The following is a 72,089-nucleotide window of genomic DNA, read 5'->3' as shown; positions in this document are numbered from 1 at the left end:
CATCTCTTCTTCTGCGGTTAGAGGGACAAGTCTTATCTCGGGCAAAGTTGGGTCCGGCTCCGGTGCCTCTTCAAGAAGGAAGTCTGTCACCCTTGCTTTTCGGCGACCGCTGTAGCGATAGGTCGGCTCAAAATTTAGAAGCTTGGCCCAATCTCTTTCTTTAATCCGAAATGCGGCTCGCAAGACTCCGAGGTTGGGATAGCTATACAAGGAATGGAGATGGGCGAAATCTGCACAAAAGAGAGAAGTGTTAGTTCGGCTAATAGACTAAACAACCGAGATAACACACAAAGCAGAAGACCGGAGTAAAATTACCAGGCTCTCCCATTTTCCAATTTATAGGTCGGCCAGGAATTTGAGCTTGAAAATCCTCAAAGTTCCCAGAGACCCAAAAGAAATCATCATCATTAAGATCTTTATCCGGAGTGTGTTTAATTATCTTCTCTCGACGGCGACGAATTCTAAGGTAGTAGACCCACCCAGCATTCTTTGAGCCAATAGAGTATTGATGAAAGATCTCGGCCAGACCAAGATTCAGTCCGGTTTGGTGGTTTAAAGCGGCTATCCCCATTATAATACGATATGTATTGGTGGATAGTTGGGTGGGACATAACCTAGTCTGTCTGAGAAATTCACAGATTAGCGGTTGGACAGGAAACCGTAGTCCGGTTTCTATTATGGATTGAAGGGTAAAAGGCACGAAGCCTTCATTGTTCCAGGGGGTAGCATCTTTTTCGGCCAACGCCAGATGGACATCGTCAGGAATCTGGTAATCTTGCCTAAATTCGGCCATGCCACCAGGGGTTTCGACTAAATATCTATACTTACCCATTTGTTGTATAATTTATGAATAAATTATTTCGGTACAAAAACTAGGCTCAGTAGCTCGGTTGAGCACACGCAGGAGTGCCTGGGCAACCTAAGTCTGCAAAGTAGAAAACAAAGGGGTTAAGCACAGATCGTTGGACCGCGCTACAAATCATAAGCAAGATATGCAAATCCTACTTCGGCTTAGTGGGCTGGTTCTACCTCGGTTCATCAGAAGGTTTGTTAGCTCGGTGTTGAGCAGATTAGACCGGTTTATCGTCTAGGGGCAGCTTTCCGAGTTCGGTCTAAAAAACAAAGAAAGCTGGTTTAGCCCCAAGGCCTAAATCGGTTGTAGTGTGAATAAGAATTACTTCGGTTAAGCCTCTAGGGGCGGCTTTCCGAGTTCGGTTTAAGAACTCAGAAAACCGACTGGGCCCCAAAAGCTTTGCTCGGATTATACACCGAAGTACCTAGTTCGGTATGTGCAAGCTTGTTCGGTGATCTTATCTCGGCCAGAGTGGTTCAGGAAAAAAAACTACTGATATTCCTACAAGTTCTAGTTCGGTTATTTTCTGAATCTATCTACATACATAACACAAACAGTATCCTAGTCCGGTTGCTAGGTGATTTTGGATCTAAGACTATTTTCCAACAAAATAGTTCATACATACATGGAATTCTACTGGTTTCTTCATAAAAGGTACAAAAGCAAAGCAGATAAATGGAGAAAGATGTTTGCAAGAAACATACAAGGCATGGAAAGTAAAATACAAAAACATAGAGAGCAAGATGATTAGATTTTCTTACCAGAAAAGAGAGAAAGGAGACTGGAGTCGGGAACGGTGGCAGCAAGAACACAAGCTTGAGTATGGAAATAGAGGCACAGAAAGAAGATGAAGACAGAGAGAGAAGGTAAATGTAGGTAATTGATTCAGAAGAGTAAAAAGGTTGTTTTGTGAAAGAAGGGAGAGAAAGAGGCGGCAAAAGGAGGCGGGACTGTTCAAAATTCACGGAGTACGAAAGACGGCGTGACAGCTGTCCTCAACCTATCAGACTCTGCCACGTGTCATGGGAAGGGGAAGCGTTACAGTCGCTGTGACTGAAGAGATGTTTTGACCGGACATAGTGAAGCTCGAAGTAAAATTAGCTCGGCTTAAAAGTTCGAGAGTTTTTAGCTCGGCTGGAGAGGCTAAAGTATTTTTTAGCTCGGCTGGAAAAGCTTAAAACGACGCCAGCTCGGCTGGTGGACTGGTAATCCCAATCATGCTACGCAGATGGAATTAAGGGGCAATTGAGAGGGTAATTTTTGGGAAAAATTGGGCCGAGCTGCAAGTTGGGCTTTGAAGCCCAAAACGCGAAGGACTAAGTAAGAAGGCCGTGAAGGTTACTCCGGCCCAGGAGAGCAATGTTACTCCGGCCCAGGAGGAGCGTAGTTACTCCGGCTGAGAGAAGTAAATGTTACTTCGGCTCAGGGATGTAAAGCTACTCCGGTACGGGGTGGCTTCTAGTTAAACCGATCTCCAAGATAGTCCGGTTATAAGTTGTTCCGGTCGAGATCGGTTGGAATGTTATTACTTGGTAGGGCGGTTCATATGCACCACGGTTCGTGTATGGGAGAACCAATATATTGTGTGGCAAGAAGAACCGAACTACGGTTAGTATGGCCTATTCTACGGTTCGGCATAGCCAATGCTATTTCGGTCATGGGATAGTTCGGCCGAAGAGAAGACCATCCCACTTGGTTTAAGCAGTGGGGGAGGGTGTAAAAGGATAAGCATTATCCTTTGGAGTGTGAATCCTAAGAGGACTCTGCATGGAGAAATACAAGTCCTACTAGGATTGTGCCGCGGGAAACTTATAAAAGCTCACAAGCATCACCTTGGAGGAGATAATTGAACACAATCTTTCTGAGAACTTAGAGCTTTGTCTATTTGTCAAGTTTTCTGACTTAGGCATCGGAGAGGTTTCCGGCACACACCCGCCGGCTAGCTCACGTTTGTGTTTTCAGGTGACAAAGCGACGTCGTACGGAGGAGCGTGGACTTGGTCAACAGGATTATACGAGGAGAATTATTTCCTCCCCGTACAGGAATATAAGTAGGTAAAGAAAGATTTAGGAATAAATATCCCTATAAAAAAACTTAAGATAAATTTTGTTATTGGAGTTAAAAATTGTTTTTGTTTTTCTCCTAAATTTTTTTTTGTGCAAAAATATTCATCCAGAATTATGTTCGTGTAACATTTTAAAATTATGAATCAAAATAATTAATATTTTGATTTAAAATTAAAGGTTAATTACACGTTTCACTCTTATTGTTTGATTTGAATTTCATTTTAGTTCTTATAGTTTCAAATTGAATAATTTGATTCTTACACTTTAAGTGTACTTTTAATTAGGTCTTTCTGCTCAAATTAGAGGCTAAAATAAATAATTTTAGTGCACTTATCAATTTTCTAAGATATATACATAGATAAAATTTGCAAAAATTTAAACAGAATAAACAAATTGAAACTAGACTTAAAGTATAAGAATTAAATTATTCAAATGAAAACAATAAGAATTGAAATAAGGGTTAGTTGGTAATAAATCTAATATAAGAAGGGTATAAGACCTTAGGTCCAGGAGATACTTTTTATTGATGAGATGTCCAAGATTTGTAAAATAATTTGGTGAGAAATCCTGCAGAATATTTTGTTTCAAATTTTACCCCTTGACTTTTTTTTATCTGTTTGACTTTTCGTTGACTATCTGTTGAAGTTATTTTCTATCTGTTGAAATTATTTTTATCTATTAAAATTCCTATTTGTTCAATTTTTTTTTTATCAATTGTTCAAATTTCAAATTTTAATCTGCTTAAATTTTAACCTATCTATTTAAACCTTATCTATTCAAATATTTTATTTGTTAATTTTTCACTTGTAAGCAACCTCCATAATTAAAAAGTTACTTAGAAAAGTTTTCATGGATCTTAAGAATATTAAAGTCCCATTTGATCTTCAAATATTTCTTATCTTCATAATTCTTTTCAAAATCGAAAGTCGTTTTGTGGGTGTTGATTTTTGACCACACAACTAAAGGGGGAACTCAGCTGGAGAGCACCGGCATAATGTATTAAGCCCAACAACTTGTAACAAGAAGAAGATAATTCCGCGGTGGTTCGTCCACCTAGGGGCACTCCGACGATCAAGTCAGTAATTAATATCTCTCACAAATAGCAAATAGTACTTAAACTCACAAGAAAGAACTTACCCCAGACCCACAGGGGTGCCTTACTTTTATAGCCGACAGTGACCTGATCACCTAGAAGCCTCACTTCACTAGACTCAGGCTCAATGCTTATCTTGGAATCTCGGTTAGATAGTGATAAACTCCTCATGAGCTTTATCCTTATCCAAACTGAGATCCTCCCTTGCTCTAGGACTCTTGTCCCTTATCCGCTTATCTCGGATTCCGGTATCTTCGCAAATTACATTGGCCTTGCTGAGATAATCTCGGCAAGCATTGGCTGACACTTCAGTGTCACCTTAGTCACGTGCTGTTGTTCACAAAATACTTCCCCACAACTGCCCCTAGGTTTTACTACCTCGGCAGTCTGAAGTGAGAGAACCTACATCATTTGTCCATATAACACGTTGGCTAAAAATTCATTCATCTCTCCGACCAAGATCATGACTCGTTGGCTTCAAGTAACCAAGACTCAGCTGCCCACTTTATTAAGGATCAAACATCACGAACGAAGTTTTCTAAGTATTTTCTCCGAGGTTACCCCTCTAGTCGACGTTATTTCTCTATTATTTCAAGAATTTCAAGAGTTCCAACTGTGCATGAGCTGTTATGCACAGTTGTTTCAACCGTTTCCTCCATGTGTCTCTCACCTACTGGCTTGTACCTGGCATATGCCATCAAGTCACGTCGATTCTGCCCACCTTGCCTGACAGGCACGTCACCTAAGGTACCTCATTACGTTTTGCCGCTTTTTCGTGTTTTTAACAAAATTCTTTCTCTCCTTGTCTCTTCACTTTTCACTCTCGCATTCTCTTCTCTTTGCTTAGACTTTCTCTCTCTAAAGCTTTTCAATCCGCCATTGTTGTTTCCTCAAGCTTTTTGCAGCCTTTCGTTTATCATCTCTGGTGGACTTGTTCTGTTTCATTCCAGCGATTGTCTCCATCTGACTTTGGCGTCCCTTTTGTTGGCTCCAATCGGTAAGTCTCTGACATCTTCATTCCAGTTTCAATCTTTATGGTTCCTTCAATATGTTTCTTCTTCAAATTTTGCCACTTGCTTTACACCGTATTTGTAATCACCCTTGTGTTGTTTACTGAATCTGTATTCATACTTTTTTCTTCATTTATTCCCTAATTTGCTTGTCATTTTCTATCCTATTTGATATTGCAAATCGATTCTTGATTTTGCTTATTTGTACTGCTTGTGGTCCTTGCACATTGTCTTGTACACAGTCACTCAGTGTTTATGGATTTGTAATTTTTCGTATTCTTGGATCGTCATTTCTCATCACTGCCCTCGTCACATTGTTGCTTTTCTCTGTTGTTTTCTTGATTCTGAATCATGTTCTCTTTATGGTTTTCTTGCTTGTTTTCAAATCTTTGCGTTTGATTCTTGTTTCTGCATAGATTTAGGTTTGCGATTTGATTTAGAACTCTGCTCTTTAATAATACTAAAACAAGAACCTTTCCTAAGCTAGCATAATTCCTTCCTTAGTGCTTAGCTGAGGTCCTTAAACCTCTACGCAGCTACTTTTCTTTGAAATCCAGCACAAAACACTTTAAGATGATAACATGGGGATGCTCAGGTGGAGGGTGGATACCTCGACCAAATTAGAATACTTTTACCAGGAGTTCTCCTTCCCAGCAGATGTTCAACTCAAGTTGGCTGAGAAGGAGGACACTATCATGCCTGGGAAGGATTACATGCCATTCCCTGTAGTCGCCTTTATTGAGTGTGGACTTCGGTTTTCTTTGAACATTCTTTTTCGAGAAGTCCTGGATTACTACAAACTTAACCCCATGCAACTAGCCGTCAACTCATTTAGGGTTATCCATGGCATAGCCGAACTGGCACGCCGAGAAAACACTATGATTACTCTAGCTGACATTTAATTCTGTTACACTCAAGTCAGCCAGTGGCTATGCTTACTATCTCAAGCCCAGATCCACCGCCTACAAACTCATAGCTGACCTCCCAGACTTCAGCAAAGGCGCTGGAGATGACTATCTGATTGTCTCGGGAAACTGGAATTTGCTCCAGATGACGATCTTCATCTCTACCCTCTGTGCTGAGGAGTTTTTAGGGAAGATGAGGGTAAGGACTTAGTCATTCCATAATTTCATTTCTATTAAGACTTGTTAATTTATTTCTTTTATCTGTGCAAGTGTTTGCTTCTTGCTCTTGTAGTTCTTCCTCAACCAACGAAGGGATTTCGGTAGTCCTACATCCCAAGCCGAGATCTGAAGAGGCTCTTGGATCTCCCGATTAAAAGACGCAAGGTCCCCCTCCTACTAAATTACATTCCAACATACCGGTAACCCCCCCGACACTCCACGAAGAAGCCAAACTCCACTATCTACATCAACTCCTCTAGTCACTTCTTCACCAAGAACTGACCAGGCTTCCACCTTAGATCCAGCAGACCCGCCATCCATCTCTACCCTCCAACTAATTCCTTCATCCTGAAGCCAATGTCGACGCCGAGCTCCTTTAAACGCTTTTGCCGGCAAAACTCGCAGCAGAAATTACCGAGGTCTTGAAGTCTCGGTGACAGGCACATCAAATCTCTGATTACTCTCCTTGCCATCCACTTTGGCACCAAGGTCACCATTGCTGTCTCAGCTAAAGAGATAGGTCGAATTCAAGCTATTGCTAAAGATCTACTAGCTGACCTGACAGGAGTTGTTACAGTTCATTCTTTCCCATCTCAGTTCCAACCCAAACCCAAGAACAAAAGGGTGAAAAGGGCTAAGGCAAAAGTCTCTGTCACACAAATAGATTCAGAGGACACTGTGCCGATCTCCAAGTTAGCCCAGATCGAGAAGAGCTCATCTACCGTCGAAAAGAGGCCTGTTGAGGCATAGCCCTCCAACACTACTCGGTCGAATAAGCCAAGATCCGAGGGTGTAGTGGGTCCGGGTGTTTTCAGAGCCAATGAACCATGGGCTTCTACAATTATGGTTGCGGATCGACCAATGACAGCTAGCTACAGTGCCATCGATAGCATTGAAGTCAGCGCCGCTCTTTCTACTGCTGTTTTCTTGCCTACCGACCTAAACTGTATGGCCGAGATCAGCGAGTATGAGAACTTCGCGTTGATGATGCAACATTCTATCTTAGTAAGTCTCCAACACTTGTACTTTTTCGTTTGGCTTTCTGTTTTAACTTTTTACACTTAAATTTTTTTCACTAACTTGTTTGTTTTTTTCCTTCTAGGTCATCCAACATGCTCACTCTTATGCTATGAAGGCCGATGCCATGAAAAAGGAGTTGACCAAGAAGACTCAAGACACTGCAGGCTTCTTGTCCTCCCTCAACAAGGTCAAGGTCCAGATTAAGGGTCTGTTAGATAAGGCCAATGCTGTTCAAGATAAGGCTCGGGAGAGTGCTGAGGCCATGAAGGCTGAGGCTAAGGAGGCCGAGGTCAAAGCCACAAAACCGAAGAAAAACTAAAGAAGGCTTTGGAGAGCAAAGAGGCTGAGATCAAGGCAGCTGATGAAAAGTCCTATGCCGAAGGTCAAGCCGATGTGCGTGATGCCTACAAAACCCAAGTCAACCAAGCCTGCAATAAAGATTATTACCTTGGCTGGACGACAGCCCTCAACAAACTATCTATCCCTGTGGACTTTCCTCTCCGAGACATCAACTAGCTCAGCATGCCCTTTCCTCTGTCTCCTAAAAAATCGAACAATGAAGCTGAAGAGGAGGAAGCCGAGGTTGAGGAGGCTAACGAAGTGGTGAAGGTTGCTGCTAGGGCCAAGTCCCCTACTTTGAATGATCAAGTCTTGGACTTGACTCAAGATGAGGATGATGAGGTCTCTAAAAGATCTTTGTCAAAGAAAACAACTACATTTGAGGCCGAGGTCATTGTTGTAGAGAAGAGCTTGGATTAAACTTTTCAAGAGATTGACACAGAGGTAGCAGCTGAAGCTGAAGCTAAGAGGATTGAGGACAATATCCCTAAGTCCAGTACTTAGGATTTTTTCCTTTTCCTTTTCTTTGAACTTTTAATATTTGTTATTTTTGTTAGGCCGAAGTTCCATCATTTGTAACTGAACAAGTTGTCTTCTATGCCAGGCCAAAGTGCCTTTTTGTAACTAAACAAAGCTCCCTCTTCTAAATGCATGTCTTCTTTTTTTTCCTTCTAAGTGTTGAGTGTAGGCCTTACTATTTTTCTCTTATGCCTTGCGTGTTCTTTCCATACTTAGACTTTTCAGATCTTTCTAAGTTTGACAACTTGGCTCCTTACCTCAGACCCACAGACCTTGGATGGGTTAACACTTCGGAGCTAATCATCGTGAATAACAACTTCCGACATTTAACTTGGCCAAATATCACTTATAAAATTTTTCTAATAAAGCTTTTACAAGTGTTGTTTCTGTACTTATATCAACAGCCTTCAAGCAAGACTTGATGGCCTTCTGGCAAGACTGAACTCTTATCTTGGATTGACTTAGCTTGGCTAGTATTTATTGTCAATGATCTCGGATAATTGCAACTTAAAAATTTCACTAGTGTTATGCTCTCATTCCATTCCCATTTCTTGCCCCTAATGTGAACCTAAGTCTCGCTTATGTTCATATTAAGGACGCATCACATGGTTACTGCCGAAGTTTCTCTTAGACATTGTTGGCCGAGGTCATTACGTTTGGCTCACCCAAATGAAGCACTTAAGGCTTAACCTTAGTGCATCGAGAGTACTATACTCGTCGGCTTTACTTATAAACTTACCAAGTCATGGCCAGTTTCATCACATTTCATACCAAACATCGCAAACTTAGTTCAACTCTATTATATGGCAAGTCTAAGTTATTTGTCATGTTTCATACTGAAACATCACAAGCTTAGTTCAACTCTACCATATGGAAAGTCTAAATTATTCGTCATGTTCACCGTGGGAACATCGTCATAAGACTGTTCAGTCCTATTGCACAAGTTTCAACAATAATTCATAAAGACAAAATCAAGCTAGCTTTTTATTAATACTACGGCTAATAAAATCATTACATAAAAAATAGAAACTAATGGTAGAAAAACTTCAAATTGCTTGTGTTCCAAGGTTGTAGCAACTCTTTGCCATTAGTGTTTGCCAACCGGTAAGCGCCATTGTCGGTGTCCAAGATGATTCAATATGGTCTTTCCCAGTTTGGGCCAAGCTTCCCTTTCCTGGGATCCTTCTTATTGCCGACAAATTTTCTAAGGACGAGGTCCCCAACCTGAAACTCCCTTGGATTGACCTTCTTGTTATAGGCCCTGGCAAGTTGCTGTTGGTATGCCCCCAGTCGAACTGCTACTTTCTCCCTTCTTTCTTCTATTAGATTGAGATCTCGGGTGAGAAATGCCTCGTTCACTCCAGTTTCCACTCCCTGGTTTCTGATTCCAGGGATGCCGATCTTTAGTGGAATGACTGCTTTAGTGCCATATGCCATGGCAAAAGGAGATTCTCCAGTTGATCTTCTTGGCGTGGTTCGATATGCCCATAGAGCATTGGGTAATTCTTTTACCCATTTGCCCTTGGCAGCTTCTAGCCTCTTCTTGATCCCATCTAGGATGGTCTTGTTAGATGTCTCGGCCTGACCATTACTCTGGGGAAAGCTAAGAGTAGAGTAATAGTTCTTAATTTTATACTTTGCATAGAAGATCTTGATTAGTTTACTGTTGAACTGGGTGCCATTATCTGCCATAATGGCTCTTGGGATTCCAAACTTGGTAATTATGTTCTTCCAAATGAAATTCTTCACATCAACATCTCTAATCTTTGCAAGGGGTTCAGCTTCCACCCATTTCGTAAAGTAGTCTGTTGCTACCAGTAGGAACTTCTTCTGCCCAGTTGCCTGGGGTAGTTGCCTAACAAGATCCATGCCCTACTGGGCAAATGGCTAGGGACTGGATACTGGATTCGGATCTTTAGCTGGCTGGTGTATCAAAGGTGCAATCCTTTGACACTTCTCACACTTCTCACACAAGCTTCAGCATTCTTCTGCATGTAGGGCTACCAATATCCCTGTGATATGGCCCCGTGGGCGAGTGATCTGCCCCCAGCATGACTTCCACATACACCTTCATGGATCTCATACAGAAAGTTCTTAACCTGGGATGGATGCATACATCTCAGAAGGGGTCTAGTGAAGGACCTTTTGTAGAGATGGCCTTCTGCTGATAGGCAGAACTTGGCCCACTTTAATCTGGTTTTGTGTGCTTTTTTTCTGTCTACTGGCAGTCTGCCATCTTTGAAGAACGCAACTATGGTGTCCATTCAGATCGGCCCCATCTCTACACACATTGCTTCGTATTCTGTTATGAGGGGCTCTATACTTGGGCCTAACAAATATTCAACTATTATTGTTCTTGTCTTACCTGATTTCATCGCACTGGCCAGGTTAGCCAAGGCGTCGGCATAGCTATTATCATTTTGGCTAACCTGCTGTAGTTGGTAATTTTTGAATAGTGTTAGCAGCTTGACAACCTCCTTGACATAGGCTATCATTCTCTCATCTCGGGCTACGGACTCGCCTGTTGCTTGATTCACAATGAGCTAGGAGTCACAAAAGACTACCACCTCGTCAGCGTCCATTGCTACTGCTAGCCTTAGTCCAACAATTAGTGCTTCGTACTCCACTTCGTTATTTGAGGTCTTGAATCCTAAACGGATGTATTGCACTATCATCCGTCCATCTGGTGATACCAAAAACACTTTTGCCCCTGTTCCCTAATGGTTTGAGCTACCATCAACAAATAGGTGGAAGGAGTCGTCGATGTAGATGTTGTAGGGTTTTGATTTCTCTACCTTTTTTTGCTTTGCCGGTATGGGGTTCTTTGGCCCTAGTTGGGTTTCTTCATCTTCTTCTCCTAGACATTCTAGGCCGCAGCTCATCGGAGCCTGCCTTGGGATCACGCCAAGAGAAAATTCTATCACAAAGTCAGCCAAAATTTGACCCTTGATTGCTGTTCTCGGCCTGAATTCTAAGTCATACTGACCTAGAACTACTGCCCATCTCGCTACTCTGTCTGTTAGATCTCCATGCTGCAACATGGACTTTAGCAGGTGTTCGTTAGTACTGCAATCTTGTGGGCTTGAAAGTAGTGGTTCAACTTTTTCGAGGTCATGACTAAGGCCAATGTTAACTTCTTTAGGGAAAAGTACCTGGTTTCGGCATTGGCTAAGAGGGTCTTGCTCATGTAGTATATTGCCTTCTGCTCTCCTTCTTCTTTTCGAATTATCACCGCACTTACTGTGTGGTATGAAATTGCCAAATATAGGAACAATTCTTCTTCTAGTACCGGATTTGACAATAATGGAGTTGTTGTCAAGTACTTTTTCAAGTCGGCTAGGGCGACTTTGCACTCGTCTATCCACAAAAAATCTGTGGCCTTCTTCAATAATTGAAAAATGGTTTCCATTTATCAGAACTTTGGCTGATAAACCTGTTCAAGGTTGAGGCCTTACCAATCAGAATCTGGACCTGTTTGGTTGTTGTTGGGCTTTGCAGATCAAGGATCGCCTTGATCTGATCTTGGTTTGCTTCTATTCCCCTTCTAGTTACCAGATATCCTAGAAACTTACCAGATCTAACTCCAAATGCACACTTTGAAGTATTGTGTCGTAGCCGATATGTTTACAGGATTTCAAAAACTTCCTTTAAGTTGGCCAAATGGTCTCCTGACTCCTTGCTCTTGACAACCATGTCGTTAATGTAGACTTCAACTGTTTTCCCAATCAAGTGTTTGAACATCTTTGTCACCAGTCTTTGATATGTTTCTCCTGTATTCTTGAGTCCAAAGGGCATCACTCTAGAGCAGTAAAATCCCTTTAGGGTGATGAATGTTGTTTTCTCCTCATCCGGGGGATATATCGCGATCTGATGGTGTCCCCTGTAGGCATCTAGGAAGCTCATTCTTCCATGTCCAGATGTAGTGTCAACTAGTTGGTCAATCTTTGGTAAGGGAAAACAATCCTTCGGGCAAGCCCTATTCAGGCTTGTGAAGTCTACACAGGCTCTCCACTTCCCGTTCTTCTTTTTTACCACCACTGTGTTGGACAGCCAGGTGGGGTAGTGCACTTTTCAGATGGCTTATGCTTCCAGTAACTTCTCTGCTTCGTCTTCCATTGCTTGTACATGGGCCAAAGTGGGTCTTCTTGCTCTCTGGATGACAGGTTTAGCTAACCTGTCTACATTCAGTTTGTGGCATGTGACCTCGGGGTTAATGCTAGGCATCTCGTATGGTGTCCAAGCGAACACCTCTATGTTTTTCCCAAGAAAATTTTCCAACTGCTTTTCCACATGCTCAGCTAAGCTGGAGCCAAGGAGGAAATATATCTCTTCATCGCCTTTCTGCACAAGAACCCTTTTCAAAGGCTCTTCGTTCTTGTCGGTTGGCTCCATGTCGATATCTTCCAGGACCTATCTGTCCTCATGTTCAATCTCCGCTATCTCAGCTTCTCTGAGGATGCAGTTGTATTTCATTGCTACTATGAAGTAATTTTTAGCCTACACCTGGTCCCCTCTTACCTCTTCAATCTCCTGGTCAGTTGGGAATCGCAACAGTTGGTGCAGCATAGAGGGAATAACCCTTATAGTATGCAACCAAGGTCATCCCAAAATGATATTGTATAGGGAGGGAGTATCTATCAGAGTGAACATAGTTGTTAGCTTTTTGCTTCCTGGCTGCACTTTTAGGTTCATGGCTCTTAGAGGCCATGTCGGCATCCTATAGAATCCTACCATGGGGTTATCAGACTACTCTAAATCATCTGGGTGAAGGCCAAGATCCTTGTAACATCTGATATACATGATGTCACAAGAGCTTCCTTGTTCAATTAGTATACGCCTCACTTAGCACTCTCCAACCTTCAGAGTTATCACCAGGGCATCGTTGGGCAGATGTTGGACCATATCCAGGTCCGCCCCAGTAAAAGAAATCATTGGTCCCTAGTATTCATCTGTCTTGGGCTTCTTTTGCTGGACCTGATACACATGCTGCAGGTGCCTTACTCTTTAGGTCTCTCATCGTACTTTATTCTCATTGACCTTCGAGTGAATCACATTGATTACCTGAGGTCCATCTACTTGCTGCGGTGGCAGTGGTGGAGGTGGTGCTGCCGGTGTCTGGAGAAGGCTTGCATGCTCTTCCCTTGTTATGGCCTCATTTACTAGGTCTCTTAGGTGACCTTGTCTAATCAGATCCTCCAAGTGCGACTTCAGAGCCCTGCACCTCTGAGTCAAGTGTCCATTCTCAGTATGGTAAGCACAATGTTTCCTAATGTTCATTCTCATAAACTCGCCAAGGCTATTCTCCGATGCTTTGTAATACGGTTGGTTCCTAATCTTTTCCAGAACTTTGTAGATCGAGGTCGTGAATACCGTGGGGACTGCCTGTGCAGCCCTTACCTTTGTTTCATGCCTGTCAACACCTGCATTCCCCCGGCCTCGCTTTGACGAGTTGTTTCTCCTTTCTTGTTTGGATGTCCTTGCCCCCTGTGTGTCTTCTTTCACTTGGGCATATTTCTCAATCCCTGCCATGAGCTCTTCTATGCTTTTCAGAAGGGTTCTGGTGAGTGATTTTCGAAGCGAGCATTTATCATTCAAGTCATTCTTGAAAGGCACGACCGCCAACTCCTAGTTACAACCCAGAATCCGGTTGTACACCTCGTAATATCTTTTGGCATAAACCTTAAGGCCTTCGCCATCATTGATCTTCAAAGCCAATAGGGAATCTACCCTCAGTGGCTGTGATTTGTTCGTAACAAACTTGGCTACAAATATCTCGGCTAGGCCTTCCCAACTCTTCACAATTCCTTTCGGTAACTTATAGAACCAATCAGATGCTATCTCCCCAAAGGATGAGGGGAATACCTTGCACAGTAACTGTTCATTCCTGCCCCACAAAGCCATTGAATTTAAATACAGGTTGACATGAAAGTTTGGATCAGACTTACCATTGTAAATTTGGAACCTAGGCATGTGGAATCTCTTTGGGGCCTTAAACGTATCCAACTCCACCAAGAATGGCGTCCTTTGATTGACAGTGGATGTGATCTCGGCGTTGAGTCACTTCCTCTGGAGGTAATCCCTTAAATCCTCCTTCGTTTGACCAGGAGCTCGGCTATTAATAGATTTCAGTTTCTTTGGCGCGCTGCTCTGGGTGTAATTGTGCGTCTGCTTAGACTTCCCTTCATCCACTGCATCAAAACAAAGGCCCTTCCCTTGGATATGTCGAGATTCTTTGACATAGGCCCCTTAGTTCGTGGTGTCTTTTGCGATTTACCTAGTATAGACTCTGTTCGCCCGACATCCCGCAACAGCCGATGTGAGTGTTCTTATCCCTTGCCATGCTGTGGGACTACTGGGACAATTTTTTGCCATCCTTTCTAGGCATCAGTTTTGGCCGCTAGTGCCGGTGTGTCCTGCAACGAGAATGGTGGTTGCATCATGTTGTTCTACATCTTAAAGTTAACCACCGGCTATAGGTCTGCCAACTTATTTGTCATCCCTTTCATCTCCCCATCCCTCCCCAAGCATCTATCCTTCCATACTTGGAGGTCACTTTTATTGTAGTATTCATCTCAGCCTTTATTCTTCAGGACGTTACACTCTTTGCCAGTGTCATTTTCTCTAAGATTCGGCTCCTGGACTCCCTCATTACGGTTTTCCTCCCTAACGTTAGGATCAATATGCTCCTCACTCTTACTGTGGATGTCTTCCCTTATCTTCTCTTCATGCCCGTTGTTAGCCATCTATTCTGCTTAAGTTCTCACAGACGACGCCAAATTGTGGGTGTTGATTTTTGATCACACAACCAAAGGGGGAACTCAGCTGGTGAGCATCGACAGAATAGATTAAGCCCAACAACCTGTAATAAGAAGAAGAGAATTTCACGGTGGTTCGTCCACCTGGGGGCACTTCGACGATCAAGTCAGTAATCAATATCTCTCACAGATAGCAAATAGTACTTAAACTCATAAGAAAGAACTTACCTCAGACCCACGGGGGTGCCTTACTTTTATAATCGGTAGTGACCTGATCACCTAGAAGCCTCACCTCACTAGACTCATGCTCAATGCTTATCCTGGAATCTCGGTTAGATAGGGATAAACTCCTCATGAGCTTTATCCTTATCCAGACTGAGATCCTCCCTTGCTCTAGGACTTTTGTCCCTTATCCGCTTATCTCGGATTTCGGTATCTTCATAGATTACCTCGGCCTTGCCGATATAATCTCAACAAGCATGACCAGGCCACGTGGCACCTCGGTTGACACTTTGGTGTCGCCTTAGCCACATGCTGTCGTTCACAAAATACTTCCCCATATGTTGAGTCATAAAAAAACTGCTCTTGATGGCCAAACTTCAAATGAACATGAACCAAACACTTCACTTATCAACATGTGGCATGGAATTAGAATAAAAAAACAAGAAAATGTTCCATATTTAGATGATCCTTGTATAATTACATCCATCATCACGTGAACAAGACCAAGCATTGACAAGCTCTGCCGCCATTCATCTCATCAACATTAACGAGCTCTATTCTTCATCGGCGTACCTCACGCTTGAGGGAGTGAGATCAGTGATCTGATGTGTGAGATCAGTGATGAGAGCTGTGATTCAAAAGCACAACACGATGACCTAACCTTCTACATAACGCTTCATTGTAGTACACATTAACGTGCTCTAGCTGTAGATCGAAGGTTATGGTGTATCGGCCAATATGATCAATGCGATGGAGACGGTGACGAGAGAAAGAGATTTGCCGACTAACCATGGCGGCAAGATCTGAAGCCTTCAAAGGTCAGTGAGATTGTTGTCACCGCCATTTTTGCCGTTGTGAGAGGCACTGTCTTTTCTCTTTCCATTTTCCTCTTCACCTTCATCTCCAGCGACAGAGGTGATGGTCTTTTTTTCGTGGTTGACGCCGGGATTAGAGTATCCATGGCGAGAGTTTTACAGAGAATTATGGCGTCGGTCAATTAGAGATGAAGTGGTTTGGGAGAGAAAGTGAGGAGGAAGCCCTAGAGAGAGAAAATGATGAGAGAGAGAGAGAGAGATTTGATGATGTTTACCTGTGTATAATAGAATATATATACCTAGGGGTAGTTGTGTTGGAACAATCTTCTGTGTATAAAATGAAAACTGAAACAAAATAAATAAATCACTTACAGGAAGTTCTTGTACTGGAAAATTAGAACAACAAAATCTCCGGAAAGTTTAGAATAGTAAAATCAAGATCAAGTTGAGCGTGTAACACTTTGTCCTTAAGACAGATTCGCCGCCGCACAAGTGCTCAAGGATTATTGGTGTCTATCTCCTATGATACAATGATTAAAAAACACAGATTATAGTAGCATTACAAACAATCTGTCAGGCGAATCAAACCTAAGTTCTGCAACTCTCTGAATTCTCTATGAACTAATATGAAGAATAAATGCAGGAGGGAAGAAAAAGGGAAAGAAAAGAATGAATTGAATCTACTGGAGGATGTTATATTTATAAGCAAAGAGGTGTATGTTCGGAAGAATAGAAAACCCTCCAAACAGGTGTGAAAACCTGAACCATCGAAAAATGAAGAGAGACGACTGGAGAGGCACTTTTCCGGGAAGAAAAAATTTGAATTTGAATTTTGGCGCAAAAGTTTGAATTAATCTGCTAGGAATTCAAATTTTCCTCAAGAATTTGAAAAAAAATCAAATGCACGGCTTAGCTCGGTCGGCAGCACGTGTGTGGTGGATTTGGGTCAAACCCACTTTGTCTATAACTCCCCTCCTTACAAAACTTAGGGGCCCCTTGTAGACTCCTCATTTTTGACTGACCTTAAGACTCAGACGTCATCGATTGAGCGCTAGATGATCGCGTATGTTTGTGCTCGTTTCGAGTTTTTGGAGTTTTCGGCTGAGTGCCTTGCTTCTAGGCCTCGGAACTCTTTGTGTTTTGGCTTGGTTTGCGGACCATGCCTTGTTGACCTTGCCTGGAGGGAGAGAGAGGCCTGTAGGCCACTTTTCGCAGTTGTAGACTACTTTTCCCTCTTGTAGGCTGGTTTTCGGTTTCCGGAGCCTTCGGCTGAGCGCCTTGTCTCAGGACCTCTTAACTTTCTCCTCTTGGCCTAGGTTTTGGACCATGCCTTGTTGCCTTTGCCTAGAGGGAAACAGAGGTCTGTAGACCAGTTTTTCTAGTCGTAGACTACATTTCCCTCTCGTAGGCTACTTTTTGTACCCGTAGACTAGTTTTCGAGGCTTTCGGCTGAGTGCCTCGCCTTGCGAACTCTTGTCTTGCTTCCTTTTTGGTTTATTTTTGAACCAAACCTTATTACCCTTGCATGGAGAGTGGAACAGGGGTGTAGACCAATTTCTCCCCCTGTAGACCACTTTTCTTCCCTGCCAGCCAGTTTTCTGGTCAGCCAGCTAGGGTGGGTGGTCTGTGGACCACCTAAAGTGGTCGACAGCCATGCCACCACCTCCCTCTCTCTGTGCATACCACCTTTCCCCCATTGCCGACCACTTTTTGTCCTTGCAGACCACTTTTTCTGGTCGGTCGACCAGTGGGAGTGGTCAATCGACCACTTCAACTGGTCGGCAGCTTTCCTGCACTTTCTGCAGATATTTTTCATGCCAGTTGTGCCAGCTGTTGGGCACAGAAAGCATTCTCCATACACGTGTATGGAGGGATTGTTTCTAGCCCCTAGCTTGTCTAACAAGCTTGAGGCATGGTTTTCTATATAAAGGAGCCTCCTCCCTCTTGCTTTAGGTTTAGAAATTTGCATTAGGGTTGTACATATCCTTCTATCTCTATATTTCTTCCTCTCTCTCTATATTTGTGTTGTTTTGTGCTGAAAAGTGAGATTTGTTCATACTTTTGCACTAAACACGTAGTGAAACACCTTCACTCTTGAGCTGAGGTTCTTGGAAGTTTGTTTGAAGCTCAAAAGCTTGGTTTTGCATCAGAAGTTGCTGCCTTGTTCTTGTTCTTTAAGGGTGAGTCCCATATCTTCTTTTAAGCTTTGTTTTGCTTAACTACTTAGCCATCTTTGCATGCTACTTTGGTTTAGCTTTCAACTGTAAAAAGCTTCTTTTTTAAGTATTAAGAATGTTTGTTTGAGGCCTCTTTTGGTGTTGAGGGTGTTCTACCCCCCTTTTGTGCCTTGTTTGGCTTTGTTTTGTGCCATCCTTTTAGGAATTTGAGATCACCTTCTCTTGGCCTTTTAGACACTGAAATCCAATGGATTTTCAGTGGTAGAAAGTGTGTTTTGAGGCCCCAAATGGGTGGCGGTTGTCCCTCATCCTCTTCTCTTGTGTGCTTGTGTTGATGGCTCACCAAGTTAGCATATTTTTCTACCTCCTTGAGGCTTTATCTTAGCATGTCTTAGGCCTTATTTCAGCATGGCATACCTCTGTTTTGGCTTGGTTTGGTTACTTCATGCATGCTTTTTACACTTGTAGTGTAATCTTGCCATTTAGCCTTGTGTGCTCAATGCTTTGATCCACTATGCTAGCCTATTTTGGTTCTATCTCAGCATGTTTTTGGTGTTGTTTTGCCATGATATAGCTCTGTCTAGGGTTGGTTTAATTATCTCTTGCATGCTTCTTGCACTTGTAGTGCAATTCCACTAACTAGCCTAACACGCATCATGCTTTGGACCATCATTCTAGCATGTTTTTAGCTCCACTCCAGCAAGCTTTTACTCATGATTCGCCATGATTAAGCTCTGTTTTAAGTTGTTTTGGTCATGCATGTCTTGCCTTGTATAGCCATAGTGCAATCTTGCTCACTAGCTTTGAGTTTCCAAGTCACTAGCATGCATTGCTTGGGTTATTTGCATGATTTAGTATCATTTGATATGCGATTTCAGAGCATGTTTTATTGCCATGCCCTCACATCTTTCACTCTTTCAATGCTTTTGGAAGGTTGTGCTTTATGCCTTAAATATGAGCCAATATGTATGCCATCTTGTCCAAGCATTTGGGCTACCATAGCAGTGTATTTTTGGTGTTATTTTGCCATAATACAACTCTGTTTTTGGATGATTTGGCCACTTGTGGTTTGCATCTTGTACTTGTAGAGCAAATCTCACTTACTAGCCTTGCATGCTTGTTATTTTAGCTCATCATCCTAACATGTGTTGGCTTTATTACAACATGTTTTTGGCCTTGATTTGACATGCTCTAGGACCGTTTTGGGTTGTCTTGGCCATATGGTTCATGTATTGCCTAGCTGTAGTGCAATGGGCTTGACTAGCCTTGTGTTTTGATGCCTTTAGCATGCTTTGTTTGAGATGTTTGCTTGCCATGACATCATTTAACATGTTATTTCAGAGCATATTGCATTGCCATGCTCTCACTTCTTTCACTCTTTGAGTGCTTTTAAGAATTGTGCCTTTGTGCCTCGTTTATGGGCCAATGCGTACGCATGCTTGTCTAGGCTTTTGAGCTCCCATCTCAGCATGTTTTGGTCTTTGTTTTGACCTAATTCAGCTCTATCTATGGTTAGTTCTATCATTTGTGCCACGTATTGTATGCCTCTTGTGTAGTTCCTTTTAGTAACCTTGTGCCTTAGGGCCTCTTGCATGCTATACTTGTGTGTTTATGTGATTTGGCATCATTTAACACTTGATTTCACAGCATATAGCATTGCCATATCCTCATGCATGTCACTCTTTGATTGTGTTTGAGAGTTGACCCTTATGCCTAATTGATGAGCCATTGCATGAGCATCATTATTTTGCCTTTCATGCCATCATTTCAGAGCATTTTGGCCATTGTTTTGGCATGCATGAAATCAGTTTGGGGCTGGTTTGATCCATTGAGCATTGCATTACATAGCCCTTATGTTGTATCTTTCACTAGCTTTCATGCTTAAGGACTCTAACTTGACATGCTCATGTTGTTTGCATGTTGTTTGGAATGTTGTTGCATTGCATTGTGTTTGGATTGAACGGTAATCCAAACACAAGAAACGAGGGACGTTTCATACTTGAAGTGATCAAACATGCCTCATTTCTCGGTCGCTGACCCTCTTGATCATGCATGATAGAGGTTAAGGCCCTTATGTGTTATTTGTGCATTCATTGACATTGAATTGTGCAAACTTGGCTTCTCAGCCATCGTGCATTGCGATGCTCGGTTGGTGGCTCGAGAGTCAAGTGCCGCACTCCCTTGAGCTTGAGAAATGATAGGGAGGGTGGTTGTGCACACATACTTTGCAAATACATTGTTGTGTCCCTTCTTGTTCTCTGTTGCAGCAAAACTGGAACTTGGAAGATTTTCTGATCGGCAGACCAGTAAAAGTGGCTGGCCGACCACTTTTTCTGGTCTACAACAAATTTAGGTGGTCTACAACACCATTTTCTGGTCGGCAGCCCACCAGGAGGTCCCCTTGTTGGAGTAGAAGAAATTTGGAAGTTTGTGCAGTGTTCTGAAATCAAATGCAAACAGAGGCAATTCGGGGCATAGTAATGGATTTCCGAGCAAGGCGGCCGAGCATGCATGCACTTCTCGTCCCAAGGCCATTTCAGCGCTTTTGTTAACTTAGAATAAGTTGTTATCTTAGTTAGCATTCGTCGGTTTTGTAATTAATTAGTTAATGCGTTTGACTAATTAAATCGTTTTGTTCTTAGATTAGCGCTTTAATTAGCTTAGATTAGCTAATTGCTCAAATTCATTTCTGTTGTAATATTTAGTTAACTTGTTAGTTAATTAGTTTGGTTTTGTAATAATTAGTTTAAATTAGCTTAGATTAGCTAGCTTAGCTTTCATTCGGACCCTCCGTTGAGTGGGCAAGTGTTGTAATAAGTGTGAGTGTGTGGATGCATGTCTTCCAACCCCATTTTTTTCTCCCTTTTACTTATCAGCTTTCGATGGTTAGTTTAGGGCATGTTTTAATTAGCGTACTTATGTTTGCATGCGTGCATCCATTCATCTGTCTTGCATGCACCGGGCTTGGCGCATCATACAAACCGCATTATATTTCAATACTTACTAGAATACGTGTTTTAAATCATGTTATCGATTGTTGCATTCATATGCCATCTTAGCATAGCCGAGCCTACGTTAGTTGCATTTTTGAATGTGTTGCATTAGGCATTGTTAACATAGCTAGGATCATGCATTGATTACTAACTGGCTTCTGTTTTGGCTTGGAGTACACTGTGAGTGTTTACGCTTTAGCATACTGCATGCGTGTAAGTGTTGCCATGATAGCATGCTTGCCATGAGGCTATTTGCTTAACTGCTATAACTACATGAATGCCTGTGGATGAAGGCTTCATTACTTGAATTGGAACAATTCATCAAAATGTGCGTTTTAAGCCCACTTTGCGGAGTGGCAAAATCATGTTGTTTTCTAAGCCTACTTGAGGGTGGCAAATCCACGCCTTAGCCTACTTGTGAGTAGCACTTTCAAACCATTTTCGAAAAACAAACACGAGTTGTTTTGTTCCAAATCGGGCGATCTAGTCTATACTTGTATGCTGTGCGCATCACATAGTAAGTTAGCTAATAAACCGGAATAAGAATGCATGTGTTTTCAAAAACAACATATCATGTTACTTGAGGCCGATCTTTTGATCGGGCGAGCAGGAGTGCTCATTTCAGGACCTTCCCCTCTCGTACCCAAGTTCCCGAGTCGAGGCAACTTTGGTGATGACGGACATGTGGCCTTAGGCACGAGTCAGGGTTTCCTAAATTTTTCCAAAACAAAATATTTAGGTGACGACTCTAAAATCTGGCAAAGCAGTCCATGTTTGACGCTTTTTGATAAAAATCGATTTTTCAAAACGATTTGCCGGATTTGGACACTTTGGTGATTTATCAGTCTTACATAGCATTTTGTGAGATTAGATTCAGAACCGTGATAGGAGTCCGAACTGTAGTAGCTATAACTACAATTCACGCCCTCGTGCGCGGAGTGGAGTTCAGGCGGTCTACACCCCTCGGGGCCCATCCCAAGTATGTTAACTTAGAGCTTATATACTCATACAAGCTCTCTTATTGTTTCTATGTGAGACAATCAAAATAAGGTAACCCATATTTGTCTCTTCAACTTCTCATTTCATGAAATCGAAAACGACATCAATTTTTCATTCACTCATAAATAGTTTTGACGAATCGTCTTCACCATGTGACTTGCTATGTGGCATGGAGCACGTCACCACTTGGACCCACTTCAAAAGATATGTGGGTCCCACTTAAATTTGGACTCAAAATTGGCCTAAAATAAGCCTATAATACCAAAACTTCCAACAATTTGGTCATTTTGTATAGGTTTGTCCTTATGGCCAAAGTAATTTAGAGTGTAAACCTTTGACTAAAGAAAATTCAGAATTAAATTTTTGGACCGAGTGCTCTTTGAAATAAAATTTGAATCAAATTATAAGATTAAAAAGTATAATTAACCCTAAATTAAATAATCATATTAATAAAGACACATTATTTTGTATAAAAATTTTATATCAACTTCTCATTTATATATCATTATCCAATTACCACGAAAGGACCACTTACGTTGAATATGGCATAGCAAGGCATATGCTCTTGTACTAGGGCGAAATTTATTTGTTGCGTTGCCCAACATGTAGTTATCAATTGGAATAAATTTCTCATCAGTTAGGTTTCTCAACTGGAACGTGTAGTTAGGTTTTTGTAAGCTCAACAACTTTATTCTTGTAAAAAATTATGTTCATTGGATATCAATACCTACTCGATCAAAATATATTTGTGTCAGTAATTTATTTTTAAAATACAAATTCGATTTAATTAAGTGACTATCAATATCCGATCAATATATATATATATATATTTATAGGATTGAAGTATTTGATAAACCTTATAAAATAAACCGTTTAAATTATCAATATGAATTTTGTAATGATCCTCAGAGCCCAACAACACACTTAAATCTAATTTTGAATTAGAGACAAAGGCTTAGGATATCAATTTCATACATGAATATGGCATGGGCTGCTGTTGTACTTACATAAATTTGACATAATTACCAATGTCTTATTTTATTTTATGATTAATTATATTAATAGTCCCTATATATTGATTCTTGTATTATTTTAATTCTCGTAGTTTCAGTTGGTTTAATTTTGATTCAATTTGATCCAATTGATTATAACTCCTAGCATTTTTTTTTTTAATATAACATATGCATATAAATGGCATGTGTCATATTTTTTAAAATAAAATTATAAATTTACTAAACTTAGTGAGTTAATCTCAACCGATGCAATGATATTTTTTTTGTCAAAAATACTAATGACATTATTAATTAGACCAAATTGACACAGAATTTAAAATAAAAATCAAAATTAAGCTAATTGAAAGTAGATGAATTAAAATGGCACAAGAGACAAAATGTAAGAATCACGGGGTGTAATTTGTCCTCTTATTTATTTATTTAATATTTACAGTATTTATCAACATAAGAAATTGAAGTGTACATATTCCCCTACACATACTAAATAGAAGTGTATGAATTGATTCAATTTCATACTTGTCATCATACTGTTTTTTAGCGGTACATTTTAACATATCTTTCAAATTTATTGCTACAAGTATTACACATTTATAATTATTCTAGATTTGTAAGCCTTTATAAAAATAATCAGCTTTCTAACTTCACTAATAATGTTATATGTACCAATTAATATATTAATTAGTGTACTAACAGATGATATAATATAATTTTAAAAATTTTAGATTTTTGTAATGGATGGAGTCATAATTTTAAAATGACAATATCATAATTATGTTGACACACTAATTAATATACCAATTAGAACGTGTAGCACTACCAAAATTCACCAGTCACTCATTAACAATGTTTACCTAGTTTACAAAATATGTTTTTTAAAAACATAATCAAACATACGCTTTTACACTCGATTCATGAGTCTAATTTTAGATTTTTTTAATTTAAAAACTCAGGCATTAAATTACCATGACCATAAGGTCATGCTTCTACGAAAGGATCAAGCTATCCACATTTTTCATCTTTCTCTCTACGAGAGACAGCTACATGTTTCTAGAAAGAGAGAGTGGAGCCAGAACTAGGAATCCCTTCTCTCTGCTTGTTTAAATTCTCTCCCATCTCTCTCTTCTTCATTCTCAACCACCACAACTCTCATCTTCTCCGTCCTCTCCATTCTTGGACCTTTAGGTCTCTCTCTTCTCGGCCTAGTCTTCGCTTTCACTAAAATAAAGTATGGACTTAAGTGCTGAGGTCGCCCTGTTAGGTAACTAGGAATGATTAAAGGAGTATGGACTAAAGCCTAAGGAAAGTGGGTCAATAGTGGGCCAGAACAAATCCGACCCGCTAAGGGTCCGAACAAGCTCTATGAAGAAAAATGCCCAAGTCAAGCTGCGGAGGCAGCACTTACAACAGTCAAGTTGTTGAGGCACTTTATCTCAGCGCTACCATTCCTAATATTGTCGGCGCCGCCATCTCAAGTATTGCCGGTGCCGCTATTTGAACTTGCTTTGGGAAAGAGAAAATCAGAGCAACTAAGTTGCGGAGGCAGCACTTGCAACGGCCAAGTTGCGGAAGTACTTTGTCGGCGCCACCATCTCTAATATTGTAAACGCCACATTTGAACTTGCCACAAGAAACAATCGCTGTAGTAACTACAACTGTCATAACTAACTTGCGGAGGGAAAACTCCACCAAGGTGATAGTAGCCTTTGAGAGAAGCTTTCCCTCCATAAGTAGAGGCTAATGCTTGGTGCTGATAGCAAGCCCCAAAGCTTACTGGTTGGAGCTGATAGTAGGCCCAGAGGTACCAGTATACAACGGGTGACCCTGTGAAGATGGAGAGCAAGGTAGCCTGAGATGAAGGGACTTCCTTTCCATTACCCAGGTCATGGACCTACCTTGGTTGCACAAGAAGGGCCAAGGAAGCCCCCTTGGGCTTGGTACTAAGGCACAACATGGCTTATAGTAGGCTTAGTTGTGGCCTTTGCCCTGGGAAGCTAGGGAGTTTATGGTTAAGTGGCTAATGGTGGAGGCTTCACTGAAGTGAACACGAACATAGCTAATAACAGGCTATGAAGTCCTGAGAATGCATGTTTTGGCTAAACCAAATTGAGAAGGCAAGTACAACAGCAAACATTATCGTCGCAAGTGCACTTGTTGAGGTTCAAGCTGAGGAGGCAAGTTGCAACGACAAACACTACTACTGCAAATGCACTTGCTGAGGCATTTGTGCCAAATAGATAATACATAGTACATACAAAGGGATACGTAGTACCTTTAGCCTAGTAGCCCAAGGCAGAATATTCCGTGTGATTCTTAAGGACATATGTCCTCACTTTATTTGGCCACTTGGTATCCTTTGGTGCCAAGAAAAAGCCTATAAATAAGACCCATTTCACAAGGTCCAAGAGGAGGATTTTTGGGAACTTGAGGAGATGCTGCCCATTTGTGCACTGCTATTCTTTTATCCTTGAACCACTTGCTCCACCCTCACCTAACTACTCATTCTCCAACTTTCCCAGATTTTTGTTGACTAATTCTCTAGCCAACCTAGATCCGTTGAACCATTGACATAGTTTTGCCTTTCTAATTACTCTCTTTATCACTGTTCACTCTGAACCCCCCTACATTTCTGCCGACTTCACTAGGGAGGCTGCTTTGTTGATGGTCTATACTCATAGTGGGTTGTACACTTCATCGAAAAAAATGGCGGAAGATGAAGTTCAATAGTAACCATGGTAACAAGGTTCTTCTGATGGCAGAGCAGCACACGTTGAGGACCACAACCACAGTGTTGTGGTGGAAGTAGTGCAGTCCCTTCAGGATACGTAAAGGGAGATTCTGATAGCCTTACAAGCTCTCACTGACACTATTATGGCCAATGCGTCCAGGCTAGCTCCAACACAAGCACTTCTACCTATAGCATTTCCAAACCCAGCGTCTAATCCGCTCCTTGAGAATCAGGCTTTGATCCAGGTGCCTGTGGCAGTAGCTCAAACAAACGGAACAACCACTGGTTCAGCTACCCAGGAGCTGACTAGTCCTTACCAACCCACTCACTTTGTTAGTCTAGCCGATGTCCAGGCTATGCTCGAGTAGGCGCGTAGCAAGAAGCAGCTGGCATCTCTCCCAGATCTAGGTGTTAAGCCCCTATATCCTTAGGAAATACTGGCCATGCCATATCTAGCTGGGTATACGATACCCAAGCTTGTGAAGTTTGATAGGAAGAAAGGTAATGCTAGAGAACATATGATGAGATTCATTGAAACTCTTGATGTCCATGGTAATGACCGCCCTTTATGCTTTCGAGAGTTTTCCAAGTCACTCACTGAAAGGGCCTACAGCTAGTATGTGAACTTGGCGCCCAACTCGATCAAGAGTTAAGAAGACATGGTGAACAAGTTTCATACGAAGTTCTTTCAAGTCCAAGAAAAAGTCACAACCCTCACACTTGGGCGAGATGTTTAGAAAGAAGGTGAAGACATATTGGACTATGTCAAACAGTTCCAGGACAAAGCCATTGACGGCTACGAACCAGTGAGGCTTACTTAGTCAGCATATATGTGGAGGGTTCCATACGCGACTATAAACTTTTCTTGATAAACCGTAATCTACCTACCTTTTCAGCCTTGATTGAAGTGGCTTGAAACCTTAGCACCACTGGCCCCTTGAACAAATCTTGTGAAAGTCATCGCTACTCTTGCAATAGTAAAGTTGCTGCAGTGACCTCCTTAGGAAGGAGCTGCTCACAAGGAGAGGCGACATCCTCTCGAAAGAGGAAGAGTTATGAGGAAAGAAACCCCTATCCTTGCAGTCTGGAGAATGTCAAAGCCTTGGTCAAAGAGTGGGTAGCTGATGGTGAACTTACCTTACCACGGGTTAATGTTCTCCTGACCAAGAAGGACAAAGAGAGCCCAGACTATTGTATCTATCATAGAGCCACCAGATACCCTACTAAAGATTGTTGGACTTTGAAAAGCATCTTCAAGAAGAAATTTGTTGTGAACGAGTTAAAGTTCAAAGATGTGGGTAACTGTGATATAAAGAAGGAACCCTATCCTAACCACAAGGAGAATGGGAAGAACGAACACATGATTGGCTATCTTGGGCTTGTGCGTGCATATGACGACCTACTATGATGAGTTGGAGGAAATTGTAGTGGGTCAACTTATTCAAGTAGTACCTGTAGAGGGAAAACACGCAGAGGATACCCATGCTCATGCCTTGCAAAACTCTGTCAAGATTTGAGCATTCTTTGACCAACTGGGGTTGAGCCAAGCCACCAAGTTGAAGGCAGCAAAGGCCCTCATCAACATCTCTAAAGTGTATCATGCCGAAGTTGCTGAGGCTAAGGAGTATGTGTCTTAGTGAATCTGGGAAGACTATGGGCCCATTACTTTTTCAGAGGTCGACAGAGCGTACCCATTCTCTCATAGCTGCCATCTCTTTGTCACAGCTTACATCAATGATGTAAAGTTCAAGCGGGCTTTCCTTGATAGAGGGGCATCCATAAACATCATAACTACCGACACCTTTGCAAAGATTGGTATTCCAGAGTCCAGAATGGTGTGTTTACCCATTACTGTGACAGGCTTTGGTGGCGAGAAAAAAGTTACAAAAGGTTGTTGTAGTGGACTGGCAGTCGGCGAGATTCGGTCTGTAACTAAATTCCATGTGATTGAGGCAGATATACCATATAATACTTGGTAGAGCTTGGATGCACCAATATGGGGCTATCCCATCAAGTTATCACCAATATGTGAAGGCAAAATAGAGCAAGAGAATAGTGACCATAAATGCGTCTGAAAAGCCATTTGGAGTAGAGGAGGCATACTACTTTGATCTAGTTTTCTTTATTGTGCTGTCAATTGATGAAACCCTAAAGACTGACAAATTTGCAGGGGTAAAGTTGTCAAGGTAGAAAGACATTCGAGATGCGAAGGTAACTCTAGCAAGCAGTGAGCGCAAGAGGAGTAGCAAGTCCACAAGTCTTTTGCCAAAGATTGTTAAAGTGCGCTAGGGCGGTAAGACTGTCTAGTACCTTTGATGGTTTTAAGGGCCAAACTTCATACCTTGGGAGGATGGCCCCGAGACAAATAAATGTGATAGTGACGAATCTCAAGAAAGGTTGGTTAAGACTCCTAAAATAGCTCTAGAGTGCATGCAAGATAAGCCTAAATCGCAGTAGGAGGTACTTGCTGAGGTTAACCTCAGTGACTTACTAGTGCAAAGTAAGCCTGTGTTTATTAACAGTACAATGGCTTCAACAGCTAAGACAGAGTTGATAGCACTACTAAAGGGATACAGCGATGTCTTTGCTTGGACATATGACGAGATGCCTAGCCTTGACCCATCTCTTGTCACTTATCACCTTGACACATTTCCTAACTCCAGGCCAACGAAACAACATGCCAGAAAATACCATCCTGATCTTGAAGCAAAGATTAAGAAAGAGGTAGAGAAGTTGTAGAGGGCCAAGTTCATTGATCCCATACAGTACCCAACTTGGCTGGTGAATATCGTGCCTGTGAAGAAGAAGAATGGCCAGATCAAAATCTGCATAGATTTTCACAACCTGAATAAGGCTTGTCCGAAAGATGAGTTTTTGCTGCCCCATGTCGATAATCTTGTTGACTTTGCTGCAAGACATAAGATGTTCTTCTTTAAAGATGGCTCCGGAAGACGTAGAAAAGACAGCATTTAAAAAGTCTTTGGGATACAGTAATGCCCTTCGGTTTCAAAAATATGGAGGCAACCTACCAATGGGCTATGACTGCAGTGTTCCATGATATGTTACATCACACGGTAGAAGTGTATGTGGACGATCTAGTGGTCAAGTCTATCGAGGCGGGTCGACACCTCTGTGACTTCAAAAAAGTTTTTCAATGTTGTCAAAAATTTTGCCTGAAGATGAACCCTTTCAAGTGTGCCTTCGGAGTTACTGTGGAAAAGTTCCTTGGTTTCTTGGTACACCAACGTGGGATTGAAGCAAATATGGATAAAATTAAGTCAATCATAGAGATGCCACCGCCACATTTCCAAAAGGCCTTAAAGAAATTCCTAGGCAAAGTGTCATACCTTAAGAGGTTTATTCCAGCCTTTGCTGAAATATCCTTTTCCTTTGGGACATTGCTAAAACGGAATCACAAGTTCAAATGGTTGCAAGACCATCAACACGCCTTTGTTATGGTGAAGAAAGCACTTATCTCACCACTTACCATGATTGTCTCTCAACCTGGAAAGCTTCTGCTACTTTACCTTACCGCCACACCTCGGTCCATTGGAGCTTTACTTGTCCAAGAAATAGATGGCACCGAAAAGCTAGTTTATTACATCAGTAGGAAAGTCAATAATGTCAAATCACAGTATACCTCGATTGAGAGGCACTGTTTGGCCTTAATCTTTACAACGCAGAAGTTGCGCCATTATTTTTTAGCACATCTGATTCAAGTTGTGACCAGGAGTGATCCAGTCCGTTACCTACTAAGCAAGCCCGCTCTAACCGGAAGAATGGTAAGGTGGTTGTTAGCTCTAGCAGAGTACGACATCACTTGCATTACGCCAAGGGCTATCAAGAGCCAAACATTTGCAGATCTGCTAGCACAATTCCCATCTAGTGAACATGAACCTACAGAGGTATCTCTACCTGGTGAGGTTTACATCTTAATAGCAGAAGTTGAGACTTGCTGGGACTTGAAATTTGATGGAGCCTCTGGAGCTCGAAAAGGTGGTGTAGCTCAACTTTTTGTGCTCCTTTCGAATACATCTAGCCTTGCAGTTCGGACTCCAGCGGTTCTGAATCTGATTCCACAAGTGCAATATAAAATAGATAAACACCAAAGAGTCGAAATCCGACAAATCTTTTGGAAAATCGATTTTGAATCAAAATGCCAAAAATGGACTACTTTGCTAGATACAAAATCGCCATCTAAATATTTTTGGGAAGTTTAGGAAACCCATGACTCGTGCCAAAGGCCTTGTGTCTGTCATCACCAAGATTGTCTCAGCTCGGGAACTTAGGTACGAGAGGGGAAGGTCATGAATTAAGCACCCCACTCGCCTGATCAACAATCTGCCTCTACTAATCATGATGTGAATCTTATTTACATTTTATGCTCTTGTTCCGATTATTAGGCTAACATTACTATGTGATGCGCACACAATTATAGACTAATTTGGAAAAATTGGAACTCTTGATTTCATGTTTGTTTTTGAAAAGAGTTTGTGAATGTACCACTTGAAAAAGTGGGCTCAAATGTACATTAATCAAACTATCCCAATTCAAGCAACTAGCCTTCATCCGTAGACATTCAAACAGTGTATCACTTAAGCACTTAGCCTCATGGTGAACATGCTTTGATATGGTAACAAACACACTCATGCGATATGCTAAAACAAACAAAACCTCACCTAGTATTCCAAGCCAAAAAAGATGATAAAGTTAGAATAATGCATGATTCTAACTATGTACTCCCTCCGTCCCAAAATATTAGTCCCTTATTCCATTTTTCATTGTCCCAAAATATTAGTCCCTCTTTATAAATCAAGTACAAAAATAATGTAAATTTTCTATTTTGCCCTTCTTTTAAATTAATAAACAATTTAAAAAGTACAATTATGACATTGATATTCCCAAAAAATGTACTATCAAAAGGGTAATTTTGAAAAACCAAAATTTTTTAAATACAATAAGTGTACTACCAAAAAAAGTTGGATTCCCCAAAAGGGACCAATATTTTGGGACGGAGGGAGTAATATGATTGATGCAACACATACAATATACAATTACTAGGCTCGGCTACTAATATGGTATATGAATCAATTTGATAGCATGCGGTCTAAGCACGTATTCAAAGAATGTTTAACTATAATGCAAGTTAGAATGATGAGCCGAACCTCGTGCATGCAAGACAAGTGGATGCAAACATGGAGTATGCTAAAAGAAACATGATGTTCTAAACTAACCATCATAAGCAAGTAAATAAAAGGGAGAAAGACTTGGGATTGGAAGACATACACATTATTACAACCGTGCCCTCGCGCAGGAGGGTTCGAATAAACTAACTAGCTATTACAAGATGAATTAACTAATTATTACAAACCAAATAAACTAACTATGCTAGCTAGCTATTACAAAACCAATTAATTAATTAACTATTCTATAGAACTAACTAATTAATAAATTACAAATTAGAATTAACTAATTAATTACAACATGAATACAACATGAAAGAAGTAACTAAGCTAACTAATCAGCCCCGAGAAGCGAGGAATGCTCATGCGTGGATTTGCACCCGAAAAGTCCACTATTTTACTGCCAGAATGCCTATGTTGCACATATTGAACATCTTTTCACCTCAGTCTCTACTCTGTTCTGTTCCAAAAATTTGTTGCTCAATTTGACAAAAGTGGACAGCAGGCCAGAAGTGGTGGCCTACCTGGCAGGCCACAAAAGGTAGCCTGCCATCCAAAAGAAGTGGCCTGCCAGCTAGAAAAAGTGGCATGCCGGCCACTAAAGCCTGGTTCCTCCTGCTGCAACAGAAAGCATACAGAGCACAAACAGGGTATTCTCAGGGTATGTTTGTACACCTTGCCTCTCCTTATCAGCAAATAGGTCAAAGAAGGGATAGGTTTGGTTCGCAAGCCATCAATCGATGCAATTTTATTGTGTGACGACTTATGAACCAAGGGACACAATTCAATAAATGCATAACAAAAGACCAACAAAAACTTCCTCCCTATCATGGATTGATCAAGGGAAATGGTTGACATTGACTCTTGAACCGTTTATATCACTAACGAGTATGAAACGACTCAAAACTCAATGTGTTCAATTAATGTCTGATTGAACCCAAGTTGATTTTATCTTGCATCACTTTTAGTCCCAATTTTATTATTTCATTTTAATTAACATCCATTCCTTAGTTGATTAAGTCCAAAAGTGAAGATTAAGTCCTCTAATGGAAAGAAGTACCAAACCAAGAGTTGTTTTAGGCATAAGACAGATATCATGTCTTTGGTAATGAGCTTCCAAAATGATTAAACCATTAAGCACATCAACCTCAATCTCAAGCTTAAACAAGCAATTAGTTTGAAACAACTTTCAAAACAAAGAAAAAGCCAAGAAATGAGGGAGGTTGCTGAGATGATTAGATATGAATACAAGTATGGAAAGCAAGAAATAAACACTATCGACTCGAATAGGTTGGTGGCTAAGGCCTAAACCACTAAGCCTATGAGGACCATTACACTACAAGTATGCAATACAAGGCACAAATTGAATAGGCACACTAAAACAGTCTTAAAACACCTAAAAACAGTGCTAGAATTAAAGGCAAAAGAGCTAAAAGAGTAAGCTACAACATAGAGCAAATTAAGTTAGTAAACAAGCACAAGAAGGAGAGACTACCTCCTCCATTTTTGGGAGTTCAAAACATGGTTTTAGCCTCTAAAAAACTTTTGAGATTCAGTATTAAAATGCTCAAAAAAAGTTGACAAAAAGGTGGAAAACACAAGGGCAAAGGCTTGAGAAGTTAGGTGCAAGGACAGGTGATCCACCCCTCCACCCTAAATGGCCTTAAACCACAAGTTTCAGTCCAAAAATACAGAGTATAAACAGTCTAAAAACAATTCAAAAACAATAGGAAAAATAGAAAATAAATCAAAGAAACAAACCAAGACTTGTACCCCTTGAAGAGGAGAACCCTTTCTAAGTGACAAACCAACGCTTAGAAATATTTTTGCTCCAAATTTTCCAACCCCCAAAAATGGAAGGGGAGGTCTTTTATTTATAGAAAAACATGAAACTCCCTCAGAAATATCCATACATACACGTGTGAGTAGATGCATGCACCTGTGGAAACAACTGGGACAACTGACATAAATATCTGCAAAAACACACAAGTGGCCGGCAGGCCACACAAATGGCCAGCAACCCACACTAGTGGGCCTGCAAGTCCCAGGGTTTTTAGGTTTGAAAAACTGTGGTTTTGGTCCAAAACAAGGCAAAAGGTGTGTAGGGTTTGAAGGCTTAAAGCTGTGGCATTCTACTACGGACTTCGAATACTTGACAAGCATATACAAATTCACCATTGGGTGCGCAAGCGGTGACGCCCAAGTCATAAGGGTGGTCAAAAATGGCGTGTCTACTAGTTGTACTGGTATAACTGACAAGTCAAGATGGAGAGAAGTTTCACTTATCAGACAAGCTTGACTTTGAATGTTCGAATAACGAGGCTGAGTATGAGGCATGATACTTGGCCTGATTGCTTCCCCAAAAAAAGGCCATCGTAAGTTGAAAATTTGGGATGACTCTAAGCTGGTTGTGAAGTAAACACGTGGTCATTTTGCCTTGAAGGAGCCTCTTTTGGCCCCATACTGCACCATAATTCAGAAGTTGCTTACTTAGTTTGATGATGTCTAGATCCAGCATACCCCTCAAACACATAATCATTTTCCCGATACCCTAGCTACATTGGGGACAAAGGTGGATATACTAGATGATAGTATAGCCATTGTTATCGAGAAAAAAACAACATCATCAATGTTAGTTGAGAGACATGTAGAGCAAAATGTTGAGGGGTGGAAATAAGATATAATCCAATAGCTGAAAACAGGCCAAGAAGCTATGAAACCAGCAGAACTTGCATCATTCCTACTCCTCAGAGGAGAGTTATGCTTTCATCACCCTAACAACTTGTTTGCAAAGTGCATCGGTAGGCAAGAGGCAACTTACAGACTTAAGCAGATCTATGCTAAGTCTTGTGGAAATGGAGATATCAGTCTATACCAATGGATGCAGGCCAGAGATGAAAAAGGAAAGCACTGAGTTGCAGAGGCAATGTGCCAAGTGCCAATCTTATCCTAAAGAAGAAGAAGTTCATTTCGTAAGCACTGAGGAATGGAGACAGCCATACATTTGCTTTCTTGAAATGGCACACTGCCTAAGAACAGAACTGACACAATCAGAGTTACAAGGCGGGCCCTCCGCTTATTTCTTGACCAAGGAAAGCTGTACCGAAGAAGCTTTGAAGGGGAATTTTTAGCATGTTTGTCCAAAGATAAGGCAAATGAAATGCTAAAAGAAGCCCACAAAGTATAGCATCAAGGAGGACAACGACTGTATGAGCACCTTATTTACCTCTGCAACTGCTGGTCGATGATGGAGGAGGATGCTAAGAACTTTGTAAGGAGGTGCCAGTCTTGTCAAAAGTTTGGGAATCTAATACATGCGACGGCAGTTGAGCAACACAATGTTAAGACACCCTACCTGTTCCATACTTGGGTGTTTGACTTGATAGGCCCTATGGCATAACAGTCCAAAGGCCATCGATGGATACTTGCAGCGATTGAAGTCAGCACCAAATGAGTAGAGGCCATACCAATAAAAAAGGCGGATAGAGTGAAAGTAGCCAAATTCGTCAAAAAAAAAACATCATTTGTAGGTTGGCATACCTAAAGTGGTGTTGCCCGACAATGAAACTCCTTTTGTAAACCGCTGTGTGGAAGGCTACTAGACACTTATCGAATCAAGCACCACAAGTCCACTCCATATCACCCCCAAGGGAATGGACAAGCCGAGGCAACTAACAAGACCCTTATTTGAATATTGAGTAAGATGATGGATGTCTAAACAAATCCCCATAGCACTTTGGGTATACAAAACATCGAAGAGGAAGCCAACCCAGGCAACCCTATTTTCCTTTGTGTATGGGTCCGAAGTTATGCCACCAATTTAGTTAGCAGTACTTTCAGTAAGAATGGTTATGTCAGCACACTTGGTTCCAGATACTGAAAGAAGTGACATAGAGGCAGCCGAAGAAAAAAGAGATCGACCCTCATGGGTAATGGAAAAATACCTTCAGTCCATAGCTTGCCTACAATCAATCTGTCAAGAACAAAGTGTTCAAAGAATGGGACCTTGTGTGGAAAACAGCGTATACAATCATGCAGGGGCAACTAATCTCCAAGGTCTCGCCAAGATAGGAAGGCCCTTACGAAGTTGCTGAGGCAAGTAGCAACGGGTACTACAAGTTGGTGAGGGTATCTGATGGATTTAGAACCACTACAACAAAAAAGGGTTTTTACGGGGCGCAATGCATGCCGTAAAAACCCTTCTACGACGTGCAGCGCCCGTCATATTATGACCAATCATGAAAATTCATTCACTTTCAACGACATGCTTCGTACGCCGTTAAAAACTATTTAACGGTGGATTTTGTGCGTCGTTGTTACTTTTTCTACGACATGTTATAGTACGTCGTTAAAAACTATTTAACGGCAAATTTTGTGCGGTGTCGTTACTTTTTCTACGATTACTTTTGTACGCTGTTAATTGGCGAAACAAATAATGACGCTAATTGCGCGCCATAAAATATGTAATACGACGACTTATTATGCCTACTGTATAATATGCATTTTTTTTTTCTTTTTTTCAACAGGTTCTATTTGACCAATTTTGTATAATCTAACAAATATTACAAACAAGCATCACAAAAATCAATCAACCACGAAAATATTATTTGAAACATAAAAAAAGACACTATATCCATAAATTATAAACATTCAACAATTGTCTATACATTCAAAACATTCGAAAACTATATCCTTAAGTTTTAAAATATACAAAAAATTTAGACTATCCAAAAAGTTTATACCAGTCGCTCTACATGGTCATTCCAAAAGCTAATAGTCGAGTCCTTTACCTCACGAATCTAGTTGTTAATGTCAGAGCTTCCCATCAATCTACTATGCTTCAAGACCCAAATTGAACAGACCGAGAAACCAAGAATCCCACATGTATAATGCATCCAATACAGAGTTACTTTCCTTGGTTTATGGTGTTTTGTAACCAAAGAACCCGGCTGTAACAAGTACTATTATCCCTGCAAAAGTGAATTTTCTCAATTAAATATCTATGATCTTAACTGTGAAGAAATGGTAATAAGGATGAGATTTGAAGTTTGTAACAATTGAGTTTTACCCAACATTTGAGGTTTCCTTGATAGATCTGACCAAATACTTTTGACTCAATGGGTCCTACCCAACATTTGTATTTGGATCTATTTTGTCCAAGTTTGATGTTTTTAGGATCTTTGTATTTGAGGGATTATTTCATGGTTCTAGGGTTTTTGGATCTTGAGAGGTTCTGTAACATGGGGTTGTTGAAAAAGAGTTGACTAATTGTAATATCCACATTATAGTGAATTTTTCTCAATTTCTCATTTTCCATAACAGTTCTGTTACCAAGGTTGGGTTGTTTTTAAGCAAAAACTCTACTTTACCTGCATCACTGATCTTCCTGATGGCCATATTCAGAGTGTAAGCAATGTAGATATTTTTGTGGTTGATTGACAGTAATCCCTTTTGGGTGATTCATCCTAGCTTCTCTTGGCTTCCCATCCACAAGTGACCCAACAATTAGCTTGGGCCGGTTATCTGCACACTGCGGTAGAGGAAGCAAGAAACTTTAGCCATAATGCATATCTGAATCATGCTTGTTTGTATGAACTAAAAAAGAAAAAAGAAGAGAGGATTCAAAGATATGTATCACAGTTGGTATTGTTGGAACAATCTTCTGTGTAAATAAAATAAATTGAAACTAATTCAAACAAAATAAATAAATAACATACCGAATTTATTTATCGAACCGAATCAAAAATAAAAGACCAAGTCGAGTGTGTGACACTCTGTCCTTAAGACAGATTCGCCCCGCTACGGTGCTTACGGTTGAGTGGCGTCTATCTCCCAGGATACAATGATCTTCAAAAACTTGTAGTAGCACTCCACACAAATTTTTACGGCGAACCAAACCTTGTGTTCTATACTCTCTTAATATTATTGTATAACTAATAAATGAAGAGTAAATGCAGTAGAGCAAAATGAACAGCAAAGAGACCAAATTCAGACTGATTTTCGGATTGGAAAACATGCCGGACAGTGCTGGTATATATAGAGCCGAACAGGTGCAGAATTTTGAGCTGAACAGATGGGTATTTGAATTGAACAAGTGCTGTTTGAATTCAAACAGATTTGCAAACTGTTTCAACAGATAAACTGCTGGACAGTTATACCCGGAACTGCTGGGCAGTTTCTGGAAGTTAAATAACTGAAAACCAGTTTAAATTTGTTGAGGAATTTCGGACATAAGTTGTCTTAAATGTTGGACAAAAAATTAGAATTCAAATTTGAATTAAATTCTCGCAATATTATTTTGAAAAAATTAAAATGAATTTTGTCCAAAAAATTAATACAAGAACCGACCCGACCCACACCCGCGCCCGGCACGGCTCGGCTTGGTCGAACGGACGGCGGCGGCGCGCGCGCGCGTGTGGTGGTTTGGGCTAAGGTTCACTTTGTTCATAACTCCCCCATTCTACAAACTTAGGGTGCCCCTTGGGGCCCAACCCAAGTATTGCAGGCTAGAGCTTATAAACTCAACAAAACTCTCTTCAGGTTTCAATCTGGGACAAGCCTCACAAGGAAACCCACATTCAAAACTTCAATGTTCAATTCCACGAACTCGAAAACGACGTCATGTTCCCATTCACTCATAAATGGTTTTGATAAACCGTCTTCACCGTGTGACTTGTCACGCGGCAAGGAACACTTCACCTCTTCGGACCTGCCCCAAAAAACGTTCGGGGCCCATTCAATTTTGGGCTCAAAGTCGGCCCAAAATATGCCTATATTAACTATTTTTCCAACAATCCCCCACATGAATAGAATTTGACGGAGAGAAAATGCAACAACATGATCTAAATACAGAGAGTACAGAAATTGAAAATATTCTGCAAATGATAGGTAGCTTTTGGCTTTGAACCTTCCCTTGTGAGACACTATCGGATTTACTAGCTAACCAATGAACATGATGTCTTGAACTGTTCAGCCGTTCGTGTAAACCAAGACAATAGAACTCACACAGTATATTCCTAGACATAGTTTAGTTCTATTGTGTTCATTTTGGCCTTGAACAACCTGGTCTTTCATGAGTGCTCTAAAGACTTGTAGCCCTTCATAAATCTTATAGAACCAGCCCAGTTCATACTCACATAGGTGATTCTTATGAAAAGTATCCTGCCATACTCCATTAGGTTTACCTAGATATAAGAATCATTAAAATTTTACTTAACCTCAAATGCTGCAGACATCACTATTTCATCAAAGAAATGGGTAGGAATTAGACTCCCCAGTGATCCTTCTGAGTCAATCACAACTCGGTTGCCCCTTTGAACCTAGATCTTGGGATCTCCAGTCAACTAGGTTGGATTGCCGTTGTGGTAACTCTTATTTAATAGGCTTAAGTCCCATTCCCCTCGACGAATTCTCAACTAACTCTCTTGCTAACCCTTTGGTTAGTGGATCCGCTATGTTGTTTTTAGACTCAACATATTCTATGTAAATAATTCCATTAGAAAGTAGTTGTCTTATGGTGTTATGTCGATGACGAATGTGTCGTGACTTACCGTTATACATATGACTCTGTGCTCTACCTATAGCTGATTGACTATCACAATGTATGCATATAGCAGGCATCGGTTTTGACCATATTGGAATATCTTCAAGGAAGTGACGAAACCATTCTGCCTCTTTCCTTGCTTTGTCTAAGGCTATGAATTCAAATTCCATAATAGACCTAGCAATACAAGTCTGTTTGGAAGATTTCCAAGATACAGTTGCCCCACCAAGAGTAAAGACATACCCACTGGTAGACTTTGAGTCTCTTGTATCCGATATCCAATTTGCATCACAGTATCCTTCAAGTACTGCTGGATATCTAGTATAATTCAACCCAATATTACGAGTAAATCGGAGATATCTTAGAACCCTTATAATTGCTTTCCAGTGTTCTACTCCCGGATTACTCGTATATCTACTTAATTTACTTACTGCATAAGCTATATCTGGCGAGTGCAATTCATCAAGTACATTAAGCTTCCAATAATTTGGGCATACTCTAATTGAGAAATACTTTCCTGTACATTCTTAAAAAGATACAAATTAACATCTACAGGTGTTCTAACAAGATGATCATCATCTTTGTTGAATTTGTCAAGTATTTTCTCAATGTAATGAGATTGTGACAAAGCATAACCTTCTGATGTTTTAGTAATTTTTATACCAAGAATTACATCAGCAATGCCCATGTCCTTTATGTCAAAATGTTTATTCAACATTTTCTTGGTAGTTTTAATCATATCATTATTACTACCTATGATGAGCATATCATCCACATAAAGACATACAATGACATAACCTTTGTCTGTGTTTTTAATATAAACACATTTGTCACACTCATTAATTTTAAATCCATTTGACATCATTGCTTTGTCAAATTTCTCATGCCATTGCTTTAGCGCTTGTTTTAAACCATATAATGATTTAACCAATTTACACACTTTCTTTTCTTTTCCTGGAACAGAAAACCCTTCTGGTTGTTCCATGTAAATTTCTTCCTCTAACTCACCATTTAAGAAAGCGGTTTTAACATCCATTTGATGAATTTCTAGATTGTATAGAGATACAATGGCAATTAGCATTCTAATGGATGTTATTCTAGTAACCGGTGAGTATGTGTCAAAGTAATCAAGACATTCTTTTTGTCTAAAACCTTTGACCACAAGTCTTACATTGTATTTGTCAATTGATCCATCTGCTTTTATTTTCCTTTTGAAAATCCACTTGTACCCAAGAGGTTTACAACCTAGTGGCAAGTCCACTAATTCCCAAATGTGATTTTGCAAGATGGATTCAACTTCACTGTTGACAGCTTCTTTCCATAAAGGAGCTTCAAGACCGGACATAGCCTCTTTAAAAGTTAAAGGCTCATTTTCTAACAAATATGTTAGAAAATCTGGACCAAAAGATTTTGAGGTTCTAGCACGTTTACTGCGCCTAGGTTCCTCTTCCTCATTTTGATCTAACTCTTGTTCTTGATCATGAGATCTTTTATTGTTACTAGTCTCTTGTCCAGTCTTATTTGGAAATACATGTTGAAAGAAAGATGCATTCCTCGATTCTATAATAGTATTTACATGCATTTCGGTATGTTCTGATTTATGAATCAAAAACCGATATGCACTACTATTCTTAGCATAACCAATGAAAATGCAATCAATGGTCTTAGGACCTATCTTAGTATTTTAAGGATTAGGAATAGCTACTTTAGTCAAACACCCCCACACTTTTAAGTATTTGTAAGATGGTACTCTACCATGCCACATTTCATAAGGTGTTTGATTTACTTTTTTTCGAAGTACTTTATTAAGTATATAATTAGCAGAAAGTATTGCTTCCCCCCACAAGTTCTGAGGTAATCCAGAACTTATTAACATGGCGATCATTATTTCTTTTAAAGTCCTATTTTTCCTTTCAGCAATTCCATTTTGCTGAGATGAGTAAGGAGCGGTGGTTTGATGAATTATTCCATGTTTTTTACAAAACTCACCAAAAGGTGATTCATATTCATCACCTCTATCACTTCTTATTTTCTTGATTTTCTTACCAAGTTGATTTTCAACTTCATTCTTATATTGAATGAAAGTTTCCAAAGCTTCAACCTTGGTTCGAATTAAATAAACATAACTATATCTAGTATAGTCATCTATAAAAATGATAAAATATTTTTTCCCACCTCTTGTTTGAATTGACTTAAAATCACAAATGTCATTATGAATTAATTCAAGTGGTTCCGTGCTTCTTTCAATTGAATGAAAAAGAGTTTTAGATAATTTTGCCTCAACACAAATTTCACATTTATGATTTGAATCAATGTCAAATTTAGGTAAACATTCCATATTAATTAGTCTACGCAAAGATCCATAATTAACATGTCCTAGTCTACCATGTCATAAATTTAAAGACTCAAGCAAGTAAGAAGAAGATATATTATTATTAATAACAGAAGGTACAACAGTCATTACATTCATTTTGAAAAGGCCATCAGACATGTAACCTTTTCCTACATACATCCCGTTTTTAGTAAGTACAAACTTGTCACTTTCAAAAACTAGCCTAAATCCATTCTTACTCAACAAAGATCTGGACACAAGATTCTTGTGCATTTCCGGTACATGCAACACATTGTTGAGAGTGAGTTCATTTCCAGACTTCATTTTCAGAATAATCTTTCCTTGTCCTTCAACTTTAGAAGTCGAAGAGTTACCCATAAAAAGTTGTTCACCATTGTCCACTGTAGAATAAGATGTGAACATCTTTTTGTTAGCACAGATATGGCGAGTAGCACCAGTGTCCACCCACCATTCTTTAGGATTCCCGACAAGATTTTTCTTGGAAACAACTGCAGAAAGATTTATGACATCTACACCATTGGAAATTATATCCATTTCGGTTATATCGGCTTTAGTAACGTTCTTATTTGTTCTTCCTTTACCTTTGCAAAAATCAATTCATAAGAACTTCTCTGGTTTTTCACCATTATTCACTGGCACAGTCCCAACATAAGGAGAGGTTAGCGTAATGGCAATCACCATACCAATACTGGTTAGAATATTAGGTTGACCAGTTTTAGTAGCTATAAATTCTAAATTATAAAATAAAATTACAATTAGAATTTTATACTACATAGTAAATTTAAACCAAAAAACACAGAATTTTAAATTCTGTAAAAATAAAAGAAATAAGAATTGTAACTTTTATTTCAAATTAATTGGTAAATAAAATAAAATTTTATTTAAACAAATTAAACCAAAACTACAGAAATAAATTCTGTTAAAATAAAAGAAACAAAAACAAAATGTAACTTTTATTTTAAATTAATTCGGAAATAAAATAAAATAAAATTTTATTTAACCAAATTAATTCAAAACTACAGAAATAAATTCTGTTAAAATAAAAGAAACAAAACAAAATGTAACTTTTATTTTCAATTAATTTTGAAAATAAAATAAAATGAAATTTTATTTAACCAAATTAATTCTACACAGAAAACTAATCCAAATTCACAGAATTAAATTCTGTAAAAATAAAAGAAAAAAAATCTAACTTTTATTGTCACGACCCCAAACCGCCCCTAGTAGGATGGTGCCGTGATGGCCAGTAATCCGAGATCATCGAAGGCCAACTTTCAAAATTCACACACAATCAGAGTATTCCATAGGGGGCTAACATGTGCGGAAGCAATAATTTACAATACAAGTGGTCCATAAGAGCAGTGCATAGATCAAATGAAATGACATACATCTTTAATATGGTCTTACATCTTGAATATAACATAAGCAAAATACATGTTACATCATGATCAAAGGCCTCTCAAGCCGACATATACAAAACACATGAACTACAAATCAAGAAACATAATCTTCCAGGTTGTCGACATCCTCACTGCTGACATAACATATATACAAAACACACATCTCGACGTAGCCGACCCCTTGCTTGTTGCCTACATATATACATAGGGAGGGTGAGCTTGGATACTCAGTGAATGGTACAAGTAATAAAGGTTTTAAATGAATGACAACCGAGATCTTTGCAAAACATACATATCATAGCTAGTACAAAACATGAGATGAATCTAGTTCATCAATCTTGAACTTACAAAACTTACTTACTTTGGATGTTAATAATATCTACATAATACAAGGGATGACATTCCGGACTTACAAAACCCACGCGGTAAACCGTCAGTGACAAAACAAGGGAATAATCGACCCGGAATCGATTAGACAAACCACCCGCACAAGGCCGTCGGTGGGGCCATCCGTTCATAGACCGTCGATGGCAGAGATCTCTCATACATAGTACTGCGAAAGTCTAGAGTCCTCCAGCACAAAGGACTTTAGTACTGCGAAAGTTTAGAGTCCTCCAGCATAGGGGACTTTCCGAGAATGTCATCAAAACAAAGCTTACTTGATATATAAAAATAAGGTAATCATTCATGCTTGATCAAATGCTTTTATCAAAACGAAACAAGGCTTTATCAAATCTTTATAACATAACTTTATTAAAAATACCACTCACATAACTCTTCGGACGTCGGGATCAAGGCAAAGGTCCAAGTCCTACAAACACATGGTAAAGTCTACTGAACGTACTTCTCAAAACAAGTCTTACATGCATGCAAATGATCTCGGGAAAACCTGCTGGAAGTCAAAACACTATTTTGCATGTCAGGAAGACATGCTGGAAGTCAAAACACTGTTTTACATGTCAGGAAGACGTGCTGGGTACCAACCAGGTCTTTGCCGAGGTCCCACACCTCCTGGCCGAGGTGTGGTTACTTAGGCTTCGGCGTGCGGCTGCATGCCGAGGTGCACACAAGACAAATTAAAAGTGTAAGTGATCATGCAAGGTAGGCCAAGGTGAGATACGATGCTTGGCCTAAGTGTGAGGTCCAGATAAGGGTGATCTCGGCAACTACACTTAGGGGAGTGAGGTCTGGAGATCTGAGTTTCCACCCGTGAAGAACATGAAGAACATGAACATGAAGATCATGAAGAACATGCATGCTAAATTCATAACTTCTTTATTACAAAATCTGAGATTTCATGCTATGAGTTTGAAAACATGGACCTGGGTACCCATGCTTAAAGATCATATGGAAACAAACACAAAAACATGCATCTTGATAGAAACTTTCGGATCAAAACATGACTTTTCTTGAAGAACACATGAATATTATTTTCTCTTTCTAAAACCGAACTTCAAAGCAATGCATGGCTTACAAATCATATTCAATCATACAATACAATAACATGAACATAAACAACAACACGAGCAGATCAAGAATCTAACCTTAGAACACGGATCTAACAGTTTGATCTCTAGGGATCAAGCTTGGAAATCTACCCTCCCTCAAGAACTCCTCTTCCTCTCCTAGAGCTTCTCTCTCCTCTTCAAAAACAAGGATATAACAAATGATAGGTTTTTTTCTCTGCCGGCTGATTTAACACTCAGCTTGGACACGTGGCAACGGCTGGTTGGTTCTCCTTAAAAAGGTGATAGATTGACAAGACATGAGTAAGACAAAGCGTATCTAACAAGCTACCCAGCAAGGCACTCCGGCAAGTGATGACACCAGCTAAGGACAAAGCTTCGGCAACTAAGGTGACAATGACCTCGGCTAGGAAGGACAACACTTGACTAAACTGTGCCACACCTTGGCCTAGATGTGCCACATCTCGGTCTAGGTCATACCACTCCAGGACAAGATCACTTAGGTGCAAAGATAACATCTCGGCCTAGATAATACACATCTCGGCCTTGGTGATGAACACCTCGGCCTAGATAATGACATCTCGGCCAATATGTCAGGGTGAAGGTAGAGGTCAAACAAAATGGTTCCAAGATAATTCTAGAATGAAGATGACCTCGGCTTGGAATGATCTAGGCTTAATATAACTTAGGCTTGAGACACCAAGGAAGGAACGAAGCATGCACACAACACTTAGACAAATCACATAAGCACAAAACAAGGCAAGATTCATGAATGCAAACTTAACAAGACCACATGATGTGAATGCACATGAACATGACTAAGCCATAAATGTAGGTCGTTACATCCTTCCCTCCTTAAAGAAGTTTGGTCCCCAAACTTCGCTTACTTTGTTCCCCAAACTTCGCTTACTTTGTTCCCAAAACGACTCCGGATGTCGAGTTCTCATCTCTTCTTATCATCTCTAGCCTTTACCTTGGGACAATCCTTAATACGATGACCTCTCTCACCGCATCCGAAACATGCCCCAGTTGCCTGAAGACAAACTCCAAAATGTAGTTTCCCGTAACTTGCACATGTCAGCCAAGTGCCACCTTCCGGATTCGCGTTGTTGGGACTATCCACCTTTGTCTTCTCCTCGGCATCATTTGGGTCTGCTTCTTCTTCGCGATTGTCATAGGTCTGCCTCTTCTTCAGATTCTTCCCCGAACTTTGACTTCTGTTCAGGTTGGCTTCTGCAAGGATGGCTTTATCTAACACTCCAGCATACGTCGGCATGTTGAGCAAATTAACCTGATCTTGTATTGGCCCTCGAAGTCCACTCTCAAACTTCTTAGCTTTCCTGTATTCGTTGTCGACCATGTGAGGTGCATACCTTGCCAACTCGGTGAAAGCACGATCATACTCTGCCACTGTTTTGCTACCCTGTGTCAACATCTGAAATTTTGTGGTCTTGCGATCTCGGACACTAAGTGGGAAATGCTTGTCATAGAACAGCTCCAAAAATCTGGCCCAAGTCAAGTCTGGATTACTTTCTCGGATCATCATCCACCATCTACGAGCGTCGTTCTAATGTAAATGTTGCCAGTGACACCTTTTGGGCGTCGGTGCTAGGAAAAACCTCGAACAACTTCTCCATTTCAAGAACCCACGTTTCTGCTTTCATCGGCTCTATACCCCCATGGAACTTCGGTGGTTTCATCTTCTTGAATTCTTTGATCAAAGTTATGGTGCCAACCCCATATAAGGCTGGCTGTAGAGGCTCTTGCAGCACTGGAGGAGGTGAAGGTGGGGCTGCACGTCGGCCATCTGTATGCTCAGCCTGAGTAGATGTAGTACCAATGTTCTGTCGCCTTGCTTGCCTTAACTCATCGGCCAAACTTTCAACAATCTTTTCTAATCTGCCCAACCTGTCTTCGGACTGATCTCGGCCAACTGGGGGTCTACCTCTTCTCATGGTGCTAGGAGTATACAGGATGTGACTCTTAGAACAAAACGAACAAATGAACATGTATGCAAGTGAACGTGATCATGCTGATGTAACAAATGCTTATGCCGAGATGATGCACACCTTGTCAAGTAGCAAGCAATATGATGCAATCCTAAGATCATTCTAAGGGAAATCCTATGCTCTTTAGAACTCAAAGTGTGTAAATAACGTACTATAAGGAACTTGTGCTTTGATACCATTCTGTCATGACTCCAAACCGCCCCTAGTAGGATGGTGCCGTGATGGCCAGTAATCCGAGAACACCGAAGGCCAACTTTCAAAATTCACACACAATCAGAGTATTCCATAGGGGGTTGTGCGGAAGCAATAATTTACAATACAAGTGGTCCATAAGAGCAGTGCATAGATCAAATGAAATGACATACATCTTTAACATGGCCTTACATCTTGAATATAACATAAGCAAAATACATGTTACATCTTGATCAAAGGCCTCTCAAGTCGACATATACAAAACACATGAACTACAAATCAAGAAACATAATCTTCCAGGTTGCCGACATCCTCACTACAAACATAACATACATACAAAACACACATCTCGGCGTAGCCGACCCCTTGCTTGTTGCCTACATATATACATAGGGAGGGTAAGCTTGGATACTCAGTGAATGGTACAAGTAATAAAGGTTTTAAATGAATGATAACCGAGATCTTTGCAAAACATACATATCATAGCTTGTACAAAACATGAGATGAATCTAGTTCATCAATCTTGATCATACAAAACTTACTTACTTACTTTGGATGTTAATAACATCTACATAATACAAGGGATGACATTCCGGACTTACAAAACTCACGCGGTAAACCGTCAGTGGCAAAACAAGGGAATAATTGACCCGAAATCGATTAGACAAACCACCCGCACAAGGCCGTCGGTGGGGCCATCCGTTCATAGACCGTCGATGGCAGAGATCTCTCATACATAGTACTGCGAAAGTTTAGAGTCCTCCAGCACAAGGGACTTTAGTACTGCGAAAGTTTAGAGTCCTCCAGCACAAGGGACTTTCCGAGAATGTCATCAAAACAAAGCTTACTTGATACATAAAAATAGGGGTAATCATTCATGCTTGATCAAATGCTTTTATCAAAACGAAACAAGGCTTTATCAAATCTTTATAACATAACTTTATTAAAAATACCACTCACATAGCTCTTCGGACGTCGGGATCAAGGCAAAGGTCCAAGTCCTACAAACACATGGCAAAGTCTACTGAACGTACTTCTCAAAACAAGTCTTACATGCATGCAAATGATCTCGGAAAAACATGCTAGAAGTCAAAACACTGTTTTACATGTCAGGAAGACATGCTGGGTACCAACCAGGTCTTTGCCGAGGTCCCACACCTCCTAGCCGAGGTGTGGTTACCTAGGCTTCGGCGTGCGACTGCATACCGAGGTGCGCACAAGACAAACTAAAGATGTAAGTGATTATACAAGGTAGGCCAAGGTGAGATACGATACTTGGCCTAAGTGTGAGGTCCAGATAAGGGTGATCTCAGCAACTACACTTAGGGGAGTGAGGTCTGGAGATCTAGGTTTCCACCCGTGAAGAACATGAAGAACATGAACATGAAGATCATGAAGAACATACATGCTAAATTCATAATTTCTTTATTACAAAATCTGGGATTTCATGCTATGAGTTCGAAAACACGGACCTGGGTACCCATGCTTGAAGATCATATGGAAACAAACATAAAAACATGCATCTTGATACAAGCTTTCGGATCAAAACATGACTTTTCTTGAAGAACACATGAATATTATTTTCTCTTTCTAAAACCGAACTTCAAAGCAATGCATGGCTTACAAATCATATTCAATCATGCAATGCAATAACATGAACATAAACAACAACACGAGTAGATCAAGAATCTAACCTTAGAACATGGATCTAACAGTTCGATCTCTAGGGATCAAGCTTGGAAATCTACCCTCCCTCAAGAACTCATCTTCCTCTCCTAAAGCTTCTTTCTCCTCTTCAAAAACAAGGATATAAGAAATGATAGGTTTCTCTCTCTGCTGGCTGATTTTACACTCAGCTCGGGCACGTGGCAACGACTGGTTGATTCTCTTTAAAAAGGTGATAGATTGACAAGACATGAGTAAGACAAAGCGTATCTAACAAGCTACCCAGCAAGGCACTCCGGCAAGTGATGACACCGGCTAAGGACAAAGCTTCAGCAACTAAGGTGACAATGACCTCGGCTAGGAAGGACAACACTTGACTAAACTGTGCCACACCTTGACCTAGATGTGCCACACCTCGGTCTAGGTCATACCACTCCAGGACAAGATCACTTAGGTGCAAAGGTAACATCTCGGCCTAGATAATACACATCTCGGCCTTGGTGATGAACACCTTGGCCTAGATAATGACATCTTAGTCAATATGTCAGGGCGAAGGTGGAGGCCAAACAAAGTGGTTCCAAGATAATTCTAGACTGAAGATGACCTCGGCTTGGAATGTTCTAGGCTTAACATAACTTAGGCTTGAGACACCAAGGAAGGAACGAAGCATGCACACAACACTTAAACAAATCAAATAAGCACAAAATAAGGCAAGATTCATGAATGCAAACTTAACAAGACCACATGATGTGAATGCACATGAACATGACTAAGCCATAAACGTGGGTTGTTACATTTATTTTCCAATTAATTTGGAAATAAAATAAAATTTTATTTAACCAAATTAATTCCACACAGAAAATTAAATTTCTATAACACATCAATAATTAAAATACTAAAACAGAATTTTAATTAATGAAAATCCAGAAAATAATTTTTAAAAAATCCAAAATTAATTTCTGAAAAAATTTCACAAAAATATATTCTGAATTGTTAATGACACCAGTATCGTACTACTAGTTGTCAAAGAAAATAGACAGTATATTACTACTATCTGTCAAATAACATATAATCACTATTTGTTTTTCCAACCAGAATATTATTTTATAAATCCATAGAAAATAATTTTCTTAAACGAAGAAAGAGAAGAGGAAACAAACGAAAAATTCTATAAACAGAATAATTCGATTCTATCTTAAGATTGTTGGAAAAATCTTCTGTGTAAATAAAATAAATTGAAACTAATTCAAACAAAGTAAATAAATAACATACCGAATTTATTTATCGAACTGAATCAAAAATAAAAGACTAAGCCGAGTGTGTGACACTATATCCTTAAGACAGATTCGCCCCACTACAGTGCTTACGGTTGAGTGACATCTATCTCCCAAGATACAATGATTTTCAAAAACTTGTAGTAGCACTCCACACAAATTTTTACGGCAAACCAAACCTTGTGTTCTATACTCTCTTAATATTATTGTAAAATTAATAAATGACGAGCAAATGTAGTAGAGCAAAACACTACAAGAAAAAGCATTTTTGCCGACCACTTTTAGCTACCAAAACTAATTTAGTCGCCAAAAGTCACGGAATTGGCTACCAAAAATAATATTAGTCGGCAAAAGTCAACTTTTTAGCTACCAATTTTTTTTAGTAGGGGAATGTTGATTATTGGCTACTAAAAAAAATTTAGTAGCTAAAGATATTACAATTGGCGACTAAAAAAATTTTTAGTAGCTAAACATATGACAATTGGCGATTAAATAAAAATTTAGTAGCCGTAGAGGTACCTTTAGCAACTAAATTGTTTGGTAGCCGAATGAAAATAAAAAAATTAATTTTTAATCTTTGCCGACCAAAATTTTGGTCGCCAAATGTTAACTTTCGGCGAAAAAATTGCTTTTAGTCGCCAAAGACCTACCTTTAGCTACTAAATTGTTTGGTAGCCGAATGAAAATAAACAAATTAATTTTCAATCTTTGCCGACCAAGATTTTGGTCGCCAAATGTTAACTTTCGGCGACAAAATTCCTTGTAGTCGCCAAAGACCTACCTTTGGCTACTACATTATTTGGTAGCCGAATGAAAATAAAAAAATTAATTTTCAATCTTTGCCGACCAAGATTTTGGTCGCCAAATGTTAACTTTCGGCGACAAAATTCCTTGTAGTCGCCAAAGACCTACTTTTGGCTACTACATTTTTTGGTAGCCGAATGAAAATAAAAAAATTAATTTTTAATCTTTGCCGACCAAAATTGTGGTTGCCAAATGTTAACTTTCGGCGACAAAATTCCTTTTAGTCGCCAAAGACCTACTTTTGGCTACTACATTTTTTGGTAGCCGAATGAAAATAAAAAAATTAACAAAATAGTTATTTTATTTTATTAATAACAATACCATTAGTCTCCACTTGAAAATTTGACTAAACAAAATAGTTATTTTTATTTTTGTTTTTATTTTTATTTTTAGGTTGTACACCCACCATCCAAAATTATTAATATCTTATTTTATTTTTTATTATCTCAAAATATTAATTTAAAAAAAAATTAATTATTAAAATAATATGAATTTCTTATTTTGTCCTTTTTTTAAATCCATTAATAATACAAAAAGTACAATTATGACAATTGATATTTCTACAAAAATATACTATCAAAAGGTAATTTTGAAAAATTAATATTTTTAAAATGTAATAATTGTATTATAAAAAGAAATTAAATTCTGAAAATAGACTATTATTTTTAGATGGAAGAAGTTGTCGGCTTTCATTTGATGGGTTGAACACATCTTTTAATAATTGGGCCCTCACGCGAAAGGTATGCTAAAATGGGCAACTTGTTATTGGCTGTTTGTCGATAGTTTTACATTGCAAAAATTTAAAGGCATAGTTACAGGTCAGTCTGATGAATTTAATTTTTAATAATAAATTTATTATTTTTAAAAAGTACAATTAAACTATTTATACTTTTTACATCATCATATTTCAATAACACTAATAAATTAAGAATAAATCAAAATTCACAAATAAAAGACAAAATATCCCAATTATTTATCATTTTAATAAATTTTTCAATATTATTACCAGTACTAATGAAATAATCATTTTACAGACACAAAACATATATTTAAAAAGTTTCAAAAAAAATTTCATTATCAAAACGAAGGCTAAGTGTGTAAAAAAAATTCACTCATGACTTATGAGTAAATAAATCTGATTTGTAAGACTTATTTTTAAATTTATACTTTCTAAATATTTCTAAATTTTGTAATTTTTTTTTTACAAACTGAGTCATAAAACTCCAATAAAGTAAAAAGTATAAACAATAAATAAAATTAAAAAATATTAATTTAACAAGCCTGATCTATTTTTCACATCTCTAAAAAAATTAGTAGCAAATATTTTCACAAAATTTTATCTTAATTTGAAATTCCCTTTCAAATTGGGGATTCCCCCAAAAATTTTGCCCTAACCCTTCTCTGTTTCTCATCTCACTCTCACACACAACTCCTTCTCATTCCTCACTACAAGAAAAGTGGGTATATGAGACGGAACTATTTGCGACGGCACACTTTGTCGCTCATCACTCTGTCTCTTTCTTTGTCTCTCTATCTCTTTTCTCTATTCGTCTTTCACTCATCTCTCTCTCTCACTACCCATCTTCTCTACCACATTTACCACTACTGCAAATGCCATTCAACTACCACCACTCTTCTCTTTCTCTCTTTTACTCATCACTCTTCTTTCTCTGTTTGTTTGTCTATCTGTCTGTGTGTCTTTCGTTCATCTTTCTTCTCTCTATCTCTCTCATTTGTCTTCTTTCTATGTCTCTCTCGCTCATCTCTCTTCTCTCTATCTCGCTCATCTCTTTTCTCTCTCTGTCTCTCTCATTCATCTCTGTTCTCTCTATCTCTCTATTTTTCTATTCTCTCTCTCGTTCATCTCTTTTCGCTCTCTTTCTATATATCTCTCTCATCTCTTGCTTCTCTCTATTTTTCTATATGTCTCTCCCTATCTCTTTCTCTCTCTGTCTCTCTGTCTCTCTCTCTCTCTCTATATCTCTTTATCTCTCTTTCACTTATCAATCTTCTCTCTTTCTTTCTCTCTCTGTGTCTGTTTGTCTGTCTCTCACTCTTCTCTCTCTCTCTTTCTTTCTTTCTATGTGTCTATCTATCTGTTTATCTCTCTCCCCCATTATGTTCACATTGCTCACTCTCTCCTTCATCTCTGTGTCTCTCACTCATCTATCTCTTCTTTCATCTCTTTTCTCATCTCTTTTCTCTCTCTGTCTCTTTCGTTCATCTCTCTTCTCTTTATCTCTCTCGCTCATCTCTCTTCTCTCTATCTTTCTCTCTGTCTCTCTCGTTCATCTCTCTTCTCTTTATGTCTCTCTTGCTCATCTCTCTTCTCTCTATCTTTCTCTGTCTCTCTCGTCCAGCTCTCTTCTCTCTATGTTTCTTTTCTGTCTATCACTCTCTCTCACCACCCATCTCCTCTACCACCTTCACCACTACTGCAAACACCATTCCACCACCACTATTACTTCTACTGTCGCCACTTCACCTCTACGACTACCATTACTACTACTATCGCCACCACTCCACCACCACCACCACTACTACTGCTACTACTACTACCATTACCTCTCTTTCACCCCTGCCACTCCATTTACACTACCACTACCACAGCTTCACCACTAATCTCTTTCGCCATCACCACCACCACCACCACCACCACCACCATCATCTCTTATCCACCACCTTCACTACTGCTGCCGCTCCTTTTCCTCTACCACAAAAAATTAGTTCATGATATTTAGTAATAAAAAAAAAGGCCGCAAAAAAATATTTTTCATTGACTACAGAAAATTAACTTTTATTTTAGTGAAAAATATTTTTCATTAAAATATATATTACCCCTACTTCTACAAAATAAAAAATAATAATATTTTTTTTCATTAAATTGAACTTTTTCAAAGAATGTGGTTAGATTATCAATTTCAATATGTTTGGTTTTATTTTCAGAATCTAGTTTCAATTTTTTTTTTCAAAAAAAACTAAAAAAAAAAATTGGGTGAAAAAATAAAAAAATACATATTATTTTTCTATAATTTTATCTTTTAAGTCATAAATAATTTTTAAAATTTTAAAAATATATTTTTGATTTTTATTACTCTCAAATTAATTTTAATTTTTTTTTTTAAAAAAACAAATCTAAAAATTGTTTTGGATTGTTTTTGAATTTTTCTTTGTTTTTTTTTTGGGTGATCTGCCTCTGGTGAGGCGGTGGCAATCTGCCTCTGTATGTGCCCTAATGTTTTTTTGGCTCAGAATTTGTTAAACACTTGAAAACTCCATTCTCATTCCCTCACTCTCGTGGCCTCGAACGGCACAGGTATGTCGTCTCCTCTCTTCTTCTTGTCTTTTTCTTCCTCTCGCTCTCACTCTCTCGCAGCACCGACTACACTAGCATTGGTGCTGCCCCTTTGTTTCCCTCTCCTCTGTTCTTCTTCTCTTCTCTTCTTTTCTCTCCCTCCGTCTCGCTCTCCCTCTCTCACAGTGCCAACTGCACTGGCAGTGGCGCTGCCCTTTTTTCTTTTCTTTTTTTCTCTTTGTTTCCCTCTATTGTTTTTCTCCTCTTCTCTAACTAGGTCGCTGCCTTCTCATTCTCCTCTGTTTTTCCCCTTTTTTGATTTAGCTGATGTATGTTATGGGTTTGGTGTGATTTTGATTAACGTTTTTTAGGTTGCTGTGGCACAATCAGGTGGATTGGCCCCTCTTCTATCACAGGTAAGTGATTCACATCTTAGGGTTTTTCATCCCAAACCTAATTTTCTAACCACATGATTTGCTTGCACTTTCAAGATTTGGTTGTTTTTATTCTCTTTTCTTGTTTTTGATGGGTTTGGAGATGGCCTATAGCATAGAGCTTCCTATCACAATAGACTACTGGAAATGCTTAAGGAGATTATCATTGAAGAAAAATGTCACTTTTAAGATTTGTAGAAGAATAAATACAATAAACTAAAAAAATGAGATTTCATCATTTTTAATTTTCTAGTTTTTAAATTTCAAAAATATTAATATTGGTTGAGTTCTACTTTCTGCAATCTGCATAATAATGATAAATTAGTAGCATACAAAACGTGGCATATGTGGAAAACATAAAAAGATCAAATTCATTTATTTGATTTCCATGTATTTAACTAGTTTTGCTCTGCTTTTGTCATATCAACATATTATATGTTGATTGATATAAAATTTAGCATTTGGAACTACTAAATGTTGTGTTTATGAGACTATATTGCTTCATAATATTAAGTATTATTATAAAGTTCACTAGGTGCCGTTGTGACGTTGAAAAGATCTAATGGCACCTTCTGCAAAATTGTTTGTCTTATGCTGTTCTAGTCTACAATGGATGCAATCCTCTTTTGAATTAAAACTAACAGCTATTCGTCATTGAAAAATAATGGCACAGGAGTGGCTAAAGTGTAATATTATTCTTCCAATTTGCAGGCAACGAAAAACTATGAAAAAGCTGTCCAACTCAATTGGAACAGTCCCCAGGCAAGTATTTTTAGAACTGTGAAATTAAATATTTTTATTCCATTTAAAATTGGAACCCTAAAATCTTGCTCATCACAGTTTCGTCCTTTTCTTCTATTCTAGTGTTATCTTTTACTGCCATTTTTCTATCATTAACTCTTGGATGATTTGCTTGAGAATTTGTGAATATGTTTATGTTTAAAATATTGGTGGCAACTTCATGATAAATAATTTTTTTTCTAGGCACTCAACAACTGGGGACTGGCTCTGTAGGTACTTTTAGTTAAACAAAGTTGCCTGGAATCAACTTTGTTTTTCATTCAAGTAGTATTCTCTATTTTGAGAGCAGTTACACAAAGGTTTTATTTTGCAATTTATGTGGTTATGCTGGAGCTTTCATTTAGTTTCATGTTATAAATGGGCATTTTTAGGAACTCAGTGCAATTGTTCCTGTACGAGAAAAGCAAGCAATTGTGAAAACCGCAGTCAATAAGGTACGATAGCTATTTAGTAACATCGGATTTGCTTCGATAGATGTACATAAATAAGTTGTAATTTTTTTGTCCTATCCATTCTACAAACAAATTGAATGATCTATGCTATTGTCCTATGTTTGCAGTATGGATTAGCAGAGGACACGTCAAGAACTGGGGGATCAGTCAATGTAAAAGAAGTTTCATCTAATGAATTATTCAGCCCATCTGCAATTTACATTGCCGCTGCTCATGCATTGAAGCCGACTTACTCAGTAAGTGCCTCGTGTTGTTTCAAACAGTTCCTTATAGAACTTCTAATGGACCTAGATTGAATTTTGGTTTAGATCACAAGCATCTCTTTGGTGCTAGATTAAGAACATTTGATTTGTCTGTGCAAGTTGGTAGTAAATTAGCTTGCTTGGTAAGTGCCTCACATTGTTTCAATTAAGTCCTCATAGAACTTTGGTAGTATTTTAGCTTACTTGGTAAGTGCCTCGCATTGTTTCAATCAATTCCTCATAAAACTTTTGAAGTTGATTGATTTTTTTTGTAGTGATCAGAGACCTCTTCGACCGTTACTCCGAAAATGGAATCATGACCGTCGATCACCTTCACAGGTTCTTGATCGAGGTTGAGGGAGAAGATAAAGCCACAAAAGAAGACATAGAGTTGATCATGGAGTCTCTCAATGAACTCAAACACCTCAATATCTTCCATCGCAAAGGTCTTCATCTCGAAGCCTTCTTTCACTACCTCTTCTGCGACTCTAATCCTCCTCTCTCTCCTTCTCCTAAGGTAATTCAAACAAAATCATTCTTAATCTTTCTCTCTTTCGTAACCGCTCGAGCCAGATCCATTTCAGAGAAATAGTATATAGTGTTTGAGTTGAGAATACATTGTTCAAATTTGATTTGAAAATTAGGATTTTTTTTTTCTTTTATGTTTTGTAATATATCAACATTTGGCTGCATCATATTCATGAGTCAAAGTTAGGTTGAGTTGAGACTGGTACATTATTAGAAGAGAGTTGTTAAAATCTAGATATAGGCGTGGCAATAGTCGTTTGCAGCTATATTGTGGTTTTGATGGCCCACATAAGCTTAGTAGTTTGTTTGACTCTTTTGTGAAAGATGTATTGATTGAAGGAAATAATTTTTTGAGTTATTGAATTCCATGATTTTTATTTTTTATGTTTTTGTTCCTTTACTGATTCAATTCTTTCATTTCAATTTGATCAAGGTTAAGATACTTCTATCAAACTGCAAAATTATAATTTTGGTATTCTGTAAATGATGAACTAAGTGCGACAAAACTGTTTTAGAATTTATTTTTATTATGCATTAGTATCTTGTTGGTAATTATTCTAGGCTCAAATGCTTTTATGCTTGTTACAACTTTAGAATGATGTTCTTTATGGATGAACATGTATTTTTCTATTGTAGAACTTGAATTGATGAAATTGATCCAACAAGTTTCAAAAGAAGATGTATTTGTAAAGTTTCCTTAGTAGTAATGAATCGAATTGGAGATATAGTTAATTGTTTGCATTGAAAAACTTGAATGTTACTCACATTTTAACAGTGGCCAATTCATTATCATCTAATGCTTTGAATGTTGTTGTAAATGAGGCTGGGCAGGGAGACAACGGGTATGCTTTTGTTTAGCTCTGTTAATGTATATTGCACTTTTACTTGACTAGAGTTTGGCCTATCCTTTTTAAACTTAACTTCTTGCATTGGTGAGCAATTGTTGAATTGATTATCATTTGCACTTTTTCTTGGTACTTTGAATAATTTTTAATTCTATACCTTTTGTGTTATTCTTTTCAGAGTTGGGGTTATGCACCAGTTCTCATGTTTTCTATCATTGTGATGAGAGACTCATCGGACCAACAATGAATTTGGTAACAAATTTGAACTCGACTGGTACCTTGTACGGGGTGAACACTACCATTGTAGATTTTGGCTTTGTCAGGAAAGAAGAAGAAAAAGAAGAAACCCCGGTTGCCTTTGAATGGTATATTTGTTGTTTTGTTGTATATCCCTTGAGACATCTCTCAGAGTTAGTTTGTTGGGATTTGGGGAATATATATATCTGTCTCAGTTAATTAGCTTTGTTAGCCTTCATGATGCTGACATCATTCTGTTTCACACTTTGGATGCATTTCAGCTGCGGAGATGCAGTGGAAAATGTCTCAAGACCTTGCTGTTGAGAACTATATGATGCCTAGGCCCTGCTGCTTATAATCTGCATTTTTTACACCTTCAAAATATTTTGTAAATGACATTTGATGTAGAATTTTTTGTACAGAGGACATCTTTTTTGTATGATTTTGTGTTTGTATGGAATTATTATTTTGGGTTGGATTGTATTTGATTTGTATAGAATTTGATGTTAAAAGATCAAATTTTTGTACTGTTGAAACGAAATAGAAATAGATATATGTATTATTTTGTTTAAATACAGGGTGCAGGTTGCACAAAATAAATACAGGTTGTGAATAAATTAATTATAATAAAAAAAACACTAAATAAAGTTTTTGGAAATTAAATGTTTAGTAGTGAAAAAAAAAAAGGTGAATTTATTAGTGACTAACCAATTGGTAGCTAAAAAGGAAATCAATATTTTTAGTGACTAAATATTTGATAGCCATAAAGAATCCAAAGATTTTTGGTGACTAAAAATTTAGTAGATAAAAATAAATGAAGACTTTCGGCTACCAAATGGTTAGTAGCCAAAAGTTTAATAAAATGAAAAATAATATTTTTGGCGACTAAATTCTTTAGTCTCTAAATGTAGTAATGTTGTGACTAAAACTTATTCCCGACAAAAAGTTTTAGTCGCTGAAAATTTAATTTATTTTATTTGAACACTTTTGGCGACTAAATATTTAGTCGCCAAAATATACCCTTTCCCGACTACTCAGATTTTGGTAGCCGAATGTTCACTTTTGGCGACTAATATTTTAGTCGCCAAAATATAACCTTTGCCTACTAACCAGAGTTTAGTAGCCAAAATGTTCACTTTCAGCGACCAAAAATAGTTTAGTCGCCAATACTATCGCCGACAGGGTTTAGGCGACTAGTTTGGCGACAAAATATTTTAGTCGCTAATTGTTTCGGCGACCAAAAATGGGGCTTTTGGCGACCAATATTTTGGTCGCCAAAAGTGGCATTTCCTGTAGTGAAATGAACAGCAAAGAGACCAAATTCAGACTGATTTTCGGATTGGAAAACATGCTGGACAGTGCTGATATATATAGAGCCGAACAGGTGCAGAATTTTGAACTGAACAGATGGGTATTTGAATTGAACGAGTGCTGTTTGAATTCAAACAGATTTGCAAACTGTTTCAACAGATAAACTACTGGACAGTTATACTCGGAACTGCTGGGCAGTTTCTGGAAGTTAAATAACTGAAAACCAGTTTAAATTTGTTGAGGAATTTCGGACAGAAGTTGTCTTTTGAATTAAATTCTCACAATATTATTTTGAAAAAATTCAAATGAATTTTGTCCAACTCGGCCGGTCGGACGGCGGCGGCGCGCGCGCGTAGTGGTTTAGGGTAAGGTTCACTTTGTCCATAACTCCCCCCTTTTACAAACTTGGGGTGCCTCTTGAGGCCCAACCCAAGTATTGTAGGCTAGAGCTTATAAACTCAACAAAACTCTGTTCAAGTTTCAATGTGAAACAAGCCTCACAAGGAAACCCACATTCAAAACTTCAATGTTCAATTCTACGAACCCGAAAACGACGTCATGTTCCCATTCACTCATAAATGGTTTTGATGAACCGTCTTCACCATGTGACTTGCCACGCGGCAAGGAACACTTTACCTCTTCGGACCCGTCCCAAAAGACATTCGGGGCCCACTCAATTTTGGACTCAAAGTTAGCCCAAAATATGCCTATATTAACCATTTTTCCAACAGGTATTTCATGTTCCTTTTCTCAATTTCAATGATATATATATATATATATTTTTTTTTTTATAAGTAATTTCAATGATACATATTCTTACTTGTTGGTTTGTCCTTACCAAGAGATTCTAATTAACAAAAATTTGAAACCAATGCAATAGACTAAAAAGCCTTCAAGGTTGGAAAAGAAAAAGAAGTGGGAATTGAATCTAAAGAAGAATTAAACAATCAAACCCAAGAAAGAACAGGTTTTTACTGATACACTTATGTTCGTACTTCTTCTCAAATTCACCAGTGAGATGCCTCTTCACAATAGTTGTTTTCCCTGGATCATTCAAACATATGCAGCAACAAGAACCAAAATTCATCAAGCAACCTACTGTTCAACTTCGTGCAAGTGAAATAGTTCAAATCAAACCTTTCTTTGAAAAACTAAGGATGTGTTTGGCTCCAATATTGAAAACTATTTTCTGCTGAGTCAGACTTCTTGGCATGCAATTGCATTTTATTTAACAAACCAGTGACCTGAAGGCAGGAACAGGTCATGTGAATACATTATTTGTTTTCTAGCCAAACTGCATTTCATTGGGGTGTTGTCATGGAACATAAATAGAAGCTAAAAGTTTTTTCATTGGCAGTATAGAAACTAGAAGTTTCTAAATGGGATATAATAAACCTTAAATAATAATTAACACAACAAAACATACAACAAAGCAATAAATAACAGACTGGTCGAGTATTAAAACAAAGCATTAAGAATCCACATCTCAAGTATCAATTTGATACACAAAAATCAAAGAAATAGAAGCAATCAAACTAAAAAGGGAACTGCTTCAGCCCCAGTATATCTGTAATGACATGTCAGTCCTCCAATAAATGGAAAAGTTAAAGCTTCTAAATGAATCAAGTAGGAAAGTATAAAATATAATAATGAGTAGAAAATGTAGTGCCTCATTAAGGTGAAACAAGTGTAATCAAGAAACCAAAATACCTGTTGCGATCATACAAAACAGGATACACTTGTGAATTCTCAATTATGTGCAGGAACTTCTTCAGTTTCAAATCTGACTGCCAAATATAGATGGTATGTGTCAAGGTAATGTGACAATGTCTTCAAGATCTATTATAAAACTAAACACATAAATGCTATCAAAGATCATTATAAGAATCCTGCACAATACCACATTATCACAATTTAAAGATAAAAGTCGTAGGCTCATCATTTCAAATCACAGAAGAATCATAAATTCGGACTCACTTTGTAAAACTCCATCAGCTCATCGACCCTGAAGTTTTTCACCTGTATAAAAATCAAAAGCATAACTCAATTTTAACATTATTATTTAAGCAGCTTCGAACTATTTACTGAGAAAAATATATTAAAAGAACAGTAATGCTTAACAACAAAGAAAGGAGAAAAGAACATTATTATTTAAGCAGCTTCGAACAATTTTAACATTATTATTACAAATTTGTATATATGAGGAAAGAATAGTAATGCCCACATGGGTAAACTTTGTCTCAATAAGTTCAAACCACATAACAACACAAAAGAAAGGCTAACAACAAAGAAAGGAGCACCAACTTAAAAGTGATCTCACGAACACAATTTCGACTTCAAAGCGAAACCATGTCGTCCAATTCCACACTTTCCACACACCCCAAATTTTACAAAAAGAAAATTATGGTCACTTTTTAAATGATCTCATTACTCCTACATCTCATCTTAACCACTATACCTCTGCGATGATCAACACTGATCTATGAGATTGGCCTGTTTCCATTTTCACATAATTAAAAGGCTAATGAAGCAGTCTCACCCCAAGGTGGTGGAGCAAATAAGCCTCTAATCTCTTCTGCATTCAAACGAGGAACAAGTTCCATCAATAGGTGATCATTTAACCATCTGTGTAATCTTCGATTGCTAACCTGAAACAAGTAAAATGAGTTAATAGCAATAAGGATCAGGTTGGACTAAACCACAAGCTTTTTCTCTCAATAGCTAAATGCAAACAGATTGTGAATAAATATTTAAAATTATGAAACAAGTATTGTTCACACTCCTGTAAATAATAGAATTGCTTATAAGTGTGTAACATATACAATGCCTGTTTAAATGTGTACGTAAGTTGTACACCAATGGCACCTTTTGGTGGATTACAATATCTATCAACTTGTTGGCATTTCTTGCTTAGCCTTAAAATTATCTGAAGCTAAGTATAAAGGGAAATTAAGTTTGGAAGTTTCAAAAGCAACACAAATGATTACTTTTGGCAAAAAGTGCCTGATCAATTTAGATTAGTACTCAGAAGTATGCCACAACCTAATAGGTCAGTGATGTAAACTATAATACTATACAACAGAAGTTCATATTAAAATTCAAGTTTCAAAATATCTTCAGGGTACGAGAAACTCCAACTCAAATGCTCTTGACCAACAATAGAGAAATCCGTACTGTCAGTATCAAATACATAGTTAAGAAATCTTACTTGTACATTACATCGAACATCTCATCAACTAATTTCTTCAAATTATCATCAAATGTATCAATTCGCCTATTCTTGGTTCTTAGTATAGGGTCTGGGTATTCCACAATTTTGAGAGGTGCCTCAAAGCTCAGATCAGCAGCTACAAATAAAAAGAACAAAAAAAAGTAACAAATGGATCAGAACAAAAAAATAAATTATCACCACGGAATTAGAGGTCTACTATTTTCATTCAAAAATTATTATTAACCTCCTTTTGGTTGCCAATAAGGAAAAAAAAAAGAAGTCCATCTTTCTATTTCTTGGCAGCAAACAATTTATTTCATGTTTCTTCAATTTTTTTTCCCCAGGACATTTAGTCCTTTCGAATTTTTTCGGAAACCCAACAGGGCATTAAACCCCAATCCTATATGCACAATTACTAATGATAAATTGCATTGCAGCTATAAAAAAACATAAATTTTGTAAATATTTAGATTTCAAGTGATTCGATTGAGTGTTAATCAGTGAATACAAGTTTAGAACACGCATTACAAAAACAGAAACAAAGAGGGGACGAATTGGAGTTGCTTACGTGAAGCTACTTCGTCTTCTTTGACAGAGAAGCCTCGCTTGGCCTGAGCATGGACCTCCATTAGAGGAGGTCTGAGGCGGTTGGGGGTGGATATGAGGCGGCGGAGATTAGAAGGAAGAAGAGTAGGGCGGCGGCTACACTAGTCTCCCTTTCGAACCCTCTCTCTTCTCCCCTCTCTTCTAGGTTATCGATTTACAGCTTTCTATCTTCTTTTCAGAACCCAAATAGAAGCCAAAAGAGGTGGCTTTTGTTCAGGTCCCTACTTTCAAATTTTGTAAAATTGACAACAAAGTTGAACTGTCAAAGTGGGAAGGTCTACCTGGCAACAGAGAAAAAGACAGCACCCTGCCCACAATCACAAGCTTTGCTATAGTTATTAAGAGCCAGTGTAGTTTCCACCACATCCTGAGTCTCAATAAAGTCAAGCCTATGTTGCATTATTTCCTGCAACAAAGATTTCAAACAAAAAAATATAATAATTTTACAACAATGATTTAGACCACTAAAAAATACATCACTAATAGCACTAATACATTAGAAATGACAAAAAAAAATAATAAAAAAATAAAAACAAGGCATAGAAAGTGGGCGGGGCCCACTGCCATTAGTGCTCCCTTTAGTGATCTCCTTTTAGTGTTCCGAAGCATTTTTCATAATTTTAAGGCAAAAACAAACTTCTGTTTCTTTCTGGTTAAAACTAGAGTGATTCTGTAAATTCCGGTGGACGAAATTCCCATAAAATACAGGATTTATTAATTCCCATTACTTATTTATCTTATACATTGATATAACGTTTCCATCACTTTGCTTTAACAAATATTTTGCAGAATAGAACCTTAATGAGTGACAAGAAAAAGAATTGTTTTCTGTATATGAGAAGATAAGACAGACAGTAAATTGTCACCTTCAAAATACCCTTTTCATTCCAACTATTGACTATTCCATCCATATACGAGTAACTGACAAAAAAACACCCTATCCCATCTGGAACAATAGACACCATCTCCAGCAAACATAAAGTTTTATTTATTTATTGATCCACTTGAGCTGCTCACTTTAATCTTTGTTTCATACCCTTCAATCTCAGTGACACCAAACATATTCAGACTACAATTCTTGATTCATGGTTTACAAATATGCTGTTATATAGTAATATTGCACATAGTGGCCGAAATTCACTCACTTTTATAACCCCCCCCCCAAAAAAAAAGCACAAAGAAGAGTACTGAACACATAAATTGGCAGAGTAATGAACACATAATGAACACGTAAAAACACACACACACACACACACACACACACAAAAGGCACAAAAAAGCACACGTAAATTTTGGATCAATAATAAACATTACATCAAAAGAGATCAATTGGAGAGAAGAAAACAAAAGGGGAAGAAGAAGAAAGAATACATCACCAAGGAGAACAAGGCAGAGAGATCTTGAAAAAGTTACGTTGTTTATTGAAGGATATTAATTCCACTATTTGCTTGATATTCATATTGTATCCAGAAAAAGTGCCCCTAAAAACCTTATGATCATTAAAATCAATCACATCAGTTGTGCAGATAGTTGGTCAAAGTACACATAGAAGCTATGCTATCTCAAAGAAGACTCTCAAAAACAACTTACTTGGGGTAGGGCATCTCTCCTCCTGCCAGCTGCATTCATCAATCGGGCAATTTCAGCACGATCAAAACAATTCCTACTACAGGGTCTGGCAGCAGAACACCATAAGAGATCAGCAAGAGGAACTTCTCCCTCCCTTCTTATGTATTGCCCTTCCGGGTTAAGTAAGATAACAACATGATTTTTCGTTGGTATCTTCCTTGAAATTCTTGCTGGTAGCCCAGTCCCCCTTGACCCATATGTAACATGGCTTGCACCAGTAACCACTACTAGCATACCAGTGGCTCCTCCATTTGACATCGCTCACAAGATGACCTGGGACATTGTGTATTCCTCCACTACTCTTGCTTGTGCAGATAGATATGAACTTGGCCCAAAAGAAGCAGACTGGTTAGGAAAGTTAATATCAGCCGATGATCTACACGAGATAGAAGTAAAGCCTAAAATGAATCCTGAACCAGCTGGAGGAGCATAAATTTTACAGTCAGCTTTAGAAAGACCACGAATACCTTCAGCTTGAACAGTCCTCGAGACCTAGGCAAATAGCTATATCATGATTAGGATGAAATTCTCTATATGTACTACAAAGACTCTTCTGCAAGTTGACTAATTAATAGAAGAAAAATTCAGAATATATGGTAACTCTTCAACTATAAAAAAAAAAAAAGAAAAAGAAGTTTACTCCTTTTTGTTAGATAGAGATTTATCTTAATAGTAAATTATAAAATCCTCATAAAAATCTACCAAATCAAAATATATATAAAAATAGCAAAACTGCAGAAGTTTACACGAATAAATTATTTAACTTCGTTATATAAATGTGATAACTTTTCTTAGAAAATATTTCACTGGATAACAGCATTATTAGTTATGACAAGGTGCAACTGTTATGGTTACCAGAACATTTCGTCAATAAAAATGTTTTAGCATAAATGATAGAAAAGGTAGCATGTTACTTGTGATTGTTATCTCCAACTTAACATTGACATTAAAGATGCATACTTGTAAGTTGATATAGAGGTCAGACTTGAATATTTGATATATCAATTCAAGCTCTCTTATTCCATCTAGTTCAGGCCGCATGCTTTATTTCTTTGTTCTATATCTATTATCCACTAGTGCTAATTCTAACCATAAAGATACATAGCAATATATCAAACACATAGCTTCAAAGGAAATGCATAATCACCTCAAGTAGAGTGCCACAAGCAACAATTCTAACTCCATTATCACGACAGTAAGTGAAGAGTGGTTCATATTCCTGCCAGCGTTGAGGTGGCCAATGTGATGCAATAGACTTTAGGGTTTCTCCATCAATTCTGCAATCAAGTAAACAAGGCTTTACCATAAGTGGCACAAAAATTAGAGATAATGCACTATCATAAGAAGCCTGCTTTATCCAAATCTTATACAAGAATATCTGCAACAAACTATGCATCTTAAAAAACAGAGCAACTCTCTCTACTGATTGGTTCCATAATCCACAGCAGAATGACTGATTAGACCTATTGGAAATCTGAAACATTTCCACCCTAAAGCGTTGAAAATTCTGAGGCTTGCAGATAAGTTAAACCCAATTGGGTGGTAGACAGTGTGACGGTAAGAAAATGCTAGCTTGAAAACCTCAAAGGAAGCATGGATATGTTAAGAACCTAAGGAATTTAAAAACAATCTCAAAAACTCAAATAAAATTCTAATATACTCCAGTACATACTAATTAGAAGGATGCTCAATTGTTTCTTTCAAATTATGTACTCTTAATCCTTCCTCACATGCATGGGCTTGAAAAGATTTTAAAATAGTGAATCAAACTATAATAGCAATCCCTCGTTGAAATAAACACAAGCCAACGATTAAGGACATGTAGACCCTATGGAATAAACACTCATTTTCTATGCAAAGTGGCCTCGCTGCCAATTTTTGGGTACCAAATGGAATGGCATGCAAAGATTGTGATCATTCGCTGAGTGTCAAGTTAAACTTGAACTAGTCCAGGATAGTGTTATAGGATTCAGGACCAAATAATGAAAAATGTCTTCAGAAAATCCAATGTGCCCCATTCTAAAAGTACTTCATATGAAATGCATTGGTACAACCACATAAAGATTATATTTACATAAATTATCAATTAAACGATGTCTCCAACTAATTAGAATTGGCTCCAAATGCATTGTACATTAATTCAAATTGGGTATAACAGAAGTTTTCTACAGGAATTTCAACACATTTAAGTCAAAGAAGCGTATCATCTTGACACTTCACCTATTTGGATTTAGACTTGTCCCTCTTAACATGGCATTACAAACTTCATTCCTTATGGAAAACAAGTTAATGTCAAACTAAAACTAGGTGTCATGACCCGAACCCGCCCCTATGGGTTAAGGACATAACCGGCCAGTAATCAAATGATTACCTATGGCCTCAAACCATTCCAAATATAACTCATCAGAGTAAAGGGGCTAAACGGAAGCAATTTCAAACTTTTGTCTATAGCGTTGTGCTTATATGGCACGTCATAATAATCCATACATATACATGTTAATAACTCACATCAAAATATGTACTAACTCAAAGTTCTGTACATACAGGATCATTCAAATCTAGGTCAGCCAATCAAAACTATATACAACGTGTCCAAAGTCCTCGCCAACATGACAAAATAAAACAAGATAGCAAAAGGGTGAAGACGAGTCTCGTGCGTGAGACATAAGGGCTGACTCTTCAAAACCTTGGTTGCTCCACACAAACTTCACTGAGACTGGGTTTGGTCCTCCCTTGGGCCCAATTCGTATTTCTATCTAGCATATATATAAATATAGATCAAGTGACTGCGGCTCCAAACACATCATACGGCCTCGGGCCCAATTCATTAGTGTCATACGGCCCCTGGCCCATTCATTCACATCATTCATGTCATACAGCCTTTGGCCCATTCATTCGTATCACTCATGTCAAACTGGCATTTGGCCCATTCATTCTTTCATTCATATCAGACTGGCCTCTGGCCCATTCATTCTTTCGTTCATGTCAAACTGGCCTCCGGCCCATTCATTCTTTCGTTCATGTCAAACTGGCCTCCGACTCATTCATTCTATCTTTCATGTCAGACTGGCCTCTGACCCATTCATTCTTTCATTCATGTCAAACTGGCCTTCGGCCCATTCATTATTTCGTTCATGTTAGACTGGTCTTTGGCCCATTCATTCTATCTTTCATATCAGACTGGTCTCTGGCCCATTCATTCTTTCATTCGTGTCAAACTGGCCTTCGGCCTATACATTTGGCACATCAAACATTTGTCCACCATTCAAATTAATGAACTTATAAGACTTACATAGGAGTAAGCAATTGGACAAATAACATACTTCAGATATCTTTATGAAGATATTACTCACAGTGATCGGCTGGATGATTTGACCTGGAGCTCGACCCTACACATTCCATGAATACAATGGGTCACAAACAATTCAATCCGTTCTTAATTCACACATTCCTCTTTAGGCTTCTTTCTTATTCTTTTAATTCATTCATAATGCTCAATGCATGCCTAAGAGTACTTAGAAGTGAAAGAGAACGGAAAACGAGACACATAACACATTTACAAAATTTCAGAAACAGGGGTTCCTGCTCGAGCGTGGACTTGCCCGCTCGAGCGGACCCATTAAGTCTGCAAAAGTACTGGTTGCCTCGTTTTTACGCTCGAGCGTGAACTCGGACGCTCGAGCTTGAATCTCCCCGCTCGAGTAGACATCAATGTCTGCAAAATATTCTGGGAGCTCATATTTTACGCTCGAGCGGCGGTTCCCCCGCTCGAGCGGACGTCAAGAATTCTGGGTTTTTCAGAACTTGTTCTTGAGCTCAAACTCGACCTCCAAAGGTTCAAAACTCATAATTTTGGTTCCAAAACATGCAAATACATTATATATCATGAGTATACAAGCAAGATGAGGTCAATTGCTCAAAATCATGGTCACATTCTCAAATCATTCAACACTTCTTTTGTATAATTCAAACTCATGGCTTCAAATCTCATGTAAGCTCCATATTTCCAACAACCAAACATGCATTTAGATTTTTGACCTCAATTCCCTTTCAAATAGCACCAATGACGCTCATAGTCATGAAAATCAACAAAACTATATTTGCATGTATGTTTCAATGCTCATATTCCCACATTCAACTTAATACATGCTTGATTATGCCAAATCATGGTAATTCTATGCATGCATGTACACATTAGCTTCAATTTCATCACTTATAACACAATTCTTGTTCCTGATCATCAATTAACTTTGAATTCACAAAATTATAACATTAAACTCATGAATTCCTAACCAATTACTCACCTAGAAGCTCAATCTTCCCAATTTATGATCAAATCTTGAGTTGGTCTTCAATTTATTCAAGCTTCTTGAGCAATTCATCAACTTGAGCTCTCTCTCTCTCTCTCTCTCTCTAACCGATCCTCACTCCCTCTCTTTAGAGTGATTCTCAGCTTTGAGCTCAAACAAATGAAATAAAAGTGTAGTAGAGTCCCTTATACAAGCCCTCTCTCAACACATTTCATTAATATTTAAATAATTGAGCACTAACCCATTAATTTAATCTAATTAATTTGATCCGAATCAATTTTTAATTAAATGTCACCGTAGGTTCTAAAAATTATGTCAATCACAATGGCGCAGTCAATTTCAATTTCTGTAGTCAATAAAGCCTTCAATTTAAATTCCAAAGCAGATAATCAAACAGATATTCCTACGGTGAACAGATAGAAATTCAAAACCACATATTTTCACATAAATGACACACAAAATCATATCAAACACATAATCACATTTATAATAAGGACCAATTAGCATAATACGGAACATGGTTATCACACTAGGAGTATTACATAAACATGTTTCCCACTTTAAATTCTAGCTTTCTTAAAAGATGCGCAATTAAGGAAACACTTAGGCTGTGTTTGGTTCATAGATTTGGGTAGAAATTTGAACTTTTTTTTTCTCTTTACATATTCTACTAATTGCTCTTTTTATTAGGCAATGGCATTGTCAAATGAGAAAAAAGAACAAACCAAATGAAATGAGTACTTATATTCTGTTCCATTTTGATTGCGATCAGAAAAATGATACAAAGAAGCAATATAGAAATTCAAGATCACAAAAGTCACTAAAAAATGAAAAAAATAGTTTGATATTATTGGCGATTAATTGATATTACCTTATGAAGATCCATTAGGCCCAATGGCCGTCAATCATCATTATCTAATCACACACCTAGAACAAAACAAAACAAAACAAAAAAACTAAAATCAAAATTTACAAATATTTTTTTTTACAAGGATTAATACCTATTTATTTTTTTTATTAAATAATGAAATCCCATTTTCTGATTTCCTGCATTTCTTATTCTACAAAACTAAAAGTGCCATTCTTCTTCTGCAAAAACTTGATAAGAGCGATTGGCGTGTTATGGCTCATTTTCTTGGACTCAAGTGCAGCACTCTCATCAGATTCCAACAGTAGTGAAGTAGGTGGGGATTCCATATCATCTGATATACCAGACAAGCCTCTTGACAGATATGGAGTATCTCCGGTGATGTCTATATACTTCTTCGGTTCAGGCACCACAGCTGATTTCGGAAGGACAATAGATGGATATAAAGAAAGCACATATGTGATTTCTACTTGAGATGCCAAAAACTATTCCATAGCCTCCTCATAGCTCCCATTCTCAAATAGATAGTGTGCGTATTTGTGGAAGTTACAAAATTTATCTGGCACTTGTTCATTATTATAAATGCACCAATAACTCAAGCAATATCCAACTTCTGATGAATTCTTCGCAACTCAGAGCTACATAGAATTGCATGAAATCAAATGGGCGAAGGATACAAAATCCACATGAAAAGAAATTCTCAGTGAGACATATTTACAAACAGGTATGGTGCATTCGATACGTCAAAAATCAAAAGCAGTTGCTCAATATCAAACACCATATTTAGATTCCAAAAACAAAATTCTTCATATTTAGCATGTAACTTTCCACTTTGATCTTAACTAACCAACATATAAAAATAAAAATTAAAAAAATCATCTTTCAGCTCACAATTCAACATAGTGAAGGTTGGAGATGGAGGCTTTTGGTCTAAGATCTGAGGGCAAAGCAAAGCAAAGCAGAAAATCAAAGAGTTTTGGGTGAAAAGTGAGCAGAACAGAAGTAGAACAAAGAAGCACAAAATGAAGATATAACATTAACAGAGTCGAAGATCTGAAACCCTTGAAAGAGAGGACAAAGATGCGAGATTTAACTGATGGGGAGAGAGAGATTTAACTAACGGGGAGAGGGAGAGTGACTGACGTCCCCTCTCTCTCTCTCCCTCCCTCCCTCGTTTCTATGCTCCTTTTGATAACCCTGTTCCTTTCGATTTTTTTTTTTTTTTTTTTTTTTTTTGTCATGTTATTCACAACAGAAATTACGTGTTGTGAAAATTAAAATATTTTTAACAGTTAGTATATGTGTGTCGTGAAAAGTTTACTTTTTAACGACTGAATTTTTGTGCGTCGTAAAATGTATAATATTTTTAACGGTTGACTTTTTGTGCGCCGTAAAATGTTCAATATTTTTAACGACTGATATACGCATGCCGTGTACAGTTGATGTATTAACGGCATAACATATGCACGTCGTAGAAAGTTTTATTATTTACGACTAATATTATAAGTTGTAAAAAAATTATCATTATTAGCATTCACGACCTACACAATAGATAGACCGTGGTTGGAAAAGTATTTACGACATGCAAAAAAAGTAAGTCGTAAAAGTGAGAAACTACGGCGTGCATTTATTGTATGTCGTTGATATAGTGCCGTAAGAAGTCAGTTTTGGTGGCCCTGTAAATGCCAAGTATGTAAATGAATACTTTTCCTAGTTTTGTTTACAAACAGTTTTGAGTCTTTGTTAATATTTCCCAACACTTAGTGTGAAGAAAGTTTTTCATGCTTAGTCAAATTTTATCTGTGTAAAGACTTAGTCATGATGAAGTTTTGTTCATAGCAAGAGTTTTGCTTATCTTTTCTTTAGAGGTTATGTAAAAGAAATGTAAAGAAAGCAATGAAATGAAACTCAGAAGTACTACCAAACATCCATACTTTTTTCATAAAAGTCAAACTTCCAGAACATGATTACAATGTTTGAAAAGAAGTTGTGACAAAGAAAAAGAAAAAAACCAAAGGAAAATTACACCATACTAGACCCTTCATCAAGGAGTCTGTCAAACCAACATCTTGGTGTAGTTGTGCAATAAGAGCAAAATCTTTTTTCTTGAACCGAGCCAGGTTTTGGCAATGTTGTTTCAAGGCGCCCTCATAATCTTGGATGGTCTCCTCCAAAGAAGCAATCATGGCTATGTTGGTGGCGTGCTCAATGAACCCATCAACCACCTAGTGCCTTTCCTTCATCCAAGACAAGTTCAGGCCACTACTCTCAAACCCGCTGAGGTTTGCCTCAGTACCTTCCACAAACTTGCTTGAAGTCGTTAGAACTTACTTGGCGGCAAGATCATTAACAAAACCACTGAAAGAATCCAACAATGTCGTTTGCAACATTGAGCCTAGAACATCAAAAACAGTGAAGGTGTTAGGATGCAGCGCTTGAATGCGGACGAGTATGAGGACAGCCTCAACTGAAACCCAACAGTTCAGAAGATCGTACATGTGATAATCCCTAACGTTCAGATCTGGGACAACAGTACTATCCATCCCTACAAAGAAGTCTTGTGACCTTCCAAGGTTAGCTGGCACTTCGAAAAAACGAGTGGGGTAATGGTCAGTAAGTTGCTCAAAAGTCATTGAGGCAATGAGATCAGAAGTACCTGCAATAGTAGTAGTAGTAGCGATCACCAAGTTAATAGCCACCTCTGCAAGATGGATCAAGCGCGGAGACTCTATTCTGGGAATAACCGTTGTGCCTTCATTTCCCTCAACAATTGGGTGGCAAAATTTATAGTTTGGCAAGCAAGAGGAGACTCAGTAGAGTGAGATGAATCCCCAAAAGCAACTTCTATATGAGGAGGCTTAACTTCAAGTGAAGCATTCACTGCATGCTCTTCCTTAGGGGTTTTGTGGACAAAATCTTTACCACCAACAAAAGAGTGGTCAGAATGAACCGAAAGGTCTGGAATGATAATGTAACAACCCCGACCTATGATTAACTATTAGACCATGATTAAGAATGCCTAATAAGTAACAAAAATGCTAGAGACCCCAAAAATTCTACCAAAAGTTCTACCAAATGTCTCACATAGGTGTGAGACCCACATGAGACCCACATTATGTGGGTCCCACACCCCATGTAAGACATTTGATAGAAATTTTAGTAGAATTTTTGAGGTCTCTAGCATTACTCAATAAGTAATTAAGAGGGAATTATTCATTAATTGCATGTGTTATATGTTATTTGCATTTATATCTGTTTATGGTAGGAATATCTGTTAGTACTTCTATTTCGGTAAGCGAATTGAAAGCCTCATTAGTATTTGATTACGAAATTGACTTGGTTTATGTGTTACTTAGGATTTTTAGAAAATTATGATATGTTTAATTGAAATTCGATTCGGAACGAAATAATTAGAACAAAATAATACAAATTAATTAACTTAAGCAAGAGTTAATTAAGTCTCTTAACCAAGCCTATATAAGGCTACTCTAATTGCTAGACTTTTCCATTACACTCTCATTTTCTCATCTTTGGGCCTAAACGGTGAGAGAGAGAGAGAGAGAGAGAGAGAGAGAGAAAGAGAGAGAGAGAAGGAAAAAAATTGAATTCAAGCTTGATTTAAAGGAGATTGAAGAGAATCCAAAAGAATTAAACTCCTACTTAAAGAATTTAAGCCTTAGGTAAGAATTCAACTCATATTTTGTACCC

The 72,089-nt window shown here is 38.4% G+C and overlaps 1 protein-coding gene and 1 long non-coding RNA gene across 51 annotated transcripts; one reads left to right on the top strand and one right to left on the bottom strand.

Annotated features, from left to right (window-relative positions):
- Positions 1 to 35,512: 35,512 nt before the first annotated feature.
- LOC114298625 (peptide deformylase 1B, chloroplastic) lies at positions 35,513 to 69,593 on the bottom strand. 50 transcript variants are annotated; one of them, XM_082920746.1, is made up of 13 exons: positions 69,273 to 69,593; positions 68,385 to 68,440; positions 64,351 to 64,480; positions 63,671 to 63,707; positions 63,165 to 63,579; positions 62,946 to 63,063; positions 61,856 to 61,980; positions 60,966 to 61,104; positions 60,297 to 60,405; positions 59,735 to 59,776; positions 59,468 to 59,540; positions 36,276 to 36,436; positions 35,513 to 35,876 (listed from the first exon to the last, which is right to left on the bottom strand). In XM_082920746.1, the coding sequence occupies exons 7-9, from the start codon at positions 61,938 to 61,940 to the stop codon at positions 60,375 to 60,377; spliced, it is 255 nt and encodes an 84-aa protein (XP_082776872.1). In that variant the 5' UTR covers positions 61,941 to 61,980; positions 62,946 to 63,063; positions 63,165 to 63,579; positions 63,671 to 63,707; positions 64,351 to 64,480; positions 68,385 to 68,440; positions 69,273 to 69,593; the 3' UTR covers positions 35,513 to 35,876; positions 36,276 to 36,436; positions 59,468 to 59,540; positions 59,735 to 59,776; positions 60,297 to 60,374. The 50 variants fall into 50 exon arrangements, with proteins under 50 accessions (XP_082776872.1, XP_082776841.1, XP_082776851.1 ...); XM_082920732.1 differs by lacking the exons at positions 35,513 to 35,876; positions 36,276 to 36,436 and adding exons at positions 45,988 to 46,246; positions 46,830 to 46,870 and having other exon boundaries at positions 59,468 to 59,544; XM_082920733.1 differs by lacking the exons at positions 35,513 to 35,876; positions 36,276 to 36,436 and adding exons at positions 45,988 to 46,246; positions 46,830 to 46,870 and having other exon boundaries at positions 59,468 to 59,544; positions 62,951 to 63,063.
- Positions 52,787 to 55,265, top strand: LOC114298626 (uncharacterized). The gene is made up of 5 exons (XR_014363165.1): positions 52,787 to 52,928; positions 53,279 to 53,323; positions 54,053 to 54,576; positions 54,702 to 54,830; positions 55,112 to 55,265. It is a non-coding gene; the product is annotated as an uncharacterized LOC114298626 (long non-coding RNA).
- Positions 69,594 to 72,089: the final 2,496 nt, after the last annotated feature.

Source organism: Camellia sinensis, chromosome 3 (assembly GCF_055761805.1).
Source record: "Camellia sinensis isolate YWXY chromosome 3, ASM5576180v1, whole genome shotgun sequence".
Lineage (NCBI taxonomy): Eukaryota > Viridiplantae > Streptophyta > Magnoliopsida > Ericales > Theaceae > Camellia > Camellia sinensis.
This window is presented reverse-complemented; position numbering and strand designations above follow the sequence as displayed.

Bases quoted from the DNA above. Each gene is read 5' to 3' on its own strand.
- LOC114298625 (XM_082920708.1), bottom strand. From the start codon at position 63,461: ATGTCAAATGGAGGAGCCACTGGTATGCTAGTAGTGGTTACTGGTGCA. The intron at 61,981-63,164 runs GTAAGTTGTTTT...TCTTTGTTGCAG, and splicing joins GGAGAGATGCCCTACCCCAA to GAAATAATGCAACATAGGCT. The intron at 60,406-61,855 runs GTAGACCTTCCC...TACTTGTTTCAG, and splicing joins GTCTTTTTCTCTGTTGCCAG to GTTAGCAATCGAAGATTACA.